The 60,948-nt window shown below is 41.6% G+C and overlaps 5 protein-coding genes across 8 annotated transcripts; 3 read left to right on the top strand and 2 right to left on the bottom strand.

Moving 5' to 3' along the window:
* The first annotated feature begins 1,867 nt into the window (after positions 1 to 1,867).
* Positions 1,868 to 24,911, top strand: lrrc17 (leucine rich repeat containing 17). Its single transcript, XM_079183390.1, has 5 exons — positions 1,868 to 2,012; positions 10,721 to 11,103; positions 12,000 to 12,498; positions 20,629 to 20,784; positions 23,945 to 24,911. The coding sequence occupies exons 2-5, from the start codon at positions 10,831 to 10,833 to the stop codon at positions 24,382 to 24,384; spliced, it is 1,368 nt and encodes a 455-aa protein (XP_079039516.1). The 5' UTR covers positions 1,868 to 2,012; positions 10,721 to 10,830; the 3' UTR covers positions 24,385 to 24,911.
* Positions 24,912 to 25,482: 571 nt separating this feature from the next.
* On the bottom strand, positions 25,483 to 30,750 carry LOC306714088 (ras-related protein Rab-19-like). The gene is made up of 4 exons (XM_079184033.1): positions 29,724 to 30,750; positions 27,619 to 27,802; positions 27,069 to 27,172; positions 25,483 to 26,988 (listed from the first exon to the last, which is right to left on the bottom strand). Exons 1-4 carry the CDS (start codon positions 29,916 to 29,918, stop codon positions 26,800 to 26,802), a joined length of 672 nt encoding a protein of 223 aa, XP_079040159.1. The 5' UTR covers positions 29,919 to 30,750; the 3' UTR covers positions 25,483 to 26,799.
* Positions 30,751 to 31,848: 1,098 nt separating this feature from the next.
* LOC306713689 (tetraspanin-8-like) lies at positions 31,849 to 35,991 on the top strand (the record flags this gene model as incomplete). The annotated part of the gene is made up of 9 exons (XM_079183480.1): positions 31,849 to 31,929; positions 32,706 to 32,771; positions 33,205 to 33,318; positions 33,480 to 33,554; positions 33,656 to 33,754; positions 34,702 to 34,788; positions 35,306 to 35,365; positions 35,552 to 35,635; positions 35,887 to 35,991. 9 exons carry the CDS (start codon positions 31,849 to 31,851, stop codon positions 35,989 to 35,991), a joined length of 771 nt encoding a protein of 256 aa, XP_079039606.1.
* Positions 35,992 to 38,128: 2,137 nt separating this feature from the next.
* On the bottom strand, positions 38,129 to 44,112 carry LOC306713723 (tetraspanin-8-like). 2 transcript variants are annotated; one of them, XM_079183533.1, is made up of 9 exons: positions 43,943 to 44,112; positions 43,283 to 43,348; positions 42,261 to 42,377; positions 42,057 to 42,131; positions 41,316 to 41,411; positions 40,918 to 41,010; positions 40,621 to 40,695; positions 39,688 to 39,771; positions 38,129 to 38,940 (listed from the first exon to the last, which is right to left on the bottom strand). In XM_079183533.1, exons 1-9 carry the CDS (start codon positions 44,000 to 44,002, stop codon positions 38,806 to 38,808), a joined length of 801 nt encoding a protein of 266 aa, XP_079039659.1. In that variant the 5' UTR covers positions 44,003 to 44,112; the 3' UTR covers positions 38,129 to 38,805. The 2 variants fall into 2 exon arrangements, with proteins under 2 accessions (XP_079039659.1, XP_079039660.1); XM_079183534.1 differs by having other exon boundaries at positions 41,316 to 41,408.
* A 2,664-nt stretch (positions 44,113 to 46,776) lies between these two features.
* Positions 46,777 to 51,705, top strand: pus7l (pseudouridine synthase 7 like). Of its 3 annotated transcripts, XM_079183385.1 has the most exons (10): positions 46,786 to 46,853; positions 47,389 to 48,222; positions 48,602 to 48,761; positions 48,958 to 49,177; positions 49,605 to 49,703; positions 49,833 to 49,914; positions 50,183 to 50,348; positions 50,544 to 50,652; positions 50,939 to 50,992; positions 51,083 to 51,705. In XM_079183385.1, exons 2-10 carry the CDS (start codon positions 47,436 to 47,438, stop codon positions 51,455 to 51,457), a joined length of 2,052 nt encoding a protein of 683 aa, XP_079039511.1. In that variant the 5' UTR covers positions 46,786 to 46,853; positions 47,389 to 47,435; the 3' UTR covers positions 51,458 to 51,705. The 3 variants fall into 3 exon arrangements, with proteins under 3 accessions (XP_079039510.1, XP_079039511.1, XP_079039509.1); XM_079183384.1 differs by having other exon boundaries at positions 46,777 to 46,833; positions 49,605 to 49,914; XM_079183383.1 differs by having other exon boundaries at positions 49,605 to 49,914.
* The last annotated feature ends 9,243 nt before the right edge of the window (positions 51,706 to 60,948 follow it).

The raw sequence follows: 60,948 nt of genomic DNA, 5'->3' as shown, positions 1-60,948 counted from the left end.
AACTGATTCATGCTAGCGACAAGTGGTAGAGAGTGGTGGGAATCTTCACTGCCTCAGAAGTAAATATACAGACGTGCTGCAGTGCAAAACAATCACACAGAGTTAACCTCAAACAAGACAGCGGGAGCTCAAACGTGATTTATCACAGCCACGTCAAACAAATCAACACAAGTGTTTGGTCATAAATCAAAGTGAAGAATTGGAACATGTTAAAATAACCACTTCAGTCACTACAAAACAAAAATGACATCCTGTGGCGCTGGAGGAAACATCAGGGGGTTCACCAAAGTCTCTAAGACTCATCCTCTGGGGACCATGAATGTCTTTTCAGTCTGGACCTCGCCGCTAACAGGGCTAAAAAAGTGGCAGGACAGAATACATCACTGTATTAGTGCCTGGTTCCACCTCTTGCGGTTCTTTAAAGCAATGCAGTCCAGATGATGGGTGGCAAACTTTTTGGAAAACCTTGTGAAACCACAAGCGTCGCCTGCAACACTTATGGTAACATCGTTCAGCGGCAGATGTTGGAAGTGGACTGAGACTATGGAGCAAAGCTGCAATGATTTAAATCCACAAGGCTGGGGGGGGGGGGGGGGGGCATGACACCACGCACAAACAGGTGGTTGAGTTTTTTGGACCTGCAGATCTCCGGTCGGTCCTGCGTCCCCGGATACCGATATCTGCGCTTTGGGTGTCGGCCAAATCTGCCTGATCTCACGGGAAGGCGTGCAAATAATCTCCTGTCCTATAGGTTTGTCATCTGCACACATTGTAGGTTTTTCATGTCATTTATACGCAACCTTTCACGTGTCGTTTATACGCCACGTTGTGAAATGGCTTTGCATGTCACTTAACGCCACGATGTTACCTCGATGGTCGTGGTTACGTTTAGGCAACAGAACCACTTGGTTCGGTTTAGGATAAACATAATGTTTGGGCTTGAAATAATAAGCGGATTCAGTAAAACCGGTGTGTATACGACGTAAAATGAGTACGCATCACTTTCCTAACTTTGTAAAACCAAATAGAACAAATAAATACTATAAATAAATACAATATTCATAATAACAGGAATAACAATTCAAGTGTAAACCTTTTAAATGCAGCAACAGATTGGTCAAAACTTACACAGGAATTCAAATTCCAGTATATAGTGTATGTAGTCGTTACAATCTCTGGTCACAGAGTTGATTGTTTTACATTGTAGAAGGAAGTCGTTCTCAACCTCACCTGTAGAACAATGGCTGCATAATGGACCTGTGCTTGGTTCGGATCTGCATCTCTGCTTTCGTTCTCTGACAGTAGAGAGATATTCGACCAATTCATCATCTCTTTTCAGGGCCAAATAACAATCAAATTTACTTTTAGTTTCTTCTTTCTAATGTTTCTTTACATTGCGTTATAATTTGATTTACTCCGAGTGTTTGGAGAGCAGAGTGTTGAATGTCTGTCTCTCTCGGCCCATAAGGCCAGTTAGCAGGCATATCCATGGAGGAAGTCCACCGGTTTAACAGAGGGGGGACCAGTGGAGGGTTGCAGCCCTCCTACACGTGTATATGAGTGTGTGTGTGTGTGTGTTTGTGTGTGTGTAATACTAAACCAGACACAGCCTTGTGGCTCCTTTGAGAATCAGCTTTACTTTGCTCACAGTCTCAGAGTGATCCAGCTGAGTGGGTGAAAAGCAAGAGAGGCAGCTTGCATAAGGCAGTAGTCAATCACTCAGCACAGGCAGCCACAGAGAGAGAGAGAGAGAGAGTGAGTAAGAGAGAGAGAGAGAGAGAGAGAGAGAGAGAGAGAGAGAGAGAGAGAGAGAGAGAGAGAGAGAGAGATATATTGGAAAAGCAGCCAGTCGCTCGTCCCTCACTCCAGGCTCTAACTTTAAAGGCAGACATGCAGATTTTCTTGGCTTAGACGCAGCGCTCATGACAGGATTAGGAGCCGGGGACGCGGGACCAACCGGAGATCTGCAGGTCCTAGTGGACGAGCCTGAGCCAGATTCTCTCCCTGTACAGGTAGGACTGAAACCTTCATATTGAACCAAAGTGCGTTAGATCTGTCTATCTACAAAAAGAGTATTCAGCTGAAAGCAGCAGCAAATCCCCATTCCTTCCTGATACAATATTCAATACGCAAGAGGATTTTCTTTTCTTCGTTTTGGCAAGTATTACTTGGCACCAGAGTTAAGTTTCCGGTGACAAAATCTGATTCCCTGAAGTCTTGGAAAAGACCACATCATATTAAACTAATCTTGACTCGTGAAATAGTTATTAGGTTGCACAGCATGTAATATTTCTCTTTTAAATATCCCCTTTTAAAATCTTTTCTGAAGGTTTTACAAGAAGAGTGACTTCCCTTCTTTTTCTTAGAAAAAACAATAAATAGAACTTTCATTTAAAGATACATTGCAGCAGCACAACATAAGAACACTGAGTTCAGCATCAGACATTGATTCAAATATCTGCAGCTTCGATGTATTTCGCACAGATGATAAAATTGTGAACATGTGAAGATAAGAACGAACAAAACTCCATCCAAAAAAAGCCACGAGTTATTGTATTCATTACCGTGAAGTTGCATCTTTTGCCAGCTCAGTACTTGAGGAACTGCTGAAGTAGGCTCTCTTTTTCTACTACAAAATTCTAATTTGGAGTTGTACTGTTGAAGTTGGGGCCAAGTTTATAGTAGAGGGTCATTGCACCCTGACGTTGATAAATTGCAGATAATATCTGGAACAAAGACAACATTCAACGGCTAATTTTAGATGCTTCCTCGCTGTTTTTGTTATCTAACTGACTGGTGGTCCCATACACCCGGACTTATAAGCACTCTGCAATGATTAGGCGTCAAGTTCCCTTTGTAACACGACATACAGAGCTACTTATACTTCTGGTAAAGAGATGGGTTAATTTACCCACTTGGACCCTCCTTGTACTGTAAGTAACTCTGGACAGTCATGGCCAACCGTATGACTCATGTTCATTGAAAACATAGACAACACTTTATCCTGTTATTAAGCATGAATTTGAGACTTTGGTGGGATTTAGGAGTTTTGTCGGACAGCTCCTTTTGTACAGGATTCTAACATTTTTAGGGCATAATATTACCAAAGAGGAAGCCAGAAGGGCTGCAGTGCTTCCTGCAGAGTTTGCATGCACAGTTGTAGGTTTTTCTACATGCCCCTGTGTACGTTTCAGTAAAATTCCACATCCATGCAGAGCGGAGCAATGTGTGGTTTCCCTCTGGAGTCCTGCTCCAAAAAAAAAAGAAAAAGAAAACTGGGGAAGAGAAAAAGCTTGACTTGCAAATTCACTCTGATTACAAAGAGAGAGAGAGACTCTTTTACTAACATTTCTGCTGTTTCAGCTTGCCGCAGTTACGTTTAAGTGCAACACTTTGTAGAGAGAGGAGACAGAGAGTGGGAGTGTTTGCTGTGCCTGTTGCATGTGTGTGTGTGTGTGTGTGTGTGTGTGTGTGTGTGTGTGTTTAAGGTGCAGATGTGTCTGGCACCAACACAAAGCAATGGACGTAGCCGGTTGGTTGGGAGAGACATTGTGTGTGTTTGTATGTGTGTGTGAGCTCTGTTTAACATCTCATGACTCAAGACACATTTTTTGATTAAGAAAGAGTAGAAAACTGAAAACACAGTAGAGTATTATACAACAGAAAAATGTCTATAATAAATCTGGCTCAGAATTGATAGACCTGAAACATTTCAGCTCAACGGCACACATACCGTTTTTATGACGGAGCCGAGTGTTTCGTAGTTAGTGTCAAAACAGCCAAGAAACAGGGGGGAGACCACTCTGATGCCTGCATAACGTCAGCTGAAAGCTGGCAGGTTGTCACACACAAACACACACACAAACACACACACACATACACAAACACACACAGGAGTTGCATGGACTCAGAAACGCACGCGCATGGGACATTGACCTCTTTTGAGGGTAGAGGTCAATGTCCCATGCGCGTGCGTTTCTGAGGGTTGCAGTTACTATTCTCATGGTCTGGACTCCAGAGAATAGGAGAAATCTGGTTTCTCATGGCTAAAAGGAACACACACAAAAGGTACACATTTGGCCTGTTTCAACCACAAAGGTTCTCCTTCTGAGTCTACCACCTCTGACCTTCTGTGAGAAACCAAATTGTAATTTTCTTTTTTCTTTTCCCCCTTCTTGCCTCTCTTACTTTTCTGCAGAAGTGAACATGTCTGTTTTCAATTAGGCTCTCAGGGATGTGTGAGGGTTCTCTCTGTCGCCTGCTCTCGCTCCACTCACAGTACACGTCTGTCACCGTCTCATCCTCTGGTTTTGGATTCAGGGCTAGACGTGTTTCTCCCTCTTCTCTTTACCCAATACTGTCATTCTTTCCTTGGGTTCCTTTCATTGTTTAAAGCTGGATGCTGGGTCTGTTGCATATTAACAGGCCACAGACCTTCGGGCACACTTGCGCTCCACACATGAAGGGATTTCAGCCCGGAGGAAAGTAAGGTCAGCTTGCTGGGAGGTTGGCTCGCAGAGGAAAACACGGTCACCTTTAAAAGTGCTCCATGTGGCTTTGTCACTGTTTCTTTCTGTAATTAACTGCCTGACTGACCGACACACTGACTTTCTGCCTGCTCCGGTGTTTTAACGTGCATTTTTGACATTTTTCTATTCGTAGTTCAGGAGAAAGGGCTCATTCTTGTTTTTGCAGCCTCCCCTGCTTGTTCTTGCTTAACACAGTGGCCCCTTGTGTTTCCGAACAATTTCCTCTGGAGGTCTGAACTCTTTCCATCCCCAGTTGCCAGTCCAGTGTTATTGGAGCATGGAGAGCCTCTACAGAGCACCAGTGCAGGTATAGCGACTGTGCTGCCTCAAGGTTGTGTGGGTGAGAGGTGTGACATTGGGTTTTCAAAGGTCGGGTTGACTTTGTCCTTTGCAAATGTACTAATAAGGAGCAACATTTTTGGCCACTTGGGGGCAACAGAACAAGTTTGACCTATTATATTACCATATAAAGTTGATATAGCTAATGTGTTAGCAAACAATTTGTTATTCACACATCCAGCCTTGGTTTCTGACGATTTAAGTGAATGTAAGTCCAGCATTCACTTTCCTTTTTGCTCCGGTCTCGTGTCCACCATCTCCTGAGAGAACATCTTGCTCTTAAATGCTCAGCTATGTTTACCAGCTAGTCGCTAACTGTGTCTGTCTGGACGCTACATGCCCAACAGGAAACGGTCATGATGAGAGCTGAGCGAGTGAACAACAATAGTAAAATTGTGGGCCGCAAAACCTAAACAATGCGCTAAAAGACGCTAAACTGCTGCGTAAAGCGGAGGGAAGAAAATAATGCAAAAAGTGCAGTTTAAGCCAGGGACACATGTTTTAGCGTAATAATGTTCATCCACTGTTGGGGAAAAAATAGGGATGTTCACCAGCAGTTTAGGATTCAAGTCTTACCACCGCACCAGTCGCAGTCAAAGCATTTAACAGAATAAACATAACAGCTAAGAACAAGTTCAACAAAGCTGAACAAATTAAAGTTAAAGAATAGACAAGACAACTATATACACATGTGTTGAAAAATAGTTATATTGCATATTTCATATATATATAACATGGAATGGACAAATGTAATCTCAGGTCTACTGTATTGTATGCTGTAAAGAAACCTGGGTGTTCTCTCAACAGAAGCGCAGCGGTGTGAAAACTGAAACTAAACAAATCCCTCTCCTTTCCCTTTGACATCATAACATTTTATGTCCCATGTTAAGTTCAGCTTCTAACATCAATCTCATCTTTAGGACTTTCCTTCCGTCTTTCACTCTCTCCTTCGGGGGTTCTTTTCATTCCGAAACACTGTGGTTTTCAATTATGTGTGCTTCCTCCATCTGTATTATTCTTGAGGTCAGGGAGTGTCTCTTCTCCCACCGCCTCTTCCCGATACGTACGTGGGTTGTGATGGTTTTAGAGGCCGGCGTGTCTGTTTCCCCTCCGGTCTGCTGAGACCAAATGACCCGATGGAGCCCAGAGACATACACAGACACAGAATGTGTCAACATTTGTCTATTTCACATGTTATTGTCTCTCTTTGTGTACATTTTCATGAATATACTGTTATAATATACACTTTTATACGTGTTCAGTGTGTGGAGGTTTTCCCTGCTTGTGTGAAAAGAGTGCAGGAATCTAAAAAAGAATGGATGTTTCAGATAAAGGTGCACTAAAGCTGGTGCAGCAGGGAGACACATGATGTTCAGCTGGAGTTTAGTTCTAAGTCTACACTCCCTGCACACGGCTCCCCCCAAAACAAATTCCACATATAGAAACACTGCGGACGTGAGCATTTGTTCAGCGGTTTGTTTTGATTGAGAGCACTCTTGTGCTGGGTACTTGCTGTCCCTTACTTGTCTAAAAGACTGGTGCGTAAACTGTTTTGGTTTTGAAAGCCATTAGAAAGACTTAACACAAATCCCCAGATAACGATTATTCCATTTCAGACACAATGATGCAGTGTTTGTTCAGTGCACGTTGGAAACTTAATCTCTCTCATAACTGATGACATAATCATACTCTCACTGGTAAAGGTACATTTGTCTGACGGCTTTACTGGCAACACTGTCTGATTGTGGTCTCCCTGTGGAATCCACCTAATGTGGTTGGATTGTGAACGCATTGAAATTAAACCAGGAATGTTAACAAAACATTAAATGTCTAATAATTAGCACCCAATATAAAAAAACGAGCGTGCCCCAATTCCCGTAAACTACACTCTTAGCACTCACTAAACTGTGTGCAGACTGATAAAACTGTCAGTCAAAATACTACATAAAGCTCTGAAGGCTAGAATATGAATGATGAGATAATATTTGACATTCAGAGGTAAGTCATTGTTTCCGTTTCATTCATCTTTTAACTGGCTGAGGTTAGTGCAAGTTAGAATCGACATGGCCCCCTGCCGTGGCTCTGAAACATCAGTACGCCGCTGTCCTTGGTGCTGAAGCAGCAGACGGATTTGTAATTTGCGAATTTCTCTCAAGAGTCCCGCCCTTCATTTAGTTTCGTCTTGGATCTGTAATATCCCAACCAAAAGAGCTGCTCATGGGGCGGTTCCCTTCGCTAATTGCGGCTGAACCAAAAAAAAATAAACCTCTCCCCCCCCTGTTAGAAATGAACAAATCGCGTAAACGCCATCGTTCACGGTTGCACATACAGGGCAGACAAATCACCTGCCATCTTTTCATGAGAAAATTCTTCCCGCCGGCTCATTTTTTCTTCCATTGTCCAAAATGAGAAACATATTGCTGCCACATTCCATGTCCAGACACAACTTTATTCTGGTTCAGCACAGATGGCAATGGCAGCAACAAAAAACCCCAGTCTGCATAGTATTTAAAGCAATATCCCTGCGGAAGTGCCTGAAACCCTGAGGTCTTTCTGCTCGATGTTTACAGGCACAGGGAGACTGTTTTTTTTTTTGGGGGGGGGGGGGGGGGGGGGGTTGGCACAGACTTACCAGAAGGAGCTGGTTTGGGAAATAATACTAGACCGGGAGGGCTAATTTGAGCTGGTATGGGCTAGAGGTGAACCACAGGGATGGGTTTGGCCTGAGTGGGCTTGTTATAGTCCCAGCTGGAATGTGTCATGTTACAGGCTGACCACGGCCGTCGTTTTTTTTTTAAGAAGGGCTGGACCTTTCCTGGTGAACAGCTGTGCTGTGGAAAAGATCTGAGAAGTACCAGCACCGGTCCAAATGGTTTGGAGATGGTGCATCGATTATAGTGGGAAGGAGAGAGAAAATGTTAAAAAGCTTTTTTTGTCTGCGCAATAAAAGTGAACTGTTTCACCAGCTTCTTTTAAAACATTCAATTCTGACACCAGTGGACATTTCACCGTAGTGGAGTGTGTGTTTGCTGAGCTGAACCGATAGATCTTGCAAACGAGCTGTTCAGGACCACGTGCAGAGATGTGTCTGGGTCCACTCAAGAACCCTCTCCACGCTTTCCACCTCAGTCCAGCCTAGTCTGGTGTTTTGACTGGCACTAGTCTTGCCTTGTGTCGAAACATGTCTCTCATCAACTGCGCGATCATGCAACACAGGCACAAGAGCGTGTGCTCGTAGTTGTACATGTGCACACAAACAGACCCACATATAAATCGATGAGGGCATGCTTGTGCCCAATCACACTGACACTGACAGATGGTGGCTGAGATGAACCTATTCAATTCCTTTTGGGTTTAGAGTAACAGCTGACTAGAAGAGTCTTATCGCATGCGACGGCTGCAGTGAAGGAAATCGAACTTTCATGTTCGCTTCATTTAAGACGATGGACAGTTGGACAGTTGACGAGCGCTCCCTGGACTGGAAAGTGTCTCCCCTGGTACATTCTCAGCTGTTTCTGTCTGTAGCTCGCTAACATGCCCAGTCTGTTATTCACAATGGAACGACACCATCTGCATTGACGGGCTTGTTCCACTGTGAGACAGACTGGAGGACTGGAGGGGGGGTTGCGGTTTGGTACAGTTTGACTGAAGCGTGCACATGAGTGTGTGTGTGTGTGTGTGTGTGTGTGTAGGGTGTCTTGGCAGACCTATGGTATTTGCCTTTATGCCTCTGATCACATAAGGGACCCATGACTCACTTCTTTTTTCTTTTCTTTTTTTTAACCAGACAATGCACACACTCACACAAATACACAAAAGGAAAACACACACACATTCATATAGTCCGCAGGCAGGGAGTCCAAACACGTGGCTATGTGGCTACAAAGAACAAACACTTTTGTCTTATTATTGAGCTGTAAATATTGATATCTCCAAACTCCAGAGTTTTCATGTCTGTGGCTGATGATAGTTGGGCAATACAAATTGTAGGACACCAAGGCTGCAGGGAAGAGAGATAAAAAAAACAAGGGTTGTTATTCAAATAGCCAGAAAGTGGTTTTATATGAACAGTTTGGTAGACTGAAAGCACTCTCATATCTGTCTGTTAAATATAAAACAAAAGCAGACAGGCAGTTAATTTATCTGGGCATAAAAACTGGAAACTGGGAAACAGCTGGCCTGGTTCTGTTGAATGGGACCTCTAATTAACACATTATATCTATTATGTTTAATCTAGGGGGGGGGGTTTGTGCCAGACTACTCCCTGGCTGGGACAAGTTGCCAGGTGGCAAGCGGAGGCTCTGGGTTTCACTCACAGTTTGCAGTCATTATGCTAAACTGAGCTAAACTGGCGGTTGGCTTTAGCTTTAATACAATCTAACGCTCAGTCGGAAAGCAAATAAGTGTATTTCCAAAGATTTCAAACTCTTCTTCATAAACAAACAATCTTCTGTCAAATGTCAAAGTATTCCTTTAACTAAGCAAGTTTTCTGAGTTGCTTAAACGTAACTACAGTAGAGGCAGATCAGATAAAGCTTGTGTGAATCGTTTTAAGAACTGTCATATTGTTTTGAAAGGGCCCTTATTGAACATCAGGATAAAGCACATATGGATCTGATATGTTGTTTCTGTTAAATGCAATAGACATGTTTTTTTTTTGCAAGGGATACACATCCTACAATTGGATTGGATTCATCAATGCCAAGACAGCAAAATGAAAACAGAGAAAGAGATGGAAACAGAGCTGTGACAAGAGACACTAAAAGGTAGAGAGAAAGAGCATCCGGGTCGGTTTAGCTGAGATAGAAAACATTCATGGGATATCCCCGAAAGAAGAGTGCACTTTACTGCGACCACATTTTAACCCGCAACATGTTAACGCTTAACAAATGTCTCTCTTTTGCTTCAAACCCCCGTTTCCCTTCGCTCTACCTCTCCACTAATTCTTTCAACATGTGCCGTGCTACCATTTCAGTTGTCAGCATGTCTCGACATGCCACTAAGACAAATCCCTGGACATTTGATTGTATTTGTGAATGCAATGATTTCGCTTTTCTTTACATTTAACTTTTTTAAATCTCCCCCTCAGAATATATAACTGTCCAGCTTTTTGCATTCTTCCATTTCACCAATCTGATCAATTGTTTAACCTTCATATTACTATTACACGTGTACATGTTGGGTGAAAACATTGAAATGTTCATGTTTTCTGTCCCCACATTTGTAATTGCACACAGTTGTATGATACTTTGTGTATTCAAAGTGGACCGTAAAATGCAGACAATTGTAACAATTTGTTACATGTACACTGTTGCTTTAACCCTTGTGCTACAAACTGACACTGTAGTAGCTGATGATATTCGTTTTGTAACACTTGCAAGCTAGCTAGTAGCTAGCTAGTAGCTAGTAGCTAGTAGCGAGAGAACATTATGTAAATAAGCAATCTCAAAGAATTTACGTGGCTTTGTGCCAAGCGGCACTTCTCTTTTGTTTGTATCTGTAATCTTAGAGGCAAGGGACATTCAAAAGAGGAGTTACGGAAACTAGAACCATACAGACATTTATCAAAACTTGGTTAAGACTGCATCACCTGAACATTTTTTATTTTTTTTTGCAAATAACCCCAAGTTAAAAATGTTAAACTTCCGACACCTCCCTTTACTTTTTTGTTGCCGGGTCAGTCCAGCATTGCCTGCAATCCCAAATTACTTTAAGTGGTCATTGACTTGCTTCCCATAGAAAAATGTACAAAGGTGAAAAAGATAGTCAGTGCCTGCTAAGTGTCAGCTGTACGATGAGTGAGTTTGAAGACCTTTGAAGATTCCCCTCTGTTTTTCTCTTCATACACACAGCTGTGACCGGCCTCCCGTGTCCCGTCACACCGATTTGCCAACAAGTCCAAGTCGTCCAAGGTTCACCTGATTACTGAGAGGCCTCCCTGTCTCTCCTCCCCTCTCCCATCATGCGTCTCCTCGCCACCCTCGTCCTTTTGCTGCTCCTCAGGTCAGCTGAGCCCCGGAGAGGCCCTCGGTCAGGGGCTGTGGAGAGGGGCGCCGGGGGCCGCGTGCGGGGCAGAGGCAGGGCCGGAGTGATGCGACGCCAAACTCACGAGTGTAAGGAATACACGGAGGCAGGGGACAAGTACCTGGACTGTCAGGACAGGCAGCTGACCAACGTGATGCAGGACTGGCCCAAAGATATTCACCACCTGCTTTTGGCAAGAAATAAGATTCAGGTTTGTGCAGACCATTAAAGAGTCAAGACATAAATGGACTGTAGCAGGTGATCTAAGACCCAACTAACAATAACAAAGTGTCTAGCACAGTTTTGTGCAACAAATGCATCACTATTCTGTGCGTTAGCACCTCAAGCCTCTTTACTCTGCCAGCTTGTTGATACCGTGAGCATCTGTGCACCATTTATTTGGCTCCGGGATCAAAGACAGACTTTTCGCTACGTATTTGTGTGTGGATGTTTGCATGTCTGAGTGAGCACACAGGATGTGTGACAGAGGTGTTGAGAGGAATAAAACAAAAAGGCTTTGCCAGCAAAGTCATGAATAAAGACAAATGACTTACAAAGACAGTGAAAATGAGTATAATTAAGCCTTATTTTCAAGTTCAAAGAGTTGTTGAATGAATGAGTAGTGAGGGAAAGAATAAACAAAGTGGATTTTAGTTCATTTTTAGCTGAATGTTTGGACCTGTTGGATTCTGCATAGAATTGTAAAACATTTAAACGTATTCTTTAAAACTGCAATTTGATTATCTAAACCCAATCTTTGCAGATTGTACTTAAAAACTTCAGATTTATACATATCAAATTACTTGAAGGTTTCGCTTACAGTGACGAAGGCAGAGAAAAATAATACCCGACTCTGCAGTTCAGTTTTATGAAGCATTTCAGCAGACTCCAGCTCAATGTTTTCTTTTTTACGGCTCACGTCTTTACTGTTTTGGTTCAACCTCACCGCTCTCGAGAGCCATATTTTCAGGCTCAGTGGGCAGCTGCCCAGCGCAGATGAAGTGAGCGAATAGCCGGTGAACATAGTGGAACATCTAGACTCTATGAGTCTGACAAAGCTTTACTTGAGACAGACATGGTTTCAACAGTTTACGTCTCTCCCTTTAGGTTTTAAGGGACAACATGTTCTCCCAGTTCACCCAGCTGAAGAGCCTGGACCTCCAGCAGAACCACATCTCCATGGTGGAGGACGGAGCGTTCAGCGGCCTCTCCAGGCTCAGAACCCTGCTCCTCCAGCACAACAGACTGAAAACAGCCACCGAGGAGGTCCTGCTCCCTCTCACCCGCCTCACCTACCTCCGTCTCTATGACAACCCCTGGAGCTGCCACTGCTCATTGGACAGCCTGGTCAGGACCCTGCAGGTGCCCAGCAACCGCAACCTCGGCAACTACGGCAAGTGCGCCGAGCCCCAGTCGCTGAGCGGCCAGAAGCTGAGGAAGCTGAACGTGGACTTGTTGTGTGCGGACGACAGCCAGGTGGACAAGAGGCCGGGGGGCGGGGAGGGGGGGCAACCGAAGCCTCCGCCAATCAAAGTGAAGACGGAGGCCACGTCCATGTGCCACACCTACATGTTCCCCAAACCTCTGCTGGACTGCAGCAACAAAGGTGAGACTGTCAGGTTCTGTATCCCTGTAACTTAACGGTGTCATCTCCTGTTTATAATTGCCAAAGCAATCATTATGCTGGTTGATTATAAAAGAGAAAACATTGTGCATTGTGTCCACAGAAAAGGGTTAACTTGAAACAAACTGACTGTGAGGAGGGGCGTAAACTCACGCAACGAATCAGGACCGTTCATTTGCAAAATATATCAATAACAAATAGACTGTCCTTCTTGCTTATTCAGTGAAATTGGGCTCAAGAATTAGTTTGCTGTGTAATGTTTGGGTTCCACTGAGGCTGAGCGAGCAGACATGTGTTTGTTTTTATCAGGTTTGCCACCCGGGGCGTCTGTTCTTCATTGGGAGGGAGGGAGCAGGCTGGTCGTGGTCTGTTCTGTCAAACTAAAAGCTTGCATTTTCAAGCATGCACCATCATTTTCCATTTTAGCCCAAATTGGTTGACATCAGCCCACCTGCTGTGATTGTGTTGCGTTGTTTAGCCTTCCGATGAGCTGCACTGCGGAGCGCTTGTGTTCTTGTGCGGTCGAATCACGCATTAACTTTCTGCAGATTTGTGTCCTCCAAGACGTTTTAGAAGGCAGTAATTACCACCAGCATCACACCCTCTTTGTGTTTCCAGTTTTAACACTGAGTCAGCATGTCTAAAGCTGCAGAAATATGGAAACAGGCATCGGTGCAAATACAGGGAGGAGAGACGGAGCAAAGGGAAAGCGAGGGCTTCTTTCAGCTCTTCCAGTTTTCACATCTGGTTCTGTCTGTGTGTAAAAACGACACCATGAGGCATAGACGTTGTAACTTCTCCAGTGCTCCATAAAAACTGTGTCAGTGTTGCTTTTCAAACACAGGCGGGAGACAACGGATGACAATTTCTGAATTTTTGCGCAGATCACTTTTTGTTACTTTTGTGTGGGCTCTTTATTCTTGGTTGCTCTCTCATCTTCTCCCTTTCATCTGTTTTCTCTGTATCGTCTTCTTCTTCTTCTTCTTCTTCTTCCGCCCAAATGGCATCCACTGTCAGCGCACTGAACTGAAAGATTGTCTGTGTCTATGTTTCAGGCCAAGTGAGCTCCCAGATTGAAATCTGTAATTGAACGCATCTATAAACGGAGAGCTTATGCCTTTCACTGAAAGACATCTTTCACAGAGCACGGAGAAGCCAAAACCACACAAAGCAACGCCTGTGTTGTGTAAATGCTGGAGGAAGGGTTTTTACATATTTCCCCTTTTTTTCTACAGTCAAACTTTTGAATCAATTCTTTATCTGAGCCACAGATAAGGTTTCTCTGTTTTTCTCACAGGCTGATTCTCCCATCCATCTCTCCGGATCTTCTCTTCTTGTCGTGTGCTCCATAATAACCCTCCACATCCTGCCTCCTAAACCATGCCCCACCATGAAAGCGATATGTGATGTGAATGATGCCTAATGAGCTACAGCTGTTGTGCTTGACATTCAATACGTTGTCTCTGCGCTTTTGATTCGCAAGGACACACATAAAGTATGGTTATATGTTGAGCTGATGCCAGTTGAGGTTTGGAATCTCTTCATTTTGTTGTTTTTTTCACTGCGCTGCCATCCAGAACCAATGCTTTCTAAATGTAATAACAGGTATAGATTACATCATTACACATTGTGTTCTCCCGTCTGAACACTTAACAGTCGCTGGCAGAGTTTGGTATGCTGTGGAGTAATATAGTAAAAGTTGGCTTCACTGCTGATATAGAAATGCATATTGAATTATTTATTATTTCAGTAAACTTCCCCTATTTATCATTTCTGTAGACCCCCTGCCTCTCTCAGATTAGTTGCATGACTGTGACATTTTTATGCATTTTGCCTCCAAGTTCCCATTAATCTAGTTCTCCTCTCCTTGAATAAAATGTGCCCTATAGTTTTGCAAAGAAACTACAGTGCATCCTACCAAAATGCACTGTGTTTGTCCTTCAGGCCCAACAAAGCATTCTGAATGCATTACATTTCAACATTGTTTACATTCATATTTACGAGCTTGCATTCGGATTCTTTACATTTGTTGTTGCATTACTACACTTCTACGTGTGTTACTGCCATCAACTGTTGAATACTGGATTAGCATTATATATTGCCCACGAGCTCGTGCATGTACATGGGTGATCTTGTGCGCGTGCACAACTCAAACGAACAGGGATTCACTTCTGAAAACATTGTTCCATAATGCTACCAGTGGTCAAAAGTGTCACAGGGTACCTTTAATTTGTGTAAAGATTGTGGTATTTTCATTACAGCTTTATTAAGCCTGAACCATCAAATAATATTCAGAAAATTCTGAATTTTTGATATTGAATTGTTTATTGGACCTTTAGTCAAAAAACATATATACATATATTTTATTTTATTTAACTATATGATATTTTTTTTGTATCACATTTGTTACATCAGGTATAAGAGGGCAATTTATTTATCACAACAATTTTTATTTTACAAACAATAACAAATGATGTTCATTGCTTTTTGAACATTTGGAACAACTGAGAAGCCAACTGAGAGTCCAGAATGTTTTTATATTGGGTGCTCTGGCACACAGGGCCAGTGTTGCTAATGGCCTCAGGTGTTTCCACTCTGCCTGACGACCCTCTGCCACACCTGCAAGGAAGGCAGCCAAACGAACAGGCAGACAGGTCAGAGAGGGTCGTCACACATGTCCCACAACACTACGTTTTTGCCATCTAAAAGTAAAAACAAAAAAATTGTCTACTCGGAGTTTCTTTTTTTGAAACAAGCAATATAACAAACGATTTTGATAGCCAAGGATTTGTTATTATATATATATAAAACATAAATTTCCACTCAATATATCTTACTATGACATTTCTACCTTAATTAGTTTAATTAAATAATCAAAACATTTGGCATTGTGATATGGCATAATCCAGATTGCATGATGAAATACAATACAAGGATTTACAGGTGAATTCTTACTTTATATACCTGCTGTCTCATATTTGATACCTATATTTTCAACATGATTTTACTGTAAACAAATAATGAAACATTAATTAATTATAGGTTGCTTCAATACAGTAAATATTGATATTGAAATATTAGTAACACTATACATTTTATTCTTACCGTAACTGTTTCAAAATTAGCAACAATTATCCTGCCGAAAACGGAACGAGTCACGTCATGACGGCTGCCATTTTGGAAATGGAATTGAAATACCTGCTACTGCCTGCAGTGCATTGAAAATCTACCAGATGGCAGCAGACATGTATAGGATTGTATACAATACGTTTCTCCAGGAAAGTATTGCTCATGTTAATTACATAAAGGTCTCTGAAACTGTTGTAACAAATATGATACAAATGGCTCTACAGGGTTAAGAATATGCATTACGTGGGTACAATATATTTTGACACAGGCTACAAGACACAGCCACAAAATCTGCTGATAATTTTGGCCTGTTTTGTCCAACCTTGCAGCTTTTCATTTCATTGCAAGGCTGGCACTTAAATTAGCTGCTGTTTGGTGGTGGAGCCAACATCCTTTTCTTTCATATAGACAAGAATTAGAAAACCCAGAGCAGAGTGGAAACTGACTCCGCTCTCTTTCTCCAAACCCTATATTTTCCCTTTTCCATCTCTTTCTCCCCGTTTCCCTTACGCTGGTTTGAAGGCTTTCTCTCTGAGGTGAACCACAGCAGATTTCAGGCTCCATATTATTCTCACTGGAGGTCAATGCTCCACAAGGCGGTTATAGTTGATATGTGAGTTATTAAGGCTGTTTCTCAAAGATGGAACGTGGACTTCAGAGTACTCTGTGGTAATATCAAAATATGCCTTCAAATGACTTCTGTTTAAGCCCCTTTTATACAGTGGACACATTGAGTACTCCCAGTATTTTAATTGTAGAAGTGAAGCCATTATAGCTCATTTGTATGTTGTATTTTTTATTATAAACCACATTTTTATTTGTAAGAGATCACTTAGGTCTACAATATGAAACATAAATGTACCCATTGCATGTATTGTGCCAGAGGAAGCTTAAAGATACTTTTCATAGACATCTATAGACCCTGGCTAGCTTGAAGCTAACTTACAGTGCAGGTATAATGTCCGCATAAAAAATAACAATAGCATAAATAAACCATGTATTAAATTACTGAATAAAGAAAGTAGATTATGTGCCAGATGAGTTTCATTTGTGCAAAACCATATTTTCTTATTTATATCCTCATAGAGCTTTTGGTCATTCCAGGTTGTTTATTCCGAACACATCTCATGATGTTGCTCAGAAACCTACACGGTGGTATTGATTGTTTTGGCCAAATTCTAGACTTTGCCTTTAAGACCGTGCTCACGAGGTCACGACATCATTGGTTTTCAGAAGAAACATAAATCCTCCATATAAACTTCAGGCCATTTGAGTAGGCAGCAGTAAAGTGACTCATATATATGCTGAGTTGGCTGCTTCCCAGTCACACAAACGCCCAGGCGCACAACATTATGTCAGGCTCTCCCTGGACCACCTGGATCACAGACAGCGGGCAGTTAGTCAGCAGAAAAAACCCCAAAATAATCTCCCATGGTGTCATTGGATCATGAGGCAGAAAGCATGAATGAGAAAGAGGACAGTATCAAACATCACTCTCTACTAACTGCAGGATTTAGCTGCAGACTCTGCCCGGCGCCAAGACGCTTTCCTACAACAGTTTGAATGTCCTGTCGACACTCGGAATTGCACAGTCGTTATGAAACTGAATATGTAGTTCAGATTTTCCTAGATAAATGTTTCACCCTGCGGTGAAAAGGTCACTGACGCATTGTGAAAACTGAACATGGAAATCCCCACTGGAACCAATTGTTATGATATTGTTGAAGGCAAGTTGGCAATTACCTCCGGGATGGATGTGCCTTGGATGAAAATAGGCAACTAGATGTACTCAGTCCTGGGCAAGACAGGTCCTGGATTGATTTATCCGGGTTTGCAGAAAGGAGGGTAGGCCTATACATGTTTTGCTTGTTTGTAACTCTTTTAACAAAGATGTAACTTCTTGCGCAGCCAAACGAGTCTGTTACGTTTGCTCAAGTTTTCACATATAACACTGAAGAAAAGTAAAAGTGTCGGTAATATATGATCGTTTAAAGTCTGATATGGAAGCCTATTCTGTCCTTTTCTTTTGTCCCTGTGAGTTGAAGGCAATACAAACCTTTTAAAATGGTAGCATGACCATCAGTGTGGACACTAATCTGGTTGTTGTAATCGTGATGTCTTATAAACAGAGTTGTCAGCATGTTTAGAAACGGCTTCACCTCTGCCTCTATATTTTGTCTGAATGGTGAAAGAGAGTTATGTGTCTTACATAGAAGCCCAAACATAACAGCATGCAAAATCTATGCAACAGAACATTCTCACTTCTTAATGTGTCACACAGGTGAAATATTGAATGTGAACTTCTTCAGTGCTACTTAATGCAACAAATCTAGTGCCTGAAATTGTTAAGAAAACACATGGGGTGTGTACCCAAACCACAAAAAGTCACAGCGCAATGCACAGTTGACCCCAGAGTATATTATGTCAGCGCAGTACAAAATTAACTGCTTCCTCTTCTACTGTCTAAACAGTTGGAAACATATTGCAACACCTGCTCCCAACAGAATCATTATTAATGCAGACAGGAAATGTGTCCTGCATTCTTTACACAGCTATACAGTTAACCTTTGGAAAAACTTTGATTTAGTTTTATAGAATGTATGGATAAAGAAAAGACATTCAACCCACACCCTCTAGAGCAGGATATGTAGATACACGTCCAGATGAATGTTCTGCACTTTTACTAAATCATGGAAATAGTCCCTGTGTTTTACTAATGCACGGCCCACATAACTAACAATGGAACCTCCATAGGATGTTTTGGCAAATGACCGACTAAATTGCTGCAGGAAGTCATTCAAACCTGTCACTTTGACACAAAGCAGGCGCTATTGTTGAGACTCTATAATGTAAATGAAATATAATAGGCAATTGTCCAATCAGACGAGACAAGCAGAGAGTTTCTCAGGTTGTAGCGAAGCACAAATCCCAGAGGGACGGATGTTCACATGTGCCTTGAAATAATGACTTGAGCAGATTCAGTCAAAAAAAAGAAAAAAATCCAGTCCAAACCCAGTTTTCAATGAATGACCTTCACCTTTCCTGACGTGTTCTCTCTCTTTCTCCCCCTCTCTGTGTGTTTATTCATTCAGCAGTCTGCAGAGGGACAGATGTTATAGTAGGAAACAGTTTCTCCATTAAAAATCACAAGATACCCATACGCTCCTGATAAAACATCTAACTTTCTGAAAACATTTGGCTCCAGGAAGTAATGCTAAAAAAGAGCTAATAGAGACATGCAACATGGCTAATCAAGATGAGGTGAAAGATAATCTGCATCAGGAAAGATAATAAGCATCAGGAAAATGGGCCCAACTGGTCACGGACACCACTTATCTAGTCTAAACTATACTGTTTCTACTTAAATACACCGTGTGAGAGATTATCCTCATTCTCTGTAAAACACAGAAGACCACAGATGTATCCCTCTTGGACAGAGAGGATCTGTTTTGGCTCCAAAAGGGTTGAAGTCTGATTTCTCACAAGGGAGCCCGGGAATTTGAGTCTGAATGCCAGCGTTTACTCACCATTTTCTAATCTGAAAATGCTGCTTGGACGGAGTTTGCAGGCATGTACACCTGAGGCAGGGTGGGATTCCCTTTAGACTGATAACTTGTGGAAAGTCTGTTCTTGCCTTTGTAAATGTCTCTGCCTGCTTGCTGCACACTCATCAGCCATCACCGCCTCACGTCGCTGAACAATACTAATTACATTTCCTTAGTGCATTGGCTACATCTGTGTGCAGCGTGGCGTAGAAGTGTGTCCTTTGTGCGCATGCGATTCTATTTTCTTATTCAGTTGTGATTTATGGCACATTGCCTCCATTGATAAATAACAACAACATCTGTGGCGGTGAAGCGTGTGCATAAAGAAGCGTGTGCATAAAGACTGCAACATCTGCTCTATTAAAAAAGGGCCACTAAGCATTCTTCTGAGACGATCATACAGTCTGTGTAAATAAATATATCCCGGAAACTAGTCCAAACGCATGTGTACGCGTGAATGCTCAGCCACACACATACCGTACACAATCTTTGTTTTTTGTTTTATCTACAAAATAGAGCAGTGATTTTGTATAAAAATCAACATTGTTTAATTCTATCTTAGTCAGTATTCGCCGCCGAAACATAATCCTTTTTCCTCTCATCTGCAACCTCTTTGCAAACTGCTTAAACAACAATCAACCACGTTCATTTTGATGATACAGGTTGCCGGGGCCTCCTACTCAGTTTAAAACAGAATTGCATCGTGATCGGCACGGCAGACGTGACCTCCAATTTTGAAATGTCTGTTTTCTTTTACTTGAATAGGCTTCTCCCAAATGCCAGAACTTGTGCAATTGGAGTCTTGACACAAACCTGGATCTATTCACTGTCTGCAGATAACCTCCAAAGAATCTATAGATTCAAGCTTCAGCTCTGCAGTTTCTAGCTTTGGGACAAACCGTGTTGATAGTGATATATATGTATTCTCACCATCGCAACATTGTCGGGAAATGTGTTCCAGTGTCTGACTTAAAACTCCAGAACAGATCTGTTATCAACATGGGAATACGTGGGAATCACTGTTTCATACATTAGAGTACTCAACAACACTCTTACTGGGATGGGGAGGGGGGGGGGGGGGCTGCGTGTGAGGCTGGAAACACTGGAAGAGAGTGGAAACACTCTTCCCCCCCTGGCACAGAAGTGAAATATTGTTATACACGCTGTCACACTCGACTCCATCCATCTTGAAACGGTTAAATGTTGCATACAACCCACACAACATCTTGAAAATGTATGATGATGCAGACAGATTTCCAGCTCTCCTGCTGATTCTGGAGCTTTGCACTTTGTATGCCGAGTTCATCGGCCTCAATCCTGTAAACCTATAGCTGCAGGAATACAGGAATTCATCTTTATGCACATCATATGCACTCTGTAGTTCCAGCGCCTTTCACAGTTACGGAAATGATGTTTCTCTGTCTTTCCTTCTTTGCAGATTTGAACAACATCCCGTCTGAACTGCCATCTGACATAGTGAAGATGGATCTGTCCAAAAACACCATCAAACATCTCAGGCCCAAACAGTTCCTGCTGTCCAAAGACCTCAAGCTGCTCAACCTGAGCAGCAACAGCCTGCACCATTTAGACACAGGTAAAACAACTGCCACACACACATACACACACACACACCTGAGCACATACATCTGGGCACTTCAGTGCATTATGCCACGGCCACATAGATACTTGATTGGCTGGCAGGTGTTCATTAAAGTCAGAGAACAAGATCCAATGACATAGTTCCTGTCAAAAGTGAAACTACCTTTGTACCTGTACATCTGTCCCTGCTACATTACCAGTTAACTCTGATGAAAGCGACCCAACCATGGGATAAACTAGTGGTTACCAACGTGGCGATCGACACCACAACAAGGGGTCGCAAGATACACCTGACACACAGAAAAAGTAGAACACCCCAGAATTTTGGGAATTTTTTACTCTCATATATTCTTAAGAATTACTGGACTTTACATCTTCATGCTTCTAAAAAATATTAAAATAGAAAATAGAATATTTTTACATATTCTACTGGTGATGAGTGCTGAAGATAGACTCTTCTTTGTCAATAGCCAAAGTTAGGACCCACTCCGTTAAACATGGATGAAGATAATGATGAAAATAATGGCACAAACAACAAAAATGGCCCATTTAAAACCACTGAATAACCAAATATATGACTCTCAATACGAAATAGAGATCAAGGAAAGGTTGAGGAAAATTCAACGGGGAAACACAAGATCATTTAGTGTCCAAAAGATCAATTTTACTGAAGTCAAATATCTGCTCTGAATAGCAATTCTGCCTCAGTACAAGTTGCGTTATAAAAGTGCAGACTCATTACTCTCTCCAGGCTAATGATGTGGTTTATGTCTTCCTGCCCGGGAGGGAAGTCCTTTATAAAACCTTGTAGTTGTCTTCATTAGCCTGCAACACATGTAAACAATCTACTGCAGCTAGCCCCAGTGTGTCCAAGACTGCATTGGAAACTGAAAGACACATGATATGTTGTGACACATGGCTACAATCATGATTGCTCCTTCTCATCATTTTCACATTTGGAGTAAAACAAAATATTTAGAATAAATTTTAAGAGGTTGTTTGCCGTGCCTTTTCATTCATGTTTTTCTCTCACTCGGGTCACACTCTGGCTCTGGCACACTGGTTATTACAAAGAAATGCACAATTATTTGCATTGTTTGTGCCAGATGTTTGTGCCAGATTGCTGTGGTTTTTCCTTGAAGGACTAACCCCGAAAAAAAACAAAAAAAACAGTTTAGACAGTCACAGGAGAGTACCGTATATTTGAAGGTCAATTTAGTGCACTTTCCTATGACTAATGACCTGACATTTTAGAAATTGTCGTAATGTGGGGGCCCCACCCATCTGTAACTCCAAACTCTGCAAAAAAACTAAAAATAATCGCTCTTCAAGCCCTTGTAGAAGATCCTGCTTGCTTGCCTCTCCTTTGTGTTACTGTAATTGAAGCAACAACATAGCAGCAGACAATTACGTAATTGTGGGACTGATGCAACAGTGTTATCTGTAGTTATGGTGACCGGAGACTTTGAAATTGTGTTTATTTGTTATGGAAAGTTGTTGTCCACGTCAGCCCAGAGTGGGGCAAGCCTGGGGGGTAAATCCCTAATTTATCACTTCTCCTAAAGCTGGACGAGGGCCGTGTTTTTGTGCAAAGAATGTTAATGCTTGTGCATTGAAGCTGGAAAAATAGATGACAGGCTTTAAAGCTTTATCCTCAGTGGGTGTTATGATGGTTCTGTGATCCGTGTGGGAGAGCTGATTAAAATACTTGGAGATTAGTGTGTTGTGTAGAGCTCTTTGCTTGCAATTTTTCAGGGACAAAAAAGTGGTTTCAAAGGATGGTGAGATAAGGATGCTTTGAAAGGAAGTACCGATGGAGAGAACAATCGTGAGGGAACTGACATGTCATACCAACTAGCAAAGGGAAGTGAGGTCATTAAAGGAATAGTTTTTCTCTTGGATGGTGGACTTACACCACCATTGATGCTCAAGGGTGTCTTATTAAAAGGGAGGAAAAAATACCTGCAAACTGCGACTGAATATGTTTTACAGAGAATGTTGCTTCTACATTTTAGTGCATGGGAAAACACCGGGAAAGTACACCACACTGGGCTTCCTGTGGCCGTAGTGGTTTAAAAAGTAACTAACAGAAAGCCATTTGGGAGAGTCATGAGTCTCATGAGTCGAGAGATAAGACAGGAAAGGCTCAACAAGGGCTCCATCCATCCTCTTTACTCTCCTATAGTTCCATCTATCCGTGTCATCTTTATGGTTGAATAACGAGAATGCAGTAACAGTAACTTACAATGATTGAAAATGGATTTCGTAAAGATTATCGTCCCCAGCGTCTGTTTTTCTCTCGTCTCTCGTCTCTCTGTCTCAGGGATATCTTTATCCTCTCTATATTTTATATGTTCCACACATTCTCCACTTTTTTCCTCCTCCTCCTCCTCTCATTTTCCTCCCCTCCTCTCTTCCGCTCAGTTAAGATCAAAGCTATAGGCCCAAGGCTAGTGGACAGCATGAAACAGTCTCCACTGGCCCATTTTTACACAGACTGTTAACAATGTCTGGAACCTTCTGCGGACGTCAACAGTCACCTTTTTAACTCAAGTTATGCCCAGCTATTTTTCATTTCTGAAAAGTTTGAATCTTGCATTTTCCCCATTTTTCATTGGACAGCAACAGTGTTGTGTGTGACCTCTGGAGTTAAATGTTGTCTTGACATGTAAAATGAAGTGCATTATCCTTACAATAACAGATGGCACATTCTTAAAGCTGCAATCATCAGTAATTTTTATTCAGGTGTACGAGATTGGGAGCATTTCTGTTGCCTCTCAACGGCTCTCAAAATGGCTACGGCTGAGCCGGTGGCTCGCAGCTAACAGGGCTAACAGCGCTAACGGTGCAAGAAACAACAAAAGTGCTGGCAGAGCTAACAGTGTTTCCCTGAGGGGGAACCAGAGGGTGGACACTACACTGAACTCCACTAAAGTGGAGCATTTAGCAGCTTAAGAGGCAGATATTTCCCTTCAGGGGTTGTCGGACACCAATTACAGAGTGAAAAAGAGAGTGAATATTGGGCTTACGTTTGCCAGGTTGCCAGGAAGTGAATAGTAATGTTGCACCGTGTCTTCAGAATGTGTACCTTCTTAGCATCCAAGCAGCAGTATGAGATGCCAACTTATTTTGCTCAACTTCTTTTCCTCTCCCAGCTGCATTTGCAGGCCTGCTGTACCTCCGAGAGCTCGACCTGTCCAATAACAGCCTCCCTTACTTTGAGTATGGCGTACTGGAGGACCTCTACTTCCTACGGAAGCTCTCGCTGGAGCACAACCCCTGGATCTGTGACTACAACATCCACTACCTGATCTACTGGCTCAAGCACCACCCCGGCGTTTTCTACACTGGCCTGATCTGCTCCGAGCCGCAGGAGTTCAGGGGCTGGCGCGTCGAGGATTACGTCAAGACCTACAACGGGGAATGTCCCATTGATAAACAAACTGGAGGGATAGGTACGGGACAGGGAGGACAAGGGGACACGGAGAACGATGCACAGGAGGGGGTGGGGGAGACGGATGAGGTGCAGGGTGACCATCTGCCTCAGCCTCTGCAACAGAAAAAGCCCAGGTTTGAGATCATCAGGCTGAGTTAGAATGGTGGTGGATCAGACCGGTGTGGTTTAGTATAGAGGTCAATGGAGTGTTGGATTAAAATGCAGGTCTGTGGAGAGGCTGACAAATGGATTAATAAAGGTAGACTCAGTTTGATGTTTGGATAAACAATGTGACCAGTACAAGTACAACCTGCAATGAAATACATTTTCCATCTTGTTTGGATAAGAGAAAAACTGATTTGGGGTCATTTATTAATTAATAAAGATTATTCATTGCAATGCCATATTGCTAAATTGACCTTTAAACAAAGGTTTGGGAGCTTTTGTTATATCTTTTTGCAGAGCATTCCCAACCCAGTCTGTATCAGATCTAATAACCTCCACAAAGACGTCTCTTTGAATTCCCTACACGATGAACTGCAGGTGCATTGTTTCTGTTACAGTCATTTTATTATCGAGTTCAGATTTTCTTCTTTTTTTTTTATTCATAAAAAGCAGTTTTTGGTCTTTTTTTGTGTTAATTCATGTATGACGTTGTCTACCTGTTTCCTGGAAATAAAATTGTGTTTATTTTTTCTGAAAATTTGTTTAGACAGACGATGATGGAAGGTAAAAGTGTGGGTAGACGTACCGAACTTGTTGTCCCGCACTGCCATCAGTTAACCACCAAATAAGACAAGATGCAGATGTATGATGTCATACAGTAACTCTCTGTTTCAATGGAGGTCATATGAGTTTCCAGTTACACCTCAGGGGTTGCCTGATGGCCTGATATCTGACTTTAACAATGATGATGATGAAAACATTCTGCCTTTAGCATCCAAATCCAATATTCCCTGAAACTCCCCACAGGTTACATTTCAGCATTCAGAAGGTTTAACCCATGCATGGCAGGAAACAAGTCTTCAGTGCGCTGTAGGCCAATAAAAGAAAAAGCCAACTTCCTTCTTTTTGAAACTGTCATCATGCAGATCGTCCTTCGTCCTTTGACATGGGTATGTCAAACTTTTGTCCCCCAAGGCCATTTAAAACCAGGATAATGCATATCCTGCTGTCAGTGAAGGGAAAATACACACACCACAACTTATCTCCAATGAGGAATAAGTAACTGAAGATGAATAAAATGATTTTACAGTGATAGATTTACCATTTATTGCTTGTCAGATTTGGGGCAAATTACAAGGCTACGCTTTGTTCCCACATTAGTTCCACATAACTAAATCAATCAGGCAGATCAACTGTGTCAGTGTAAGAAAATAACAATCAGTGCAAGTCCTGCAACACGACCTCCAGATTGGTGTTTGAATAAGGCCTGCCAATTTGGCTTTAGACACAAAGGCAGATTACATCCTGGATGGAAGCCTCGTCAGTTGCTTTAGCTTGAGTGTTGTGTTGGCAGGAAGTGATTTTGGCAAAGTTCAGCCTTAATGGTGATTTGAAAAGTGATTTCCTGGGTTGTATGTTGGGGTTGCACTCAATTAATCGTGTCATGGTGCAGTCACGGATGTTTAAAATGACCTTTCTAGTTATTGTCGAAGGCAATGAGCGCCCAACCTGCAGCTTGAGGTCATGTATAACAGCACAGTGCCCTCTAGTGGTCACAATTTGGTGGTCGACAGGAGGATTTCAGGGAGACATTCAAAGCCTAATATATACATTTACGACAACCTAAGAGATTATTTTATAGTCAAACAAATATGTATAATTCACAGTCTTCTGGCTTGCATGCAGGTTCTCCAAAAAGTTGTCAACCAGAGCACAGCAGCAGAGGATCACAGCTCGTCATACAGGCACTGCAAGAGGTCACTTGGATGAAAAAAACAAGAGTCTTATGCGCCATAATAACATCTAATAGTCTTTCCCAGATTTTCTAAAGTTCTCCCAGCAGAGTGAAGCGTGAAGACAGCTTTTTTTTTGACAAAATACAACTTGCAGAACGTGGCTGAGGCCAGCAGGTGTAGAGGATGCTTGAGTGTTTTGTGGTTCCTAACCACCATAACAAAATGCCTTAGATTTTACATTCAGATGTCGATTTATTTTGGTAGTGCAAACTTAAAAAAAAAGGAATAGTAACAGTCAAACAGCAAGAGAAAAACAATGTCCAGGTATAGTTGAAATAAATGAGATTGGTTTACTGTAACTTCACCCAGTGTATCACACTCTTACTCCCCCATTTCTAAACATGCCCGGTCCGCGTCCTTATAGCACCAGCTAACAATTCTCTGGGGTCAGTTAAGCTGCAGAAGCTTACTGAATTATACTGAATTATACTGAATTGATTTTTCAATACTTTGCAACAATTCGAAACGTCCTCAATGCAAAGAATCTTGAGGGCCTTGCCGGCCTTATTCAACATCCATGCATCTTTGGATCTTCTTCTTCTCCAACATTCATGATCAAAAGTGTCCTTCACCCTCACCCTCCTCCTCCTCCTCTCTTCTGTCCACATTTCAATCAGCAACATGTATTCTTCTCTGGTGGTGTGTAGGCAGCTCCTAAGCCATCGATAACCCGAGAGTTGGACCGGAGGAGAGCTGGAGGTGTGTTGCTGCTTATTGAGTCCTCCTGCTGGACGTAAAGGCCGTTACGAGACAGCAGCTCTCGAGCCATCATGATGAAGGCTTCTTCCACATTCTGACTCTCCTTGACACAGAGAAGAAGATAGAGAACTTTAGATTTGAGCCAACTCCTCAGTGTTTTACATGCGAAAGCACTCTCATTACCTTTGCTGATGTTTCTAGTGCGGCTAGTATGTCTTTGTCCTCTGCCAGGTTGCAGGCTTCCTCAAACGGAACCTGACGTTCCTGCTTCAGGTCACATTTGTTACCTACACAGAGACAATCAGGGAGCTGAGCGATGCAAACACAATACCTCGAGATTATCTTAAACAACAAAGTTGTCTGCATCAAATTTGTGTTAAAATGATTATCAGTGCACCTAATTGACATGCTAGTACTGTCAGTACTGCTGCAAAACAAAGATATGATGATGATATTACCAGCCATGTGTTTAAATTCCTTTTGTTGTAATAAAATTCATCCAGTGATTTAAAATTTTCCACACAACCAATAAAGTGCTTGCTGCTCTGTGTGCAGATTCACTCGCTTGATGCTGTTTAAGTTAAGTTCATTTAAGGTCAGAAGTCTAGTTTGATTCCGCTCTCTGCTCAAAGTCCTAAATATAAAATTGGAAGTATGTAATGTGATGCTTGATGCATATAAAGTATGCAAAGTGGAACGGTAGTTGCTAATAACGTGCCAGGTCCACACTCACCTATGAGAACCAGCACTACATTGCTCGCTCCATAGAGCTCCACCTCTTTGATCCAGTGAGCCACGGAGTCAAAGGTCGGGCGTCGCGTGATGTCATAGGCGATGATGGCGCCGTGAGCGCTGCGGTAGTAGCTCTGGGTGATTGTACGAAACCGCTCTTGACCTGCCGTGTCCCACACCTGCATCTGTTACGAAGACACAGTCAAGAACAAGGAATCAGCTGTGACAGCTGTATGGGTTTGATTTACATGTATGGATGCATGGCTGATATGCACATTAACAACAAAATGACACACACACACACACAGTCCTTGTGTCCCTCTGCACAATACTCCCTGAGCATCTGAGCAACGTGGTAACAGCTGTCATGACAACCAATCTAAACTCACCAACTCAATTTTTCAATGCCAGTGTTGCTGGTTTGAACTACTCGTGTGCAGCTTAACAACAAAATCAAATCACCTTTTTTTAAGTTTTATTGATATACAGGAACCGTCATTCGTTGGACTTTATTCTGTTATTTTAACAACCTTGTGGCGACCTTATATATTCTAATCAACTGATTCATAAAAACACAACACGTCACTTAACTCGGCTGTCTTTTCCTCCCGAATTAAAGTTCGGTTGATGACTTTTTGTTTTGTTTTTCACCTTTATTTGAAAAAGTGGGGGAGTTTTTTCTATTTTCAGGAATGCCCTGAAAATATTCACACAGTTATTTATACACACCTGGAAGATGTCAACTACAACCACAGTCTAATCTGGTGGCCACAAAGCTGCTCCACTGCAGCAGTTGGGGTTAAGGGCCTTGCTCAAGGGCACCTCAGTGGTGGTAATGAACCCAGATTTACCCTGCAGGTACTGCACCAACCTGTTGAGTAGGGATGATGATTTTTGATTCTGCAGTCATCTAACTGGCTTGTCAACAGAACAAAAGAGTTGGTGTAGGTGTGTGTGTGTGTGCATTAAGTGACAGAGTGTTCCTTCCTCCGGGCTAAGACACATCTACAGATAAACAAGTGACGTGAACAGAAACAGAATAAAAATGGTGGTCAATTTCAATATATCAATGACTATGTTTGATCATTCTGGGCATCATTACCCATAGCAGCATGTGTTGATCCAATGACCAACACTATGAACTGATGGGTTTTCAGGCCAGATGTATTCAGGACACATACTGACTTTAGATGTTTGCGGAAACAACCACTGTCAAATCATTTAGTTCCCTTTCTATCTTAAAGACGGCACGGCAAAGTCATTCCAGGTTTATTTATGTCCGTGGAAAAGCTTGAGCGAAGCAACCTGAAGGACAGGTCCTTCATGCGAGCAGCTGGTCTGACCGGTTTTTGGACTGAGTTGAACTGAAGCTGTAACCAAAGGACACCGGTCACTGTGTGTGGTGTCGTTTATCCCTAAACCAAGAAAAGTTCATCACATCGGACCAGGGGTGACAGTTTCACATTAAAAGCATACTTTTCATTTTACCAGAAGGCATGTTTCAGTGCTATGTCATTGTCAGAGCCAGCTGACTCCACAACACCCATGATAAGGATCGAGGCATGTAGCAGGCATTACTGGGGCATAATGAGGGTTTCTGCAGGGTTGGCCTTGGTCAATTTACGAATCTTCAAGACCACATAGAATGTAATTTGGTACTAGCTACAAAGTCATAAAGGACGTACGGATAAAAATATGATGGGCAAGAATTATTTAATACTATCGCACATTACTGTTAATGCTAGAAGTACAACAATATTCTTAAGGATATAATTGAATTGGGACCTGGACCAGTGTTTTTCTACACCATTACTGCCTTTACAACCTTTTGATACCTTATAAAACCAGAAGCTAGGCCGATCAAATGCACATCTTACATTCTTTATCCCTTTCTAATGCCAAACCTTGACTTTGATTTACAGTCACATGCTGGTAGGCCCAATTTTGACAGCAGTTAAAAGCTTCAGTGACGACAACATGTACTGTGTTCTGAATCTATGGCTGGTTGCTCAGAAAGGTGATTTGATGCTCCATACCTCATATTCTGATCACCACCTCAACACACACACACACACACACATCCTCCAAAAGACACAGAGCGCTTACCTTAACTCTCCTCCCATCGATATCCACGGTCCGTACTGTGAAATCTACTCCGATGGTGTTCTGCTGTCTTTCTGAGAAAAGCCCTGACTTGAAATTCTGAACCAGGCAGGTCTTCCCTACATTGGACTCTCCGATCAGGATGATCTTAAACAGGAAATCAAAAGAGTCATCGTGCTCAGCTCCTGGGGTCTGCATGGTGGAGGTACAGCAGTCTCCTTGTCCTGTAGATCACTTGGAATGTCTGGACTTTGTGGCCAATAGATACCAGGTTATCTTTAAGCTTGAATAAAGGCACACTCAACTGTTTCTCCTTTCAGTCAAAGCTACAGTTGGTCACCAGGCTAGATTTCCAGCAGCAGGTTAAATTTAGCCTGTAAAACCAGTTTGGTGTTGAGAAAGTGTGTTTGTCAAGATGTAAAATGGTGCAATTCAAAAGGTTAGAAAGTGCCTGACATCCATTTGCCTCGCCAACATGATCAAAATAACATTTAAAATGGTCTAAAAGTTGAATAATTTAGAGTGTAGGTCTACACGTTGCGTAGGACTAAGCAGCAATGTGGGAAAATCAAATGTCAACTAAACAGGGACTAAAAACCGTGTTTTCTTAATAATTCTGCATTCTCTCTGTCTTGTGTCTCCAGCCAGTTCGATCTTTCTGTCCCCCTTTTGTGCTCCCTTTTAGTAGGACAAAACCACCTCAGTCTCTGCTGCTCCTTTCAGCTTCTTCTCAGGTGTTGACCCACTTTTTGGCCCTCAGCAAAAGAAAGCATGAGTAAACATCCCATTCTTTTTGTCCACCTGTACAGGTTCTGGTTAGCCGTCCTTCAAGGGAATAAGGAACTTCCTCAATAAAAATATGCTTGAAAAAGATCCTTGTCTGTAATCCGGGTTCCTGTCCAATCCACCTGCTGTTCTTTCACACACGTGTCAGTTTTCTTTCCTCCACCGGCTTCTTTGCCTTCCTTTAAATGTGCCTCTTTCTGTCATCGGTTATTCCTGTTCTTACTGTCTTATAGCCTCCTGCGAGTTTCTCTCTCACTCTCTCCCTCTTCCTCTTCATAGCACCTGTGGAAACAATAGAAACCCGCCCTACCTGTTCTGGGGAAGTAGCCCAGCCCCATTGTGCCTGTGGGATCCTGGGAAATGCAGTCATTTTTCAAGTAAAAAAAGCATCAGTCACACTAAAGAGCACATTGTGGGATGTTTTAACACCTTGAGATCTCTCAAAAGAATTTAAAATGAAGCCAATTGCAACAATTCTTAGCCACATTTAGGAGTTACTTTGCCTCTCTCTCTCTGCTGTTGTTGTGGACTCATGGAGACACATACTGGGTGAATTATGACTTGTGTCATACAGTATAAGCAAAATGTTTGGTTTGAAATATGAAAACAATACTACAGAGAGATTGTGAAAGATTTTATGCTGAATGGCCCCTTCATAACTTATTTTCAAAATGATGATCAATGGGCCTCCCAATGTATTAGGAGCTGCTTAAAATGCAGCATAAAATGAGAAAAAATAAAAGACTACATAAATAATAGCTTCATAGTAAGAGCTGTATGAAGTCACTGAGGTTTTTAATGAATGTTGTATAAATGTGTTTTGCAATCCTGAGGGGTACTTACATTCTACAGTTAGTGAGCCAAGTATTTTACTAATTTAAATTTAACTTTTCTAACTCACAAGACTGTAGAAGAGCATTTTAAACAGTATAACCCATTAATTAACTGAATAAAAACATATAGAAATAGCCAAGTGATTAGAAAAATAAATACTTTAGAGAGACAATCTCTCGGGATTGTGTTCGAGATTTTTTAATTTTATTTCAGTAGCACAGTCATTTCTAAAGGCACTGCTCACATGATTCACACCCATTGCACCTAAAATTCCTTGAATGAATTCCTTTAATCGTGACTGAACACCATCCCGGTGCGCTAACACTCTTGATTCCAATATTTCCGACTGCACGTGAACGCGGCACAGACCCCTCACCCAGTGCAAAACAGTGACGTCCTGTGCGGATAGATAGATAGATGCCCTTACAGTTCTAATCATAGGTCTACAGCCTTAATATTGTCTTTATGTGGAAGGGCGTTTAAAGCCTGGGAGAGAAGCAGCAGCAGCATGCAGCGGAGCGCAGTGGTCGTGGTGGCGGATAAAACGAGTCTGAAAAGGCCGTTTATTTTTGCAAACGCTGTGCATATGGTAGGTAGCCTACAATACATCGCTCTTGAATGCAATTGCAGCCCAGAGGCCTATTTGATCGCAGTTCATAGTATCTTTTTTCTGTGTATAAATATTTGATTTGCTTGCTGTTATTTTGACGCACAATCCTCATTCGCCCTATAATTAACCCAAATAAGACCATGCTAGTGCTGTATGTCTGTCTCTCATACAAACATGCTGCAGCGTATCCACTATCACAATTATTATGTCGGCAATTCCTGCGGTGCGTTTTATGTAACATGTAACATGCTTTAAGGTTATATACAAAGAAGATGAAGATACAAAATATCACTGGTAGCTATCAAAAAGAAGCCATAGTGGTGGTTGGAATTGGCTTTAACAAAGGATAACCATCCTCATATAATCCCTCCTCACATCCACCTAGCCCCAGACATAATATCTGTAATGTCCTTATAATGCCTCTGTTTACAATGAGCGTATTTTTCTCAGCTGTGAGGTTTAAGTCATGTGCAGTATGGGTCTGGATTTATCTGTGACATTACAGTCCTGTAAAGGTATTATCTTAGCCTAATCCTAGATAGCTGTTCCACTGCCTACCATTCGTGCCTACTGAACTATAAAAAAAAACATATTAAAAACAATGGCTGACAAAATATAATTTGCAGATTGAATACACCTCTGGCATTAAAAAACTAAAATATGTATTCCCTTCTTTTTTCCTGTATAGCCTTCTACACTTTCCATGTCTTCTTCACTTGCAAACTTAACACATGTTTATGCTCCTTTCTCCAAAGGCACTGTGCTTCTTCATGTTGACGATGACGGTAGCTTGGCATAGAGACCTGATACAAACTGGCAAAGTAAGGATAACTTCAGATGTTCTTCTGAGCGGAACATTATTTTTCTGAGGCAGAAACAACTCTTGCCAGGCTTTACAAGGAAAACAAGAGTTGCTGGGACATCCAAGGACTATTTGGGGATTATTAATGCACGGGTGTACATGGTCTTCCATCAATATTGCCTGAACACACCACTGCAGCTTTTTTTTTTTATATATATTACTCTGGAAGACCTCAGTTCAAGCTGTCATGTTGGCAAACGTCATGCAGTTGAAGTGTCCTTGGGCAAGACAGTGAATTATCTTCAGATGTTGTAGCTGACCCTGACCTCTGACCTCTTTTGTAGCCTCGCGATCTTGGAAATACATCTGTGACAAAAATAATATTGACATCAACATGGTCAGGCCAGTCAATGTATCCCTTTTAAAGCCAATGCTTTTTTTTGTCTCCTCAGCTGGTGTCCAATGTTTCTGTCGTGATAATGTACGTTGTAGAGATCGGCTGCCTGCTGCTCTCAGTGCTCGGTGTGGTTGGAGCCTGTGCAGGAAAGAGATGGTGTTTGATTCTGGTAAAAAAAACAAAAAACTGCTTCATGTGTTCGTACTACCACTGTGTGTGTTTTTGTACGATTTTCTTTTTACCTGTGTAGGACAGAGTGCATAATATGTTCAAAAGGGTTTTCTGCAAGTGATGTTTCACTTACTATTGTCGGTGTGTCTGTTTGTGCAGTATGCAACAGGGATGGCGGCAGCCAGTCAAACAATAATTGTCAGAACAGCACTAAGTTACCAAGATGTTTATGAGGTATGGTACTTTATATTCAGATTTTTACAACATTTGATGTAATGCTATCGTATTATAAAGCAACTTTAGGCTACAGCATGTCTTGATTTCTCCCTCCTCAGAAGCGTGTGCTCCGTGAGGAGTCAAAGTTGCTGTCCATGATGCCACTTAGTGGAACCAGCAAAGCCAACAGGACCCTGCTGTATAGTATTCAAAAAGAAGTAAGGAGCTATTATTATAATATTTTGTTTAGCTTGATGTTTATTGGGCAGAGTTTTCAGATGGACAACCCAGATAATACATTGTGGAGATTGAAAACAAATAAAACCACTTCCAAAGGTACATAATTAACCATTGAAAGCTTTACAGTAAATCTGAATTAGTTTCTGCTATTTTCAAATTCATTATTTCTGCTTATTTTATTCGTTGTCTGTCTGCAATTTTTGTGCTCCCAGTTTTGTAATGAGAGTTCCCATAATGCTTTGGAGCATGTAAACAGGAAGTACAATGTTGCCATAGAGTCAGTTAGTTAGCCAGCTGTGGCCTTCATCTGGAGCCCCGTTCTTTAAGTCTATTTGTTCACATTTTCAGAAATTGGCACCAAATAGAAGTATTGCAAATTAGCTATGAGCAGCCCTTGTTTGCAGTGAACCCATAGATACACAGAAAACCATCCCTGGGTTACTCTGATACTGACGAAAACCTGAGATCTTGATTATTTTCAAGCAAGTTCTGTCGCGTCCTTCCCCTCTTTTTTTAAAAGTGGCTTAATGGACGTGTTTTCCCGAGGAACAACAGAGATAATGATGTCCTCTTAAAGTGCAAGTCACACTTTTTGTAAAAATATGCTATAATGTCTCTGTGTCAAGATTTGACTACGAGAACGCCGACCGCTGTGCTCACCGTGGAATACCACGGCCAGTTCTCACACTCGCTTTCAATGAATGAGGTCCCACCAGCAGTATATTTAGTCTGCAGGGCGTGGCCGGGCAAGCAGGTGCTTCTTATCTTAAAGAGCCAAGAGGTATTCGCTTACTCTGGTCTTGGGCATGATGGGAATGCCAGGATCTGCAGTATTCTGGTTTATCTGTTGTGGAATTACTAACTTGGCCTGTATGTGTGTGTGTGTGTGTGTGTGTGTGTGTGTGTGTGTGTTTGTCACCTCCAGTTTGAGTGCTGTGGTCTAATTGAAGGCTACAAAGACTGGGGCTCTTCCATCCCTGCCTCCTGTAACTGTCACTATCCAGGAAAATGCGTGAGTATCTCCCTTTATATAAGCAAAATACAATCGGTGAAGATGACTCATTGGGATTTCTGGTCCTGTAGCTACACATTATATTTCAATCAAAAAAGACACTTGAGGTCAAATGTATTTTGCTAGTTACCTGGGTCTTGTGTATGAGTTTGACCAGAGCACTGCAATAGAGCTGAGCCATATTCTGATATACAATACCTAGAAATAGACTGGAATGTAATCTGACTTCAACTGACAGTCTGTTATGCATATCAATGATACTGTTCAGTGGATTAAAGCTGAACCTGATATTATTAGCATATCGAATAAATGTTTGCAGTGCAGCTGCAGATCACAGCAACAACATTAGGGAAGTAACACGTTATCGCCACTGATGGACAAAACCGTATCAATATGGAAACGCTAAAGGAAGTGAATTCTTCTTCACATTTTAATGTGTCCTCATATTATTGATGTTGCACTCACTTTTCTCCAGTGAAGCTCATTTTTGTCATATTAATGGGATTTTGTACTCCAGATTCGACTACGAGGCAGCGCCACACTGGGGGCTCCAAAGAACCAGTACGTTTATCAAGAGGTAAAAGAAAATGATCATATTTTCTGTCATTTATTTTAAATTGCAGCACTCATTCCCAACATTTTCGGCTTGTGACAAAATGGCCAAATGAGCAGCAGTATACCCAGATCAGTCATTTGTTTTGTTACATACAATTGTAACTATTTTTGCCACGCCTTAACAATAAACCCGCACTTTCTTCCACAGCCTTGCCTACCAATTTATGTTTCTGAACTGAAGCTTGCGTTCTCATTGGCGATGGCTGTGCAATTTGGAAGTGGAGTATTTTGGGTGAGTCCTTTTTTTTGTACACATTGATATGTTTTATAGGACTTCACACAGCTACTAATGCAAAAAGAGTGTTGAATTGTTGCCTTGATGTATTTTCGGCTAGATCATTTTCATTATACAAAAGGCATACAAATAAGTACTTCCTGCCATGAAGTCGACTTATTACACAAGAGTTCTGGTGGTCAGGCCAGCAGAAAATCATGTGATTGAGCACCGCAGCATGCTTGTAACTCCTTTGCTTCCCTTGCCAGGTGGTTCTACTCGTTATGAGCATCAAGCTGATGGGCCAGATAAAAAGAAAACAGGAGTTCATAGCGCTTCTCCAATCAAACAGATATGTACCTGGTGCCTTCTAGTCACCTGGTATGTTTTGATACACGCTTCAAATTAATATCAAGCATACCATATTTGTATTTGCACATGTAAACACATTATGATGTATACCAAATCCTGGCTATTTTGTGCTATAGCAACATATGTTTTTGTTTCTGTTAATGCATGTTACTGATATTGAAAAGTAATCTACATGCAAAGATCAATTTCAAGTGACTTTTTTTTTTTGTTTGCCTTACTGCTGTAAAAACATTGCAATTTAATGAAATTGACTGTCTTGTAAAATGTGCCCGAATATCAACATTAATCGGCACATTTTCAGATGCTGCTTTTGTTTGAAATGAATATCTTACCAAGCATTAATCAGCCATCTGTTTTCATTGAGTAGCTGGAGCCAATCCCAGCATTTTCTTATTTACAGTAAGTGTCGTCTTATCTGGATTATACTCAGATATTATTTATCTCCATTTCCTTCGTACCCGCATACATCACTGACTTGACTGTCTTTGGAAAGACAGGTATTAATCAAATTGCATATACTGTACCTCAATTACTCCATTCATGGGTTTAATTTAACATTTGTCGACTGGACCAACTTCTTTTAAAACACGTGTATTTAATATTCATACTTGTCTTAAGCTCACTCATTGAATTTTCAGCATTAGAGCAACCAATAATGTTTGAACAAATAATAATATTAATAACCAATATGTAGCACCTTTCCTAAACAGTGTTTACAAAGTGCTTTGATTGAAATATAATCATTTATTTATTATCGAGCAATGTATTTTCTTGGGTAAATAATCAGGTTGGACAACGGAATGAGCCACAGCTCTCATTAGGACAACAGAATGTCTTGATGCCTCGTTATGCACAATGTATATTTGAAACTCCGTCACTCCGTTCAGTTGTTCTTTAAAGCACATTTAGTAGCTCAATGATACCCACTATGAAGAGAAGGGATTCTGTTTGGTTGCACATTCAGTAGACATGCAATAAATCCTCAAACGTTTTGCTTCCAAAGTTTAATTTCAAGGTTTGGAGACGTTTTGGCGACGCCACTGCAGACAGGTTGTGAGAGACTCTTGTAGGAAAGCACGTCACCACTATTCTTGCAGAGACTGTAATGTCCCAACTGAAGCCACTCTCACCGAAGAAGCCTTTACGCCACATCACTCCTAATATGACTTGCTGCATGAGCTGCCTGCGGTTGAAATGTCTCCTTGACCAATATATTGTCAAAATGAATTTCATCTGAAACAGCAGATCCAATGTCTACCTGTGCACTTTAACCATTAATGCCTAATATACAGTATCTTGCTAAATATGGTATTTTTATTTCTGTTTTCTTTTGTTGTTATTTATGGAATGAACGTATGTAATATTTTGTAAATAGCAGGAATAAAATATGTGATTCTTGTCCCTTTTTTGGTTGTACTTTGAAATAGTTTCTTCGAGCTGTAAAACGTACGTTTACCTAAGTACTGTAAAATGTTGTGGTACTTGTACTTGAGTTTTTCCAATCCATTTGAGAGTGAAATGTTCTGCTTTTTACTCCACTCCATTTTTCGTGTTGACGTATTTTGACATTGAACTCTGCTAATTCTTCCACCATTGTTCGGTTTATGCAAGAAAAAAATAACTTGACAGCAGGGATGCAAGCTTGCCAACCAAAGGGGGCCGGTTGGGTACATTTGATTTTCATGTAGTCCATTCGATTGATCACAGGATGTCATCAATGTCAGTGAAGTTACACAGTTGACATCTCATTGAGAACTAGGGTGACAAGAATAAGCTCTTGGACTCTCCTGTTCACTCTCCTTTTTGTATGCAGATGATAAGGGAGTAAGAGGAGACACAGCTTTGCTAAAGAAGACGAGGTTTTTACAAACTTTGGATTTGCTTCTTTGGCACCCAAAATATGTCAAATACAGTTTATTAGTTGCACCTTTCCTGTCTTCTGTTTTCCTGCCTCCTCCTATCCTATCTCATCTTATCTCATCCTAGAAAATGCTCTGTCATGCAATAACACCCATACGTAGACGGAATGGAAAGCGGCAGCGTGCACTGCTCCAGATCTTGAACAGTAGAACGGGTGCACTGTAGCGGCAAGGACCAAAGAAACGAAGCGCTATCACTCACAGATAAAGAGTCCTCTTGTTTATTGTGGGCAAAACAACATCTCATGTGTATCGGCCTTTGTTTCTTTCATACCGACACGTACCAATTACATTCTATTGTATAAAACTGTCCCATAGCACTTTGGAAGTGCTCCAGTAGCTTCTCTGATTAAAATGTGATTGACAAAAACTTTAAAAATAAAGTTACATAAAGTTTGGCAGAATACAGAAGATTGCAGAAAGCTACACAACCATGAAATACAGAAACCTATTAAAGTTAAAGCTTTAAGACATCCATCATGTAAATATGTCTGCAGTAACTTCTTCATCAGTGCTTTTGTGAAAACAACATTTTTTTTTTCCCCATCTCATTTGAAATCTTTCCTCTATTTACATATCTTACAATTATTTTGTTGCTTGGAAGTGCTCGCAAACAAATGTGCTACATGATTATTCCGCACCTCTCTTGTATAGCAGAAGGGTGTACGGCTCTCAGACTTAATATCAGGCTTATGTGTATGTGTGCGTATAACAAAGGAAATACTCTCACAGTGTGTGCTGTTTCTGACCATTTCCCCAGCCCAAGGTTTTCCCATTGTGAAAACATGTACTGCATCTTAAAGGATGACAAAAGTGAATAAAGGTTACATGGTTTTCATGCAACGTGGTAAATATTAAAACAGCATAAAACACTTTGTATCGTTGTATCAATCCCAATCAGGTGACCTCTGCAGAGTCTGCCAGAGGCGTGTAGTTGCCTGCTTTGGCCTCTGTACTGTAGACCACCACCGGGATGTCTTCCTTCTTGCTCAGCCGACACAAGATGAAAATACACAACGCCACCGACAATAGCTGAAGGACAGAGAAACAGACATGGTCCTTTAATTCCTACAGTATTCATCTTTTTTTTTGTTATGTTTCGTCCTATGACGATACATTGTTTTGAAGAGAGCTGCAGCTTTAGAAAGAGACTGAAGGGGGCAGAAAAGACAAAGCAAACACATGGACAGATAGCCTTCTTTCCTTTAAGACATGCTGATGCGTCACAAGTAAGAAATGCACAGGTGTGGACGATAAAATTAACGATGGCTGGATTCCTTTTAACTACAGAGTCCTTATTAATGTTATTGGTAACACCTGTGCTTTTCTTACTTATGAGGGACGGTTATGTGTTCTTTGTTTTTGCTAAACGAAGGACAGTCAGACAGACAGATCTATATTTAATTGTCTTTATTTGTGCAGGTATTTCTTTCAATTTTGATATAAAACCTTTACCAATAAGATAGGGCAACCTCTGTACCACCAATGACAAGAACAGCGACTCAATAGACGTTGAGGTGAGATTGTTTTTGTGTTGCCGTTTCTGAGATCACGATGGAACTTTAAACCTCCACTTTTGAGCCCAAGAGAAGTTCTTTAAGTGCGTCTACTTCAAATCACATTTTGTCAACAGCTGTGACTTTTGGTTTATGAGGGCTTCATGATGACCATTACTGCACACCGTGTGGAGACAGCTGAAGATAGTGAAGGGGAGAGCAGATACATATGTAGGCAGGTAGACGGGCACAATCATGACAGATGCACATAGACGATACATACCCACAACAATATGACTCCCAGGAGTATGCCCATTGCAGTATCTATGACCATCATCACATAAGCAATCAAGTATGGAAGGCATGACTGCAACAGTAGAGCACATCAAACAATGTGACTTTACAAGAGTACATTATGCTTCATTTATAAAAAAAAAAGGGGTCAAAAGCCAAAAAAAGGGCTGGAAACCAGTTTTCAGACAAGAGAAACGGATATTTTGCACAATTCTTAGAATTTATTATGATTTTAGAAGTATCACCCTCCCATCATAGCAGGATGTTTAATAAATACAGCAAACTCCAACAAGACAGCACTTCACTAGACCTGATAGAAAGCCTTCTTATTTGACTTATACAGAAAAACCAATGTTGCAATTCATGAGATTCATCTGTTTTAGGTCCCTTCAGGTCACATAAAGGGACATCACATTACTGTAATAACATAGTAACGTGATGATTGAAAAAGTGTATCTATTGCATAGTTGTTACAGTTGAATCAGAGTGCTAGCATACTTTAGACAATAGTAACGTTTTTTTATTTAATAAATGGCGAGAGTTAACATCAGTCACAGAGGAATGACTATTCAGGTGTTTGGGGAATACCCTATGTCATCATCTTGAGAAACACGTTTTTAAGTGTGCAATCAGTAGCTATAACATGTTTTTTGTTTTGTTCCTCAAATATCAAAATTAAAAACAATCCCAAAGACATAAAACTATCCAGTCTCTGAGTGTATGAACACATTGTTTGGTGGTGAAACAGGCTGTGATGCGAGGGCTGGCTCTGTTTCAAAACTTTCTCTCCACACACTAAAAAAGAAAATCCACATCTTTATGAGGATCTTTTTTTTTTTTTTTTACAACTGTCTTGATTAATAATATGGTGACAGTTTGCACATTAACCAGTAAATGTAGAAAATGTCATTGGTTTTATTACCTCTTTATAGATCTTGACGTACTGGTCATTCATCATTGTGTACTCAGACAGACTGCTGTTCCTGGGAGCTTCCACCTAGAAGACACAGACATGGATCAAGGATCACCAGTTAATACGATTCATCCTGAGGCATCCTGAGTCGACGGACCTTTTTTTGACGTTCTTGCCATGTGAAACTTTATTCAAGCGACAATCATATACAGTATTAATTGAGTTTTACCTATTAATAAAGTACTGTATCAATGGGTCTTGATACACACGAGTTTGGTGCAGAAATGAAGTGTCTTTCACACTCACACATGGATTAGTGGCCTCCTGTGAGCACAGACAGGATTGTGGGATGTTGTAGCCCCAATCCTGGTAGCCCTGATCCAGTCCACAGCACTCTAACTGAGAAGACGGAAGGATGGTGGATTACTGCGATGCACTAGATTTTCAGCCTTGTCTCTGTTCAATTGTCATTTCATCAGGAGAGCATAAGCTCCATCCATTCTATCGGTGGACATCTCATGCTTTCCATATTACAAAAACTGAATCCACTTTACATCACTCTGTTTTATGCTGTTTGTGTTTTAAGTTGATGTATAACCTTCTAAAGCACTTGGACCTGCTTCTGTATGAGATTCAAAATAAAGGTGAGTCAAAAACAAAAATAAGCTTGCATTTAACTCACACACCCGCGCAGGGTTACCTACTTCAATCTGTATTTCCTTCAAGCTGTCAATAGTAATCTCACTAGCATTATTCAGCGGCAGCATTTGTAGGTAATGCCTCTTCAGTTGTTGAACCTCCTGCATAACAAAACAAAGTCATGTCAAAAAATCAGACACCCAGCAATTTGAAAAATGCTACAGATCTGTTTTTTTGGAGGCACATTTGCGATTTACAAAATGTATTTGGGCAAACAAAAAAACACAGCGACGTTTTTGTTGTGAATGAAGAGCGATACTGTTGCTTTTCCAAAACCACAAAAGTGAAAGGAATGGATTAAACAGTGTGTTTATCGGCTCTAACCTAAACATAAAAGGTTCTCTTCCCCCTTTTAACCGACAAAATCCACGTCGTCAGCTGGAATCCAGAGACCAGCTTTTGCTTACTGATTGTTACCGATTGTTTAAAGAATGACTATGAATTTTGAGGGGTACATTGGTGACCATTACAATTGTAAAGTGCATATGTGCCGTGCGAGAATGGAAAGCTTGACATGCGTAGCAACACAAACTAAGTGAGGTAGCGTTGAGCTAACTGTAAACTGATCCTTGTCTGGTAGCACCTTGAAGTAATTCAAGAGACTTAAAAAGGAACAGTGTGCAGCATTTACGGGGATCAATAATGCAGTTTTGATGCAGCCTGCTACTTATAGTCCGTATATAGTTATGGGTCGAAAAGAAATGTCTCGAAAAGGACAACACATGTCAGATTCAACTTTGTAATACCTGTGGTCGCCGAGCCAGTCCAAGAATATCACTTGTAATCAAAATCAGACTGCCAAGGATCATTCCAACTACAAACTGAGACACACACACATATACAGACAAGAGCAATCAGATGCTGGGAAAAGATTAAGGAGATTTATACTTGTTTATTAATACTACAGCTATTAACGTTATAATGTATGTATTTTTTCTTTCTTTACCCACCAGTATAAGTGCCCACTTCTTCTCTTTGCAAGCACCATACACACCAATGATGGCCAGGATCAGAGTTATGATGGAAATACCATACATTGCAAAAACGCCTGGGAGCATAATTTCGATCTGAGGAGAGAACAGCAGGCTCGGTGAGCAGGAAAAAAAAAAAAGCTGACTTCAATAATCTGGGCAGCATGCAAGCTTGCTGCTGAAGAATCAGATTTGTTGTCTTTAACTCCTGAGGTCAATCTTGGCAGTTTCTACACAGATTGCAACTATGTAAAAATATTCTGAATGAAAGGTTAACATCGACACAGAGCAGGGTCATCCCAGCACTATTGCTGTACACAATGAGTTCAGTATTTACATGAAGTTCAAACATTATTTACTTGAAGACATTAGGAATTCGAGCACAATCGCCACTTTCAGGTTTTCTATGTGTATACAAGTCACATTCGGTGAGGACATTTTGCAAAGGATTTAATCTATGACATGGAATCATATCAGTCAGACAGCTTGGAGCTTAAAAAAGGCACCCGCAAAGTATGTAAATTCTAGAAAGATAGATGGCTTTAGAACTTCTTCTATGGGCTGGAATAGTGTACAAACCTATTGTCAACGTGGACTCAAAGTTGGACTTATACCCTTTGCTTTATGTGTGTATTTTGATTTATGGTGTTCTTTCAAAGCTTTCAATAGGAACAAAAAAGTGTGACTGAGTCTGGTGTTACGTGCATGTAAACAGCTCAATAATAGCTATTAGTTAAAGGACCAGTGTTCTTGCAAATTTAAGCTCTTGCAATATTTACAATTTTTTGCTGGATGTATTTCAAAAGGGAGCCATTCGTTCCCTTTCAGTTCTGTATAGCAGAAATTCTTGTCACATAAAATATAGTACAAATACAGTAACATTGTTTGCAAAATGGCTGATGCTGGTTTACTATGATGTAGAGAATACATTCTGGAAGGCTATGAAAAACCACTGATATTACCCCTTTAGTTGTAGGAGAACTATGTTGAATATGAGTTACCTCCTCATTGTAGTGGATGTGTCCGTGGTGAAACAGAGTGACTGCCAACAGCAGGGCACTGAGTATCTGCAACGGCAGCAACACACTTCATTATTCTTTATACTTTCAGTGTGAAGTTAGTAAACAAAGCCACCCCTCAAAGGCGAATTAACAGGTTGGAATGCATGAAACAAATATAATGAATCAATAATACAAAAGATGTTGTTGCATGTTTGCTGTGAACACACATTACAATTCAGTGTAATTGTTTAACCGCACATATGCCAAGTTCCTGTTCCGCCAAATGTTATCAAAAGGGGGTTTAGGTATATTACAAAAATGCTGAAGCATTAGTAATAATATCAATGTTGCTCATCATGTCCTGGAGAAATTTATTTGTATTTACAGTATCATCATGTCCATTTCTCCCCTAAATATTTAATCCAGAGAGTTTGGATTTCCAATAGACTTTAGCTGCAGTGCTAATGCCAACAATTAGGCAAAATAAAAACTGACATTTCTTTAACAAATTGCACTGAAAACAATTGACATCATCGAATTGCAGATTCAAGCATCTGATCCAACAGCTGGTTTATGGATACTTTCAAGTGCGAAACAAATCGCGTCTCTGGTTTTATTTGACTATGAACTTTTTTCTGTCATGCGCATGAAAACACTTACCGCGATCAAACTTGTCACGATAATGTAACTCCGTTTCAAGCAGACGTTCACTTTCCCCATGTTGATGCGCTTAAACTCCCGGTCAAAATATGGACACGGTTTAAAAAAAAAACTCCAATAGTAGAAATCAAAATGCTATAAAGAGGGGTAACGCGGATTTTTCTAAAAGAAAATTCCCTTCTTGTTGCGCAATGCATCCTGTTTTTTGCATGGGCGTAGAGGAGGAGGCAGCACCCCATGATTTGCTGGTAAAAGACCCTCCCCATCTGGAAGAGCTGTGTGTGTGTGTGTGTGTGTGTGTGTGTGTGTGTAGGCGTGGAGGTGTGTGTGTGTGGAGTTGGAGACGTGGAGTGATTCATTTATATAATTTAACGACACACACGTGTTGTTTTTTTCCCTCAGCTTTCTTAGTTTACTGTGTGACTTCATTGTGTGTTTCTGAGTGGGGTGGGGGAGGAGAGAGAGAGAGAGAGAGAGAGAGAGCGAGAGAGGGAGAGAGAGAGAGAGAGAGAGGCAGTGTATCTGTTGGTACAGTGAAAAGATGAGTAATAACAGGTTTACCAAACCTGATAATGTTACCAGTGAAAGAAAGAGAAAGAGACTGATCTGAACACAGATCATGAAGTAAACAGTGCTGAGAGAAAGTCGAAATCTGAAGGAGCGGCATTTCTATTTGTGTGTTTCTGTGAGGGAACTTGCCTTCAGCCATGTCCCCCATAAAGTACTTTTTGTCCGCTGATGTCTTGGATACAAACAAAGGAACTATAGTGAAAGGCTGCATCACATGACCTCCCATCAGAGACCCAGACACACACATACGAATGCACACACCATGCATCCACCCATCTAGCTGCACTAATGCTGCAACATTATTGTTCCCTGGAGTTTCTCAAGAAGAATTTCAATTGTTAAAGCAGATCCAGAGTGGAGCATTTCCTCATGGAGCATAGAAACATCTGGAGAGCATGATGAACACACACACACACACACACACACACACACACACACACACACACACACACACACACACACACACACACACACACACACACACACTTAAACAGACATCCATATCCTCACGCTCAAAGCTTTCTTGGAGCTTCCAAAAGTTCCGGTCAACTTCACCAGCGCACATCCACACGTGTGTGTGTGTTGGAGCACACTCCAACATATTTTAGGGCTTGAATAGAGAGACGTTCTGTGTCTCAGAGGATGTTGGTGGGCGGATGGAACCACAGGGACAAAAAGTTAATTTATTGGAGATGCAATCTGTGATTGCACACTTTGTCTCTTGACTTCACTGCTGCGGCCATCGTTCCATGTCTGAATGATTAAGTTATAAATACATTGACCATAGAACATTAACTTATATGTAATGGGTTTTTTGTCGCAAAGCCAACTAACAAACTGGACTCCACATTAGCATCATGAGCAAGACGAGGATTCATAGTACATCACTCACAGCGTCATGATTTCATGTCCTCTGTAGAACTTTGTAAAAGAGCAGCAGAAGTTTGTGAAGCAGGTGTCATCTGCTTGAAACTTTTCCTAAAATTCCTCAGCAGTCGGGATTCCTTTCCCTCTCCCGGGATGACTCTTTCAGTGTCTTTTACCAAAGCACCACCAGTATTAGCAACATGTACCACACTAAATACAATCATTGTGCAGTTTGGAGTCACTGCTCCCAAGGTTTGCAGGACATTATGTAACTTATTTAGATCTATAACCTTAAACAATAGTCAGGAAAGGGACCCTTTGGAGAAATATTCTCTTTCTTTTCGTTACAGTCAAGACTCTGGCTGCAATATTTTTTTGTACAAGTTACAGATGACATATTGCCTTCATAGGTAGTCCTCACAGCTCTCAGTGTGTGTTTGTCTTGGAGAAAGTTTCAGTACATTACTCATATGTTCAAAACTTCGAAGAAATCAGTATGTTTGGGGAGTCTGTGATCACCAAAGTCTAACTTACAATAGGCAAATGTTACAGTATAAGATGTTTATGTAAAAGACACACTTCAGCTGCACGATCTATGTCTTTGTACACCATTTGTAGGAACCATATCAATGATTCATGAATGTGGGAAGTGTGTGTTCTGTTTCCTGGCATCAATTTATGTATTATACAGTAAAAGTGCTTTCAAGCAGCCAAGATACGATATGTGGCAAAAATAAGATGATCAGATATCTGGCAGTACAACATTAGTAATTTCCAGGAATTGTTATTGCTCAAGTTATTTCCAGAGAATGAGTGCTCTGAAACAAAAACAACTTCTTTCTTACGAGTGGTGTGGGACCAAAAAGTAGGTGAAAGTGCATAAAGCATCCAGTGTCAGTACCACCAGCTGACAGCTCTTGCATCAAGTTCCTCCACTTTTCTGTTCTCATGGCACACTCCAAGTCTTTGTAAAACATTTTCACATTACAGTGATAAAGAATGGGATTTTGTTTGTTGTTGACATGTTTTAAAACACCTGAGTAATTTGGTTCTATTATACAGTTGATTGCACATTTATAAAAAAAAATATTTTCCTCATAAGGAAATAGTTTTATTTATTTTATATCATTTATTTGCATGTTATTTATATATATATATATATATATATTTACAATGTTCGTTATTATTACTAACAATAATACTAACTCAATTTTATTATTTTAGACTCAATTGGGTTCTTCTTATTAATGACACTATTATTGCTCCGAAAACATATTTCTATTAGCACACAGAGCATTATTATAATAGCAGTCAGTGCTTCACAAGCGGACCGTGACTGCTGTCGGTCCCTTTAAGAAAGGTCACATGAAAGTCACGTGACGCGGAAGTGTACTGAATCGTTTCAGCGTTGTTGTGTTTACATCAACAGCTCCTCGTCTACACACCGCGTGCAGGTTCGTTGAGTAAACAAACAGTTAAGTTACGGCTATTCCTTCACAATGAACGTGTGTTCCCGTTACAAATACAGGCACGCGTTTTAGTTCCTTTGTTGTAGCACGTAAAGCTCTCTGTCAGCAAAGTGGGGGTAGGATGTATGTCGGTTACGCATCTTACTGTTAATAGACGGGCTATTTCGCATGAATAACCCGGGCGATAGGCAGTAATAAAGCACCTATCGTCTTTCTAAACCTCCTGACATTATTTTTGAAGGTGTGCCCCAACTCTGACTGCTCGGGAAAAAAAGGCAGGCTTTGAACCTTATTGTATTCTGTGCCGTCTAATGTCTTTATCGCGTGAGCTCTATCTATCTTCTGTGTCTGATTTTGTGTAAATGTTTACATTCCATTATTGGATTCAATCTTTTATTTTTGCCTCTCTTAGATTCAAGTGAAACACTGTAACATAAGTGTGTGAATTGTGCCAAATAAATACGCATGCCTTGTTTTTGTCTCCAGTCACAGCTTACACATTTAGTTAAAATTGTATCTTTTCTTTTTCCCCCTTTTCAGAAACGGGAGTAAGTGCAGACTGTGCAGTGTTTTTGGATGAAGTGACCATGAAGCAGGACAGTGATGCTGTGACCATCCCTGTGTGCTACATATCGAACCATGAAGGTTTTCACGGAAGCATCAAAAACTTTATCAAAGACTTTGTGGTGACCGAGATAGACGTCACCGGGCAGCGTGTTAACACGGCGGCGGCCACGCAGACGCCGGACTGTGCCTCCCCGGATAAATACGAGGAAACCAGCGCAGAATGTAAGTGGAAAAACCATTCCTCGGTCTCACAGGACACTGACGTGGCAGCCGATTGTGGGCTAGATGTCACCGTACCTAGTCCAGGCAGTTTTGATTTGAGTGTGATTTTAGGCCAGTCGGTCAGCGAAGAGCTGGAGCAGTTTGTGTTGACTCTCAAAGAAAAGCCAACCAAGCAGGAGCTTTCTCTCGGATCCTTCGCTGACAAACACCACAGAGCAAACGTCCACCGGGCCGTCAGACACCGCTTCCCCTTCCTCATGACTGTCACTATTCAGCCTGAGATCAGGGTGAGGGAAGACCCGGACTACAGGGAGCTGTCCCACCTGGTGACAGAGGACGAAGCAGAGGACTTCTTCAGGTTCATAGACGCCAAAGTGCGGGGCTCATCCTATACGTTTGGGCCCGACGATGACAAGGAGCACAGGACTGCGGTCCACCACTTCCTCAGCCGGAGGTTTGGCAAACTGGTGGAGACTAAGAGCTTCACCGACCAGGGGACGACGGCGATCTCGGTCAGGCTGAGAGAGCAAGGGAGGCCAAAGAAAAGGACGGCGGAGGAACGTAAAGAAGAAGAAGTGTACACTGGTATGGTGTAGAATTGCAATTTTCTTTTAGATATTGATTATTTTCTTAAATGTCAGAAAACAGCCCAAGGTGGCGTCTTTAAATTGCCTTTTTTTGTCCAACCAACAGTTCAGAACACAAAGATATTCAAAATACGAACACATAACACTAAGAAAAACAGCAAATATTCATATTTATGAAGCTGAAATTCAGACTTGTTTAAAAATGGCTCTAGGAACATGGTAATCACACCAATGATCCAACAGGAGGGACACTCAATTGTTACAGCAGCTCAATAGTCCAAAAAAGTAAGGAAAATATGTGATTATGTGATCACTAAAAATGAGGCAGGATAAGAAAACACCCTGTTGTGTGTGTGTGTGTGTGTCCTCTCTTTCAGCTTTCACTCTGCGTAAGGAGAACCTGGAGACTCTGGAGGCCATCAGCTACATGGCAGCCGCTCTCGGGGTCCTGCCATCAGATTTCACCTACGCTGGGATCAAGGACAAGAGAGCCATCACCTACCAGTCCATGGTGGTCAAGAAGGTCTCCACTCAACGGTAGTTCTGCGTGTCTTTCATGGATTTTGGTTTGGGAATCAATTTCTTTCTCTGTCCATAAATTGGCGAGACAAAAAAGCTTCAACGATCCTAAGATGTTAAGGGTTTATGCTAGTGTTTGAGTTTCCTCTGAAGCCTCAATATTTATGCCAAAAATCAACAACTTCTTCATTTATTTGATGGTGCTGATGACCAGGTTGAAAGAGAAGACGGCTGAGTTCGAGAAGAGAGGGATGCGTCTGTCCCAGATCCGCTCCGTCAGCGAGCCTCTCCGGCTAGGGCGACTGCAGGGGAACCACTTTGACCTGGTGGTCCGCGACCTCAGACCCCACGGGGCCGGTGACGCACACTCCTCTGGTGCAGACACGCACACTCGCCTGGCAGCGCTGGTAAATGAAGCACTGGAGAATGTCAAGGTATATTCAGATTCCCTCCAATTCATTTCGTGCTTGTGACATCGAACATTGTCGACCAGTGTCGCAACGTCAGCACAGTGTGCGCTGACAACAGTGTATAATGTCACAGGCTTGCTGTTACTGTTATACTAAAAAATAAACAAATCTAGTCCTAAACCGGATGAACAAAGTATAATGTACATCATACATGTGAAGCACCACAAATTATCCGTTTTAAAGTAAGGTCTCGTAATATTTGATTATCAAAAAGTCCACGTGCCGTCTATGTCAAATGTAAACCCGCATTTTCCAAAATCCAATACATTCCTTTTAAAGCAAAGGTCTGGTGATTGTTATATATATTAACAACACATCAATGAGCCACTGTTGCACTGGCTGATTTCCTTCAATACACTGAAAATGGTCCTTGATTTGTTGCTCTTTGCAGGCCAGAGGTTTTGTCAACTACTATGGACCACAGAGGTTTGGGAGCGTGCAGAGCGTTCAGTCTGACCGTGTAGGCCTGGTTTTACTCAAGGAGGACATGGTAGGTGTTGCACACAGTTACCAGAAAGACCTGTCAAATAATTCACATTTATGCCCTGTTAGACTGCACAGTACGGTGTTGTTAGTGTCTGTTGTGACATGTGTTGCCGTGTGTGTGTGTGTGTGTCAGGTGAGTGCTGTGCGTCTCTTCTTCACTCCAGAAGACGGCAATGATCCTCAAAACCACGCCAAGAGACACTTCATCCAAACAGGTGACAGCTAGGACAACACTGACCACTTTGGTTTCATTTTTCAGAGGATTGCAATGTTGCGATTGGTTGCGTTACAGCAGCTACGCAGTTCCTCTATTTATTTCAAAGAATTTGCTGAAATCCATCGTGATACTTGTAGTGTTGAGAGCAAGTACCATGACTTGAGTTTTGCTTTATTAAGACATTGTAGATGACCTTGATGTGAATCCTTTTTGGCACCTGGGAATTCAACATGCTTCCTCCTCCTCCTCTTCTTCTCCATAACCAGATAACGCGAAGGAGTCTTTGGCGCTGATGCCGTTGTCGAAAGCCAGGGAGCGGCTGATGCTTCGGGCCCTGAACCGCTACGGTACAGGTCCGGATGGTTGTACCCAGGCCTGGCTCAGCCTGCCCCACAGCATGAGAGTCTTCTACCCACACGCCTACTGTAGCAGGTCAGTTTCTTTCAGTTCAAACACATATTGGGAGGTGAAGACATTTGCACTTTGACAGTGATTGTTAAAAAAAAGGAGACAACCCAACCTGTGCCTCTCATGTATTGTCGTTACAATTGAGTAAGAAGCTGGCATCGCCTGCTTTCATCTCTTGAGTTCATTCACTGACTATGCTGATGTGTTTGTGTTTGGCAGAGTGTGGAACGAGGCGGTGGCCCACAGGCTGACTACTCTGGGCCACAGTGCCAGACGAGGAGACCTGGTGTGGATTCAGGAAGACACTGGAGAAACCAGCTCGGCTCAGGTAAGAGAGGGGGATTGGGGTTTTTTGGGGATAGTATCGAGAGAGGATTTGATATCTAAGATGTGATGCAGAATATCTTTTTGTTACACTGTTACATTGTGCTTAGTATGCGACAACACATGCCTTTGATCTGACGCAAAATAGGTGCTAATATAGGTTAGTCTCCACACTCTGACCCTCACTGTGACCTCTTGATCGCAGGACACCCTCTAAATGTTAGGACATCTTGTCACATTGTGGTAAAACTACATTGAGGCTGCTGATCTTTCCTCCTTTGATTTTCCAGATCCATGTGGTGACGGACCAAGAGGAACACGAAGGAGTGTACACACTGGGACATGTATGTGGTTTAGGGGAAATGCTTCCACTTTAAATGCTACTATTTCCTCCTACTTTTCTCACCACTGCTGTGTTTTTACTATCCCGTCAGGTGTTACTACCCATGCCGGGAAACACTGTGAAGTATCCAGAGAACGCCATGGGGACTTGGTTCCAGGAGAGACTGGCCAGAGACGGACTGGACGACTGTCGCTTCAGAATCGGCAGCCTCAAGCTGAATCTGCCTGGCTGCTACCGCCCCCTGCTGGCCTCGCCGAGCCATCTCAGCTACCAGCTGCAGCGAGCGGGCTGTGGGGAGGCAGGAGGAGAGGTGACGGGAAACAGCAGCAGAAATAGTGACAGGCAGCTGAATGGCAGTACAGCAGAAGGGAAGGAGGACTCGCTCACTCTCACCTTAAACTTCGACCTGGACTCCTCCTGCTATGCGACCATCTGCCTCAGAGAGATCATGAAGTGTGACCCCTAGAGGTCAAGGGACATTGGTCCTGTTGTGTTTCTACATGTGTGGCAGGAAAGAATGAGTTTTCTTGTTTTCAGTTTTTGTAACCCATCATTGTGATACATTATTAGTAGCCTTTTCATTTGTTGTTGATGTATTGAGCATACGACTGTGTTTATAAATTGGAAAAATGCATAATGTGCAATTGATAAAAGAAGTGAACAAATCTAAATGTTAAACCGTGTAAACAGTGTTAATGTTTTGTGCCATGAATAAAACTTTTAGAAATAAGTACAAATTCTACCCTTTTATTTTGAAATGTCAAGCTTTCCATCTCAAAATAATCTTTACTTGTATCGCCTCCACATTTGGATTAATCTGCAATTCCTCACAGCTAAAAGGTTTTACACATTTATTTTTCACTGTTATTTGTGATAATTGGTCATATCTTCCAGGATAACACTATATTTATGTACTAAATAAGTACACATAATTATCCTATATCCTTCTGTTATTGAGAGAAGGATCAGGTGCAGCCAATCACTTTTTCATTTAAAAAACAAAACATAAAAGAAATATTAAATGCAGTCCTTTTGGCATTCTAATAACTTTCTGAAAGTGGTTTTCTACAATCCACTATTAGTTTTATTTGTCTCCAGCTGTGACCATTTCCTTCATGCATTGCATTGTGGGACAACTGTCCATCCATCAGCTAAAGGATTCAGTTGAATTACACTCAGTTGCCACTTTATGAGATACACCGAAAGCGAATGCAGTCAGTGTGATGCAACAATCCTGCAGCAATGCAGTCCTACCATATGAAGGCTATAATGCAGTAGTTGTAATGCACATAGTGCGTTCTTTCAGTATACTTAACTCTATGCATACCAACAAGTAGAAGCAGTTGTTATTACAGAATTGTGACACTTCACATTTGCGCTCATTTTTTGGTTATTGTACTTTCCACTAACCACCACTAGATGGAGACAACATACAATCATAGTTCAGCTCCGAGTCTTCTAAGTTATGCCCTCTCGTGTGTAAAGGTGTGAATGTTTCCCAGCCATGTTGTCATGATATTGAGTTCCTAAGATGAGAGGAAACAGCACCTGCACCACATGACTAAAAAGATAATGATGCTAAGGAGTATATCACACCGCAAATCTGGGACTAAAGCCATGATCCCGCCATATACCATCCACTCTCACGAACATAAAAGAAACTGTGCACCAGCAGGAGAGGCATTTCAGAACCAATATAAAATATAATGAAGCATAAAACTCTGGTGTAATTATGGTGCTGAGGGGCAACATCCGATCTGTATTGCAAATCGAGCCAGCTTGGTCTCCTGTGACTAATTTATGCAATTTTGATGAGAATGTTTAAAGACAGCATATAAATCCTCATGATTAACCCACATTGGATACTCCTCCGGGCTATTTTTTTAATACTCGTTACTGTAAGCAACGTGCAAAGCGACTAAATGGATGTTTTATTTGGAGGTGGGTTCTGACATGCAGCCTGTCTTCAACCCGTAGCGCTGCTTGATAAAGTGCCTGCCTGTAAGCTAAACTGTCTGCCAAGGAGACACATTAGCAGTAATGAGTTTCTTCACTGTTTGGGGAGTTTTGTTACTAAATGACACACAATCCACCAGAAAGGAGAGTGGGTAATTGAAATACTTGCAGTAACACTTCATGACAGAATATTAAGCGTTTCTTGCCATGGGAGTCACACTTAATCTTCATATATCTTCTTCATGTTTCTTACACTCATAGCGATTTTACCGTTTCGTAAAGGTTCTTGCACGTTGACATTAAATGGGACTTCATAGGAGTTGTGTGCTGCATGGTTCCCCATGTCAGTCAAGTCAAGATATGTCATCTAACAAGTGAAACATTTGGCCAAATGCTTACATCATTTTCATGAGAGGAGTTTTCTTTGATGATAGTCGTCTAAAACAAGTGCAGCTACATTAGAAACTATAACATGAACCAAGAATCAATGACTGTTTTAGATCAAATAAAACTTTAACACATAAAACACATGCACAGCATCCCTCTCTTTGAATAGAGGAACTAATTATGAGATGAATCTCCTGCCTACAAATGCGAATGATCCATCCCCAAATATATACTTCACTGTGATTCTGTGCTCTGCACATAGAATACAATAGATTGTACTGTGCTTGTTTGGCTAAGGCCCAGCGCAGTTAACAGTTTGAAAAGCAGAATTGGTCTGTTTACAGGTAGTGAGAACAGGACTTTATCTTGCTCTGCCATGATTCCTCTACGCAGCAGGAAATGGACGAGTGACTTTTCCCCATCCTCGGGCTGAATCCCGTTCCAGCCGGCTGTGGATAAATGTTGACCCACTTCAGAGGCAAAGATGACAACTTCACTACTCATCTTGCTTAGTTGAAAGGCAGAGCAAAGGCTTGAGAATGAGGAGGAAGTCGGAGGGTTATGAAAGACATTTACCATGGACGTAGAGTGATGTATTTCTCCTCGCAAAGAGAGACGGAGGAGGAGGAGGAGGAGGAGGAAGCCGGGGGTTATGAAAGACACAGAGCAGTATAGCTCTCTCTGGCCAAGTTATTCTTTTTATTTTTTTGCAGCCCTTTAAAGGCCTTCAAACATATTTTCTGAATCAGCTTCATACTAGGAGACATGGGGTCCGACATGAATACTGAGCTTCCTGCCAAGGTTTGAACCATTTTTTGGTTATTTCATTTGAAAGATCGTTTTTCTACGCGTTCGTCTCACTGGTTTGAAGTGGACGAGGCTCAGTGGTACAAAGCTGATGTCACATACTTCTGTGCACCAATAAGAATAAGTGATGAGCAAAATTTGCATCAAACGTTGAAGTCAGTTGCTTGTTTTGACCCTTTCTTGCTTTTTTTGCCATCACTGATGAAACCACAGCTGAAAACATTCATTTATTTTCCTTTCCTCAAAGGTTATTTCCAAAACCTTAACTGTAATTGCTGCTTATGTAGTCATGAATATTGAATGTTCCAAAGCAAGATTGGAAAGTTTGATTTAAAAGTTTGCGAGGGCTTTTAGTGTGAGAGCCATCTAGGTGTAAGGAATAGCTGCTGTTGGTCTTGAAAGCACTTGAAGAGGAAGAAGATGAAGGCAGGAGTGACCATCAATTCTGCCGTATCTTCTGATTTGATCAGATTGTTCAGAGCTCATGGTAATGTAAGAGGTTCATACACACACACACACACACACACACACACACACACACACACACACACACACACAAAGTCCCTCGTTCATGATTAGACATATAAGCATTCCAGCCACCTTTGACCTGCCTGAGCTGTCTGTTCCTCCAGCTAGTTCTTGAGCAAGTGGTTTGCCGTGTTTTCGCCAGAGCAGTCGCTGATACGTGACCGTGCGTGAGGGAATTTTGAAAACATATTTGCCTGTGTGTATGTTTTAGAGCTTGTCTGTGCCTGCGAAAGAGAAAGCAAGTGTGTTTTTTTTTTTCTGGGCCCCTGTCAACCTGCAGGAGTATTGTCCAGACGTGACAGCCTGTGTACACAAGGTGGCTGAGCACAGTCAAGAGTGGTTGCATGGAAGCATAAGCAACGCTGCTGTTACAATGTCAAAATACATTTTGACTAATCTCAGCAAAAGAAAACACCCCCCCCCCCCCCCCTGCTGTTTTGAACTTGTCTTTTACAGTATGCGCCTCTTTACCTTCAAGCTGCCGCATTAATGTGAATACCCTCTGTTTAGTCTTTAGGATGTCCAGTGTTTTCTTTAAAGCTCCCAAAGTTACATTGCAGACATTTATTTAAAAGGATTTTATTTAACTGATGCACTTAAGTGACGTTCTCTGTGTAGGTGCACAAAGGCTCTTGAATTGGATTCTGCTGCTGTAATTGTGAGGATTGAAGCCAACAAGGGTGCAATTTTAGGAAGGGAAAAGTCAAAACCAGCTGTTGCAGTGCACCAAATTGTAACTCATACCGTACATTACTTTCATGGGAGAATGTATGTAACAAGAACACAAGTAAAGCTCATGTTCTTTTCATCATGGGGCAGTGTTATTGAACTGTATCACCACTAGGCCTCTGTGCTGCCCAGCGGCTGCTCTGTCAACCATTTAGTGTACTCCAGTCAGTGTCCCACATGTGAGAGGCCTGCATGTGGAAAATACACTGACCTGATAGCTGCAGCTGAGCTATTGACAAGCGGAAAGGGGAAACAAATACATAAAATGACTGTCAAATGAGATTGATTAATGGGAAGAGTAACGCTGCAGTGCTTTGGGAGCATCACTGGGTCCTGTTTATGTAGAGCAGTTGGATCCATTGGACAAAAAAGACTGTGTGAAAGTTGGATGAGACATTCCCATGATGTCATGTTGACACAAAGTCATATAAATTGCTCATTGCATGCTCAGTCAGCATTCCCTGCAAAGGTCATGATCAAGGAAACATAACATGCGCTTTAGCACAATTAACGTTTTAAGGATACCTCAAATTGTGAGTCTTTAATTTTGGACTTACAAGTAATGTGGCACAATGGATGCTGCAACCTGGGTGAACAATTTTATAACTGGAAACGAAACGCTGGCAAATTCTGTGTCTGGACCAGAAAGAAGCACCGATCCAAAAGACTTTTCTGTAATGAAATACATAAAAAGCTATAAAACATATGGCTGCTAAAATATAAAAAAAGAGGCTGCTCACTGTGTCCAGCTGGGCGAAAAACCTAATTTCCTACCCTGTTTGTGACCCAACGAACAACCCAACTTTTAACATACTCAAGCACAACACCAATCGCGGTAAACTACTTGCACATGATCCATAAATGGGTTAGTCGCTACAACTGGGAATATTTCTCACACTGTAAAAGTTAAGGGGGAAAAAAAAACTGTTAAACCTCTGCCTGGGTACAGTGAGCACTCTGTGCCAGAGTGGAAGAGTCTGTTGACTGGCTGCAAAGCACAGGGAGGTGAAGGAAAGCTCATTATTTTTAATGGCATCCCTCCACTGTTTGTGTGTGTGTGTGAGAGAGAGAGTTTTGATGGAAACTCATATAGGGATTATGTTATTTACACTGAATTGTTTAGACCTTCTGCACGGTTTCAATATTCAGTTAAAGGAATGGTTAAACATTTTGGAAAATGAACTTAATTTCTTTTGCAGAAAGTCTGAAGCTGGAGCCAAGAAATCATTTTCATAGCTTAGATTAGCTAGCTTAACAGAGGGAAATAGTTAGCCTGGCTATCATTTAAACAGTTCTAATTAACACATTGTATCTTGTTTGTTTAATCTGTACACAAACAGTAATGTAAAGACAACAAGTTGTGGTTTTATGGGCTGTTATGTGCTACAATTATTTCTTGGCCAGGAGCAGTGGCCACCTGGAGTCTCTGCCGCGGTTGCCTGGTCACCTCAAGGCGACAACAACACTCTAGGAAGTCAGACAAAAAGCAAAGCAAATTTCCACATTGCGTCATTTGCGCGAATTTCACGGCTGAGCTGAATTTCTCCCAAACAGCCAATTTACTAACTTAACAGACGTAAGCTGTTAGCTAGCTAGCGTGCCTTGGTGTGTGTTTGTGTGGCAGCTCAGCCGTCTCGCGTCTTTCCATTGACTTTGTATGCAAACGCAGCGCCTCTTAAATTCGCCTTGTGTTCTGAACACACCTAGTTTCCACTACTCAACTTTCAACAGAACGTATAGCAATTTCCCCATTTCCAATCTTTATGCTAAGCTAAGCTAACTGTGTCCTGGTTCCGGCTTCATATAGTGTTTAGCATAGTCAAAAGTCGTATCAACAAGAAAGAAAATAAGGGTGTCTCAAAATGTCTAACTATTCCTTTAAGAAATACACACATCTTGTATGTCATACGGAATTTTTAGCGGCCTCCCACCCACACACACACACACACACACACACACACCTACACACACAGGCCATGAGAGGCACATGGCTGAAGTTTGCCGTCCTGTATCCTGTCTTGGCCATCAGCCTTTCTCTTTTACATCAATCAGTGTCCCAGTGGTGTAGCTGGTTAGGAGGCCGACTGCAGTCCTGTAATTACATTGTTGACTAAATCCCAGCTGTGTGTGTGCATTTGCAAAACATGTCCGTGTGTGTGTGTGTGTGTGTGTGTGTGTGTTCATACACAGATCGGAATGAAAATAGGAGGCAGGCCACTTTTGAGCAGCTGCACCGGTGCGTCAGTTGGGTTCAGTGCCCGAGGAGGAGAGAGAGAGCGAGAGAGAGAGCACTGTCCTTGTGGTGATTGATGGACCAACTTCCTGTCCTGGTAGAGGTTATTTAGGAGCTCTGAGGGACCAACGTTATTTCCTCATGCTCTTAAATATCCCGCCCTCCCCCCTCTTCATCTTTTTTCACTTTCTCAGTTCTTCACCCTCCTCTCTATACGAAGCCCCACGCCTCCGGTTCCCCTCGCTCTTGATTTACAAAAAGGAATGACAGATATTGTTTACATAGGCTGCATACGGCTGATATCTCCATACACCAACTTATCTACACGGTATCTCACATCCAGCCGTGCTTGGACCATTAGATAATATGTTGAGGAAAGTAAAAGCACTATTCATCAGAGATGTAAGCTAATGGACACATTATATCCGACCATCACTAGATATGGCACAAACTCAATGCTGTTTTTCTCTCTTTGCGTCTATACAAACAGTCAGGTATCATGTCTACACGGCTCATATATCTTGCCTGTGTTTGTCCACTCCCTTTCTTTTTACTCCAGTTTATATCGCTGTTCTCCCGCTCTCACTTTGTTTCTCATTCTGTTTTTCTGCCTCATATCTACACTGCAGTAAAAGCTTAAGGAAATAGTAGATAGAGATTTGGGGAAATAGTCTTCTTGCCAAGACTTTGATTGATACCATGTGTCTGTATACTAAATATGGAGCTAGAGCCATGAGATACTTAGCTATCTGCAGGGTTTCAGCTGAGTACATTCTCTCACCATGGGGCAACTAAGCTTAAATATTCATTTAACAAACAATTTAAACTCGTACTCTGTCTCTTGCAAGTGGGAAAATTGTATCTCTCACTTCATTAAACATAGTATCATCATCATCATCATCATCACCATCATAAGCAAAAGTAGGTTGTTTAGTTTGTAACTTGATTTCACAAACTTTCTAAACTCCTTTTACATTGCTCTTAAGAAAAACAACATTTTATTGTGTCTTACCATAAGAACCACGAGTACCCATTAAACCACAATGCATGTAAACCTTTATATGACTGTCAAAGCATTTCATGGGGTTTTTAGATCAATGTCATACCTTCCAGGCCACTATTTTTTAAGTTAATTTCAGAATAGGCAGAAAACTAAAAAATCAAAACTAGTTTGAGATCAGAAATCTATCGGAATCACTGAGTCATATTTATTTGTGGTTTTAATCATGGAAAGTGAGACGTAAGCAAGGGGTCGTTGGCAGCTCTTCCACATTTCGTTCAAAGTGCATCAATCAATCATCAAGCGCCAGATTCAAATCACAACGTATAAAACTGGCAGCCTCCACATGTCTGTGAAATTCACAAATAGCCTCCGTCTAATAGCTAACCGTGTGCTCACGCCAGAGAAACTCGGCGCGTCACTCGGCTGGTCTTTAAACCCAAATGACACTAACTGCTGGTGAATAGGGCAGAGACAGAGGGAGAGAAGACAAAAAAACAAAGGGGTTGAGCAGCAAGAACACAAAGTACGGCATGCAACAGTTCAATGTCTAATTGAATTTAGTGCGAGGGGGAAATTTGCCAAGAATGGAGCCATTGTTTCGGGGCAACTGGAAAAAAAACCTGACATGCATCTGTGCGTGTGGTTCTTTTTTAAAACCGTTGTTCTGCAGAGGAAATGGATTTGGTTCAGTTGGGAGCAGAAAGAAAAAACAACAACATGAAAACATAGTTGAGTAGAAGCAACTGGGCACAATAGATGGGATGATATGCAGTTGGTTTTGGGATAAAACAGTTCAGGCCACACAGGGAGAAACAGATATGAACATTGCTTTTTGTAGATGTTTGAAATGATAAAGCATAACTACTCTGTAGGTACATAATACACAATCATGCCATGACTGATCCAAAACACCTCAGCCATTTTCCCTCCGTTATCAGCTCCTTGCTATGATTTGTGTAAATACGCAGGCTCAATGGACCGGCATGCCCTCCTCTTATTATCCGCTGACATGGTTCTTCGCCTGCCTGTTTCACTGATCACCAATGGGAGTTCAACACATTCAGATAGACACATGAGAACATCCGTCGTAGTCAATTTATTCCAAATGGATTAATCTCCAACGTCAACATTTTCAACCTGTCAAAAGGCTCATTGGCGGGCGAGAGTACAAAGCGTTTGGTGCTCTTTTGACTAGATGTTTGAGTTAAGAGTACGAACACTGGAGGTAAACTTTCACAAGCCTGAGAAACGCTCACAATAGCAGGTCACAGAAAATCTTTCTCAAACTGCTTGTAAAATAATAAACACAAATTGCAAGGATTACTCATGGTCTTGATAAGCTGCCCAGCTGGAGGGCTTTTTTTCCCCTGTTGTTGAGAGAGAGAGAGCCCCGACAGTGTTCAGTGTTGATGCAAACTGAACAGACTTCAGTCCATTTCTTTTGAAGGTCCACAGAGTGAAATAGAGAGAGTTAGTATGACACGAAAAGACAGATAAAATGACTACATAGAGGCTTATTTTGAAAATGTAATAAAACTGCATCATAAATGTGGAAAAAACACAAAAGGTATTTTTCAAGAATTAACTTTTTGCCGTCCTCCGTGACGGAAATGTATAACCGGAGGCCGCTCTCGCTCACACCGGAGAAAGTTGTTCAAGTTTGGCACACATAGCTGTTAAATGACTAGCTGAAGTCTGCTAATGATTTGTGTCTTTCACTTGGTTAGCATTTTGGAAATAAACTATTTCGACACAGTAGAGAGAGAGAGAGCATCTGACTCCGTCAATGGGAAGCAGAGGCTCTGAATGCGAGTGGCAAATATAGTGCAGAATCACTATCACACAAAAAATAAAGGCTTCCACTGTAAATCACTCTACATCTATTGTGGAAAAACACCTGTAACTCCAACCATGCATCCAATATTTGACACTGGCAACAGACCGGGGTGTGAAATTCATCAGCCTTTTTCAAAAGCACTGTTCAAGTCTACTTGCTTTGTACAGTTGTGTGTACGGCAGTGAACAAAGCAGCTCATATAGTGTGTCAGCCATAGCCAGGATTTCAGGAATGACTCAGGGCTGAAGCTCTTGACTCTGACACTCAGTTGTGATGTGAAGTCTGCGCGATTTATCAAGATAAGGGCCATGGACTTATACATAGGCGATTTTCTACGGGAGTAATCTTCTATCGAAGGAACTTCATCAGAATCTGTCAGAGCAAATGAAGGAAACATTCTCGTGTGGGAATTTCCTGCATTCAAGGAACCTTCAAGGCAGATTCTGACATGAATACACCTGAACATCTGCTGGGGCT

This window comes from Pholis gunnellus (genome assembly GCF_910591455.1).
Source record: "Pholis gunnellus genome assembly, chromosome: 22".
Taxonomy (NCBI): Eukaryota; Metazoa; Chordata; class Actinopteri; order Perciformes; family Pholidae; genus Pholis; species Pholis gunnellus.
Note: the sequence above shows the minus strand (reverse complement) of the source record. Positions and strands in the feature narration are given on the sequence as shown.

Excerpts from the sequence above, each read along its gene's own strand:
- lrrc17 (XM_079183390.1), top strand. The coding sequence starts at position 10,831 with ATGCGTCTCCTCGCCACCCTCGTCCTTTTGCTGCTCCTCAGGTCAGCT. Across the intron at positions 11,104-11,999 it reads TGGCAAGAAATAAGATTCAG|GTTTTAAGGGACAACATGTT; the intron begins GTTTGTGCAGAC and ends CTCTCCCTTTAG. Across the intron at positions 12,499-20,628 it reads GCTGGACTGCAGCAACAAAG|ATTTGAACAACATCCCGTCT; the intron begins GTGAGACTGTCA and ends CCTTCTTTGCAG.
- LOC306714088 (XM_079184033.1), bottom strand. The coding sequence starts at position 29,918 with ATGCAGACCCCAGGAGCTGAGCACGATGACTCTTTTGATTTCCTGTTT. Across the intron at positions 27,803-29,723 it reads TCGATGGGAGGAGAGTTAAG|ATGCAGGTGTGGGACACGGC; the intron begins GTAAGCGCTCTG and ends TCTTCGTAACAG. Across the intron at positions 26,989-27,068 it reads CACTAGAAACATCAGCAAAG|GAGAGTCAGAATGTGGAAGA; the intron begins GTAATGAGAGTG and ends CTCTGTGTCAAG.
- LOC306713723 (XM_079183533.1), bottom strand. The coding sequence starts at position 44,002 with ATGGGGAAAGTGAACGTCTGCTTGAAACGGAGTTACATTATCGTGACA. Across the intron at positions 42,378-43,282 it reads ACATCCACTACAATGAGGAG|ATCGAAATTATGCTCCCAGG; the intron begins GTAACTCATATT and ends TTCTCTCCTCAG. Across the intron at positions 41,011-41,315 it reads TGAAGGAAATACAGATTGAA|TTAGAGTGCTGTGGACTGGA; the intron begins GTAGGTAACCCT and ends CCGTCTTCTCAG.
- pus7l (XM_079183384.1), top strand. The coding sequence starts at position 47,436 with ATGAAGCAGGACAGTGATGCTGTGACCATCCCTGTGTGCTACATATCG. Across the intron at positions 49,178-49,604 it reads AAGCACTGGAGAATGTCAAG|GCCAGAGGTTTTGTCAACTA; the intron begins GTATATTCAGAT and ends TGCTCTTTGCAG. Across the intron at positions 50,349-50,543 it reads CCACACGCCTACTGTAGCAG|AGTGTGGAACGAGGCGGTGG; the intron begins GTCAGTTTCTTT and ends TGTGTTTGGCAG.